Below are 56,958 nucleotides of genomic sequence, written 5' to 3' on the forward strand. Positions count from 1 at the left end.
ACTCGGAATTGACTAACTCGAATACTTGAACATAGTTGAAATTTCTAAGATGATATTTGGAAACTATGGCATTGGAGGAGTTATTGAAATAACTGGCAAATGTTTAGCCTAATAAATACTTGATGATATAATAATTTTCAAACAATTAGAGGCTTACCAATATTTCTTAATTTCTGCCAATCTAGTGGATGTAAAAGACTACTTCACTATTAGCTTAATTTGTATTTTTCTGATTTCTAATAAGGTTGAGGATCTTTTAGATATGTATTCACTGCTTGTGTTTCTTCTAAGAAATTTCTGTTCATAATTTTTGCAAAGCTAACCATGTCATTCTCTCCTTTCAGTGGCTTCCTAGCATATACAGGATAAAAGCCAAGTTCCTAAGCATGGATATAACACTTCATGTCTTTCCCCCTGTCAACCTCTCTAGCCTCACCTCCCACTGTTGCCTGCCTCTCTCTAAATGTTCTAGGATTTCAGAACTGCTATTTTATTACTCCATATCTTTGCTCATACTGTTTCCTCTGTGGAATTCCTTTCTTACTCTTGCTGATTCTGGCTAATACCTAACTCATTCTTTAAGGTTTAGCTTGAGACATTTCCAGAAAGCTTTCCCTAACTCCACTTAGGCTGAATTAAGATTTGTTCCTCCAAATTCCTATAGCACTCTGTGAATAATTTTACCATTGCACAGACTGTATGTTCTTCAAGGGGAGAGACTACTTATTTATTTACCATTTTGTCTCCAACACCTAGCAGGGTGTTTCGCCCATAGCAGGCAATCAAATATAATTTGATCTCCATTGACGTTTTGCATACATAAGACTCAAGAGGTGTTATCCAACAGGAAGCTAGAAATAAGGATGTAAATCTCCGGAGATAGTCTGGGCTAAAGATACTGGTAGTAGCTGAAGTCAGGGAAGGGGAAAGGGGTTAATATTTGCCAAGTGTATACTTTGTAATGGGCATGTGGCTAGGCATTTGTACATATATTTACAGCTTTACAAGGAAGCTATTACATTTTGTAAATGAAGAAGTAGGTTCAGAAAGATTAAGGGAACAGTCCAAGGTTGACAAAGGTAATAAATGGTAAAGCTGGGATTTGAACCAAGGTCTTTTTAAATCCCAAACCCAAGCTCTTTACATTACACAAGAGTAGATAAGCTCATGCAGAAGAGTGGAGAAAGAGACAGAGAGAGAGAGACAGACAGAGAGACACAGAGAGAAAGAGAGAGAGAGAGAGAGAGAGAGAGAGAGAGAGAGAGAGAGAAAAGGGAAGGCAAGGATAGGGAAGGATAGATCCCAAATATGAGCTTAAAAAGAATCCAGAAAAGGGACAGAAAGATGGGGACCACCATTAGGGACCGGTGTGCTGTGAACCAGAGTAAAAAATTTCAAAAGGAAATGATAACCATTTCAAATGCTGCAGGAAGACCAAGTCAGTTAAGGGCTGATAAATGTCTTCTGAGTTTACAATCACATCCTTGGTCACCATGGAAATAGCAGTAATTAGTAAAGTAGCACGGAGAAACTAGATTACAACAGGTTGACAGATGAATAGGCAGCAGGGATGTTGACCAATGATGAACCAACTACTCTTTCAAGAATCTTAGCTGTAAAGAGAAAACAAGCAATATATAAAAGCTAGGGCATAAAAGGTTTTTTTTTTTTTTTAATTTAAAGATGTCATAGACATGAGCATGTTTAAACAGTGAGGAGGAAAGTCCAATAGAGAGGGATAATTAAAGGTATATTAAAGGTGATAACCTGATGGAGTAATATTTCTGAGCAGGTGGAAGGAGATGGGATCCCAAAATAACAATGGACAAAGAGATATACCAAATGAGAAGATGTCAGTGTAGACAAGTTTGTAGCTGGAAACGGGGGAGATCCAAAAATCTGAGTACTTATCTGTGAAATGGGAAGAAAAGGGGTCTGAAATTTTGCATATGCATAACAGAACTCATAGACTTTGATCCAGAACAGGTTTTCTAAATTCATTTTTTCTGTCAAATGGATCAACTGACATTCTCCTAGTCACCAAGCTTCAAAGCTCAGTGTCATCTGTGACTTCTCCCTTTTCTTCCTTCCTAGTATCTAAGGAATTATAAAGTGTTGAACTAGTAAGACTAGAAAGGACCTTGAGGATGTTCAAAGTTACAAATGAGTAACTCACATCTCACAGAAGTTAAGAGGTGTGCTTTAGGGTGCACTACGAGTCAGTATTAGCAGCTACAGTGAGGCAAAGTTCCTGGCCAGAAGGGGTCAGTGACCTACTAAAAGCAAACAACTATCAGACTGCACTGTGTATTTCCCAGTCTAATATACTACCTGGCACATAGCAGGGACTCAGTAAATATTCAGTGAACCCAAGAGTGAATGCTGGCGTTGGTGGCTAGCTGAAAAGTAAGTCACAGATTTGGAATCAATTTGGGCTTGGCAGAACCTTGGAATCACTCTAGTTCAGCTCCCTCACTTTATAGATGAGGAATCTGAGGCCCAGAAAGATGAAGCAACCTGCGCAAAGTCCAAAAGCTTGTTATTGATAGTGCTAGGACTACAAAGAAGCAAAGAGACCGCCAAAGCAAAAGGATCTAAAGAGCAGGAGGGATAAACATTAGGATGTGCACTGCCATTTGATTCTCCTCTTGTAACAGGAGCATTTTCTTCCATTTCCATTACTTTTACTCTAGCTTCGATCCAAGTGTAACTATTCCAACAGCGCCCAAGTCTCCCTTCCTCATCCTGCCTCCCAATTTGTTCCACATTCGAAAGCCAGATCAAGTCATCAAACATTGCTCTCAGGACTCATTTCTTTCCAGTTAAAAGCCTTCAAAAGGCTAACTACTGCCTACAGGATAAGGTCCAAATTATTAACATTCTTAACCCTTCACTCTTTTCCTATCTACTTTTTCAACCATATCTTCCCATCTAGAAATTTTCCACTTGGCCAGACTTATCTATCCATCATCCTCTAACTTTCTCAAAGGCTAACACCTCCCCTCCGCCCCAATAGTTTTTTGGAGGTTAGCAGATGTACCACCTGCGCAGTCCCACAGGATACCATGCTTAAATGAGCCCGGTGCTCGGCTTACTGCTCTCTATCCCTCTTGCAATTCTTAGCAATTTCTGAACAAGGGACTCTGCGTTTTCATTTTGCACTCGGCCCCGCAAATTGTGCAGCTGGTCCTGAGTCTGTCTCCTCAAACCCTGGCCCAGAGCTGGACATATCAGCCATCCAATACGAGGTGGCTGAATGAACGAACAAAGGGTCTAGTCTTATGTGCAATAATAAAAGAGTCTAGTCTTATGTGCAATAACAGAAAAAAAAAGGACTGACCCCGAGGAAGAAGCTGCGGCCTCCCGCACGTTCCCGCCAAGCCCTTTAAACCGCACTCGCAGGGCCGGCGCAGCCTCAGACCAGTTCCAGCTGGGTTCAGCTCCAACACCAAATAGAATTCCAGCCCTTCCCCCGGCCCAGCCAATCCCTGAAGCCTCTCGGCCTCCGAAACCGCTGCGGGTTCTGATTGGCTGGCAGAGGTGGCCTGGGGGAGGGTGGAGACCGCGGGGGGAAAGGGGTGGAGCTGGAGGTCGGTCCCCGGGCGGGGGAAGCGGCTACTGCGCAGGCGTCGATGGAAAAGGCTCCCAAACAAACACAACCCACCACCTGGAGGCCTCTAGCTTTTCCCCGCCCACCTTTCCCTCTCGAGGGCTCTCCCGACTCCCAATCGCCCGGCTTTCCCCGCCCCCGTCAACGTCTGGGCACGTCCCCTTCGCGGCGCCGGCCACGCACGGCTGTGCACTTAACCTCTGCCCGCCCGGCTGGAACGTAGAGGCCGGGGCGGCGCGAGCGGCGCGCACTGCTGGCGGCTGGAAGCGGAGGCGGGAGCCCGGGCCTGCAGCTGCTGCCGGGCCGACGATGACTTGTTACCGAGGCTTCCTGCTGGGCAGCTGTCGTCGCGTGGCGGGCGGCCGGGCAGCGGCGCTGAGGGGGCCAGGGGCGGGAGGCCCCGCCGCGCGGCCGCGGCTCGGCGGTGACGGCGGCGGCCGGCGGCACCTGGGGCAGGGGCAGCCGCGCGAGCTGGCGGGCTGTGGCAGCCGCCCCGACGGCGGCTTCCGCCCGTCCCGGGTGGTGGTGGTGGCCAAAACCACCCGGTACGAGTTCGAGCAGCAGCGGTACCGTTACGCGGAGCTCTCTGAGGAGGACCTGAAGCAGTTGGTGGGTCCCGGCGGCCCCCGCCCTTGTGCCTCGGCCCGGCGCTGGTTCGCTCACTGGCTCGGCCGTGACTTTGGGAGGGGTTCTGGGAATCGTTCCGCAGGCCGCCCCGGGGGAAAGGGAGCCCCTGGGCGCCGATGTGGGCAGAGGAAAAGAGGCTGTGGTACCGCAGACACACCCCCTTTTACTGGGCAGGACTGCCAGGCCTGGGCACTCCGGGGAGCCGGTCTGCTTGAGCCTTTTCCGCGCTGGAACGTGGTTCTCAGACAAGGTTCCAGGAGTTTGTTTCCAAAGCTCACGTGTCTCCAGTGCTGGGCAGAGCAGCGGGGAAAATTTGAATGTCTGTTGTTAAGTAGAAAGGTCCAGACAAAAGGCAGGTAAACAGGGTAATTATGAAGTACAGCGTCTAGGTCTATATAATATAGCAGTGCCTCCACAACAGACTATATTTGGTATAGATATTTATTAATATCTCTGCAAAGTATATAAATACACCTAAGGGGGGAAAAAACCCTGAATATTATCTGCCTTCACTCTTATTCTTGGAACTTCTGATCCCATGTCCCCACCCACTTTAAGGAAACGAGAGTGATGATGCTACCATGAGCAGTATGTCCAGAAAAATCTCCATTGGAAATCTCTAATTGTTGACACTGCACCCAAAGGCTTTGGAATAAATAGCCTGTAACCATAATCCTGTAGAATTCTGTGCAAGAGTAGACAGCCTGTTCTGAACTTCTGGTTCGTCATCATCAGCAATCTTTTGGTAGTATTTTGTGGAGGTATCAAAATGAAATTGTAAATCATCCTTGTTTAAGTACTGACTGTTTTCAGCATTTAACTTCTTGACTGTTTAATGAGTTAATTGACGAGGGCCCCTGTATTCATCGGGTGGCCATGCTAGGTGCAGATTTCTCTCCTTTTCCCTAGTGTTTGAAGGTAGCGATTTATAGAAAACATTTGCATCATTTAAAGAGAAAATCAGCAAACAGTTGGAGCAGGAGGTCGGAGTAGTTGAGTTTGTGTTAGGGAGTGAAGTTGAGGGTGAGGCAGGGAATAAAAATGTCTGAAGCAAGCGTTTCTGATCTGGGAAAGAGGTGCGCCCTATGGGTTGTACTCCTGATTTTGCAGATCTACGTTTTAGAAGTTGTCGGATGCCATATACGCATAAATATGTTCTTCATACAGTTTTATGGAAGCCTCTCACGACAAGTAAAAATAGTATACTTGATTGGCATGTTCAGAGTATGGGATTGGGGGTCAGGAGCTTGGAGCCAGGCCCAGGTTCTCTGTGGTTAACTTCCTCTACTTTTTAACTTCCGTGGGCCTCCTTGGTGACAGCGATACTTTTTGTGTTGTGCTGTCGTTTCCAAAGTGCTTTCACCTAGTTCAGTGTGTGAAATACTAGGATTGGACTAGGTAGCCTCCAAGGCCCTTTCTGGTATTTTAAAACTGAAGAACTTTTACAAGGCCTCAAGAACATGAGTGGCATCTGAATTAGATTAATTCTTGGACCTCTGAACTAGATTGACACTAATCCAAACTTTTTAAATGTAAGGCAAATCAAGTCTTTAAAAATCGAACTACCTTGTACACCCACTCTGAGTATCTGAAGAGAAATCTGTAATAGGTAAATATTTGCCTATTGCTAAGTATGCTGTTTGGAATAAGGAAACTTTTGAAGTAAAACTTCTGGAGTGTAGAACACAGTTTTGAAATAGTTGTTGTTGCTATCATTTCAATTAAATTTTACTGGATTTGTTTCTTCCTGATTTGAGTTTTATCATTTACGTTAAGGCCAGTATTCAGAATGGCATAGTATTAGGTGGAGCCCGGACCAGAGATCAGGAACAGACCAAATAATACTAGACTGTGTGAAGTTGTTCTGAAATGGGATTCTGTAATAGGAATGATACGATGATTAATACTGTTTGCTGTTTTCCTGGGGTAAAAGATACTAAGGTATATGAATCATGTGAATTGGGTATAAAAGAAAGTGGCCAAGTGCTTACTTGAGTCTTCTGGCACCGTGGCTGGCTATGTCTGTGGTGTCCTGGTAACCTGAAGTTTTGTATCAGAGGGTTCTCTTTTGCTGTGGTGGTGGTGATTGTTTTGTGGCAAAATAGATCTCTATTAGGTTACTTGTTAAAATGCAAATGGAAGAAGAGGGATGGAGTGCCAGTATAATTTCATACCCCGAAGCCTTGTGGTTCTCTAACTTTGTAGAAACTTAAACAATTAGGGGAAATACTTCTTAGCTGATAAAGCATGTACAGACTGGCTCAAAGTTTGACTTTCATTTGCTCTTTCATATTGGTTTTACATTGGTTTATTTTTAATTCTTGCATTTCTCTTCCCCTTAACCTGTCAGTGACTTGACTTGTGAATAGAGGATTTCTAGTCAGTGATTTTACATCTACTGGCTCAAGACTTTGTAAGGGCTAATTGAACTATTATTACAGTTTACTTGCATCATAAGTGATGTAGCTGTTGGTGGATGTGGAGCTTATATTAACAGGGTTGATGACACTCACAAACTAGACCTTTAGGTGAATCAAAGCTGATTGGAAAGGGTTTTGATGTCATAAACATGCCTTATTGGCCAAAGAGAATGTTTCATTTCAAAATATTTTAATACATACCAAATAAAAAATGAGCAGTTTCCACCCTTCTCTGCCCCGACTCCAAGTCTTAGAACCCCAGAAGCAACCCCCTTTAACGGTTTCCAGTTTTAGTTTTTAAAAAAAAATTAATTTCCTGGGCTTCCCTGGTGGCGCAGTGGTTGAGAGTCCGCTTGCCGATGCAGGGGACGCGGGTTCGTGCCCCGGTCCGGGAAGATCCCACATGCCGCGGAGCGTCTGGGCCCGGGAGCCATGGCCGCTGAGCCTGCGCGTCCGGAGCCTGTGCTCCGCAACGGGAGAGGCCACAACCGTGAGAGGCCCGCGTACCGCAAAAAAAAAAAAAAAAAAAAAAAATTGATTTCCTAATGGGATGGAATAATTTCATTTAGTGGTCCCTCTATTATTGGCTTACATTCTTCCTAGTTATTGCCTTCTTAGCAGATTTGGGAGTTGCTGTGCCTTGGATTTTGTTTCCCTTACTCAGTTTCCTTAAAACACTGGTGTAGCTTAGGTTGTAGTTCTTGGGTAGATAATATTTTTGCCACATGTGCGATGAGTGTAGTGTATGCAGTATGAGTATTTATCAAATTAAAGAACATGATCTGGAGTACTGCCAGAGAGCCTTCTAACGGAGCCTCACTCCTTTCAAATCTTCCAGACACAGGAACCAGAATGGTCTATCCAAAGTGAACATCTGGCCACTTTACTCCTCTGCTTAGAACCCCTCAGAAGCTCCCTATAACCTATAGAGTCACCCAGGGGATTCGTTAGAATGCAGGTACCTGAACCTTATTCTCATCCCCCTCAACATAAAGATTCAGTTTGTGGAGGACTCCCAGACTCTGCCTCTTTGAACCATACCCTTAAGGTTGCGGATGCTTTGTCCAGGGCTTTGCATTTTTAACAAGCTCTCCACGTTTGCAAGTGGTCCCCAGATCAGACTTCGAGAAACATTATTGTAGGTGAACCTTTATTATCCTTAGCGTGCTAAAACAAGGCCTTTCATGAATTGACTCCTGTCCACCTCTTGAGTTTCATTTTTAATCAGTTCTTGTCTAGAACTTCATTTTCCATTGATTTCAAACTGCTTTGATTTCCATTAGATGTTGTGCTTATTTAATTAACTTATTTATGGATCAGTAGCACGTTAAAATGGTTCAAAATGTAAACGATACAGAAGAGTATGCAATGAAAAGTCTTATTCTTATTCCTGTCACCGGGCACTCAGTTTTTGTCCCTGGAAGTAACCAATGTTAATCAATTTCTTGTTTTTCCTTCCAGAAATAATATATACATACAAATCAACAGAGTGAAATATTCTTTTTCTTTATCCCATCCCTTTTTACTCAATGATAACATTATTTAAGCTATTCTGCACCTTGTTCTTTTTTTTTAATAGTATGTATATAGTACTTATTGTGTGCAGATGCTTTAGCTTATTAAAATACACTGTGTAATGAATAATATTTGTGTTAATGAATCAAACACTAAAATACTTAAAACTGGACTTGCTGAGTCAGGCAGTATATGGATTTGAAATTTTAATAGGTATTGCCAAATTGCTTCCCTTAGAGGCTGTGCCAGTGTATACCTTCACCAGCAATATATGAAAGTGCTTGTTTTTTCATAAACAGTTTAGCATACTTTGGGGTCTTTGCCAACCTGGTAGGTGAAAAATGGTATTTCAGGGTAGTTTGATTTGCATCCATCACTGTCTTTACCTTTGTAGCCCCTTTTGCTTTGAATGCTCCTCCATCTTTTAGCCAATTCCTGTTCTTGCTGTGAGGTGAAGCTTACACATTACTCTCACAGGAAGCCATGCTTGGTAACCTTGCTGGGCCTCTCTCTGGCCACCAAGGTTACGTTAGGTATTCTTCACTGTATTTTCATAATACATATGTTTTTGAGCTTTCCATTTTAGTATATTATCTGTGGTTATTTTCTTCTCTGGAGTTGAGGGCAAGGAATGTATCTTACTCATCATCCTCTCCGCCTTTCCATCCCCACTAGTTAAAGGTGGTGAAATGTTTCTGAATTTAAAAAAAAAAAAACATTTTTAGTTCTTTCACCCTGAGGCTGCCAGTCCAGGGCCTTATTTCCAGCTGTCAGGCTTCCAAAAGATGTTAGTTGCTAAAAACTTAAGGTAGAGATTACTGATGTGAGTGCCCTGAAAGAGGTTTCATGGTTAAATATGTTTGATAAACATGAGCCTAAACAAAAGATGATTTTTATTTGACTATGAATTTTTTTTGGGGGGAGGTGCATAATCCTGTGGAACACAACTTGGAAAATAGAGGCTTAAGGTATACTCCCATAAGTATTTGCAGTTAAATAGGAGACTCAGAAAGATGTAAAAGGATTGAATATCACAGTAGCTGGAATTAACCATTAACAGAATCATTGACCAATATGTTTTAGAGCCCTGATTTTCAACTTATACTATGTATCAGGCTTACCTGGGGGAGCCTGTAGCCAGCCATGAAATTGTAAATAACATAATTTATTTTTACTGTGATCACTTTTTCTATATTTTAAATTATATGGCTTAAGCTCTGAGTTAAGATATTATGCACATTAATATCTTCTCAGCTAGTAAAGTAGACTTTATTCTTAATATTGTTTTGTGTCTTTAAAAAGTTACATCAGTAATATCATATTCTTTAGAAATTTTTAGAAATTTTCTTATTCACTATTGGTTTTGAAATTTATCTGTGTTGATATATGTTAATTCATTTTAACTGCTATATAGTATTCCATTGTTTGGATAATTAGGTTGTTTCCAGTTTTTCCACTATTTAAAAGAAATGCTACAATTAAAAATACAAATAATTTTTCCATAAGCATTGAATAACTCCCTGATTCCCAGTGTTCTCATGAGCACTTGGTAGACTTTAACATTTTTGCCAATGTGATGAGGGTGAAATTGTATCTTTTAATTTTAAGATACTTAAATATTAAAGAATAAGGAAGAATGTATAGGTGAAGGGGTGAGAACAGTACTAGTAAGACAGTGGGAAAGGTCATCTTTTTGCCAGTAAAAAGAACTCAAACATTGGTGACTTTAATTCACAGTCAGAAAAATCTTACATCATGATGTACTCATATTTGAAATAGAAGATAACATGAAGCAGTTTACCCTTGTTACATGTAGTCTAGTTTATTTATAATGCTGGTTGTGATCACTGGGTTGGTATGGTACCCATTCTAAGGGCAATTTGAAAATCATTGCTCAAGAAGAAGTAATATTGAGGCTAAACATGTAGGTGGGCCTTATAAAGTTGTTAAATGCCATGGTTTTATCTCCTAGTGGTTTTCAGCCTTTTAGCAGCAGAACACAACCCTTGCTCAGCCCTACTCTCTTCCCCACAGGAGTGGAGGGATGGGTCAGTTTTCTGAGACGTCACCATTCTGGGACTAGTGTGAAAGCAGGCTTCTGGTGGGAGTGGTTAGATGACGAGGGGAATAGGAAATACTTTTTAAGGAAGAAACTCATTTGGAAATTCCAGAGGCGAGCTGTTGCATAGACCAGATAAGAGTTGATATTGCCCAGAACTCAAGCAGTGGCAGCATGAATGTAAAGGACAGATTGGAGAAAGTTTACAGGTCTAATTATTGGACTTCACCATTGGCCGGCTATGGAGATTGAGTGTGAAGGGAGAATTAAAGGTGACACCTGGGGTTTACTTTGTTGACTAGGTAAATTGAAGTATTATTAACTGTTAAATGGGATTCAGAAAAGCAAATTAGAACGGGGAATATATAATCAGATTTAGATGGTTTTGGGGAGAGGTACTTGATCTACATGTGGGTGAATATAAAGGTAGGCATTTGAAAATTTGAGCCTGTAGCTCAAGAAACAAACTTGCCCTAACAGTTTAATTTCATGGGTACTGGTGTGTACTTGGTAGATCAAGTCCCTAGAGTGGGGAGATAGCGAAAATGAAGGGAGAACGGATAAGAATGCCAAGGAAGGTAACTTGAGCAATCCCAACATATAAGGGAGTAGGTAAACAGAATTAAGGGGAATGCAGAAGTAGGAATAAAACAATGGGGAAACTAAAGGTGAGAGTCTGAGATAAAGAATAAATGGAATAGAAATGATCCAAGATAAATACCAAATATAGCTGAAGAAATATTTAGGGTTCCCTGCACCTGGCCTGATCATACTAGGTAAGTAGTTTCCTTTAGCTGTCAATTAGGTACCACTAATCCTTTTAAGGCAATTTTGAATGGTGCTTGGTGTACCATTTAGTTAAGTGTATTCTTCTAAGAGTGCTTAAATTATGCCTAGTGAATTTACATACCAAACTGTCATTGTCTCACGAGTTGGTGAGACAGTGTGTTAAACTTATGTGTTAAATTTAGAAAGACATATTTCCTTCCCTTACTGGAGTACAAAATGGTAACGCTCAGCTGACTAGTAAAACAAGTTTAAAAAATTTGTATTTGTAATAGATTCAGTTTTGGTCAAGTAAAAATGTCTGTGACACTTTAATAAAAGTGTTTGGGCCGTTTAGAAAATAGCCTATCACCTCTGACCTTAAGGTGTGGTGAATTTCTGTCCCTTCAGAACCCTCTTTTTTTTCTTTTCATGCTGTGTTGTGTTTTAACCTCTGAGCCGCATGGGGAGAAGTGATGTTGGCTTTTGGAGATTTTATAAGAAAATTCTATTGCTAATACTGAGTGTGTCTGCCTGTAGAGCTTTTAGATTCACACTGCTTTTTCCAAGTATCCTAGTGAATAACCATAAAAGAAAGGTTTTTTCTTTTTGTTGTTGTTGTTTTTTAATGCCGATAGGAACTAACAAGCTTTTGGGGAAAAAAAAGGAAGAAATATTAAGAACTTTGTTACTAATACCTAAGGTGTAGCATTGCAGAATTGAGAATGTATTCTAAATTTCAGTAATTTCTCTAATCTCTTAATTGTAAGACATTTTACAGAGAATTCACGTGTTCTGGTTTTTGTCTGATTGAAGTATGTTTTTAAATCTTTGAAGTGTTGTTATTTTCTGAGGGGGTAGCTAGAAATTCTTACTAGCCTTTGAATATTAAAAAAAAACTTTAAAAAATATGAGCCAGTTGAATAGTGATTTAAGACTTTCTAATTGATGCTTTTTATTAGTGATTTTTAAAAATGTCTTATCTCTTACCTGCCTAGTTAGCCAGTACATGTTAATGCAGCTTACTAGCCCAACCAGCTAGATTGTTTATGAAAATAATTAAAGAACTTGTATTCTCTAAATAAATGTATCGAGCATGAGTTGTTAAAGAATTAGTTCACAAGAAGAAATGTGAGTGGGAATAAGAATTTATGAAGTGACATTTCTGCTCCAATATTAAGTATTCTAATGCTAAATGAACTTTGTCTTTAAATTTGGAACTTCAGTGTTGCTAGCAAAACACATTAAAATCGTGGAAAACTTTGTTTTCTCTCAGTTCTCTATAATTTTTCCCCCGCAAATTCAGACCTCCTTCATCATGTCAAACTGAAGTTTCATAAAACTCAGCTGCTGAGCAATCTTAATTTTCTGGAGTTTTCTGAGAACCAGGAAGTAAGCACCAAAGCTCCTGAACCACCAGCTTAGAATTAATAGTACCGATATGTAGGATTTATGTCCTTTATTCCTGGGTACATGTTCTATATTGTGGAAGCCAAAAATGGGAACATAAGATAAAAATCTGGACAGTGAATTGAACTCTGAAGGCCAGTTACCCTTAAGTTTTATTTATAGCAGGTCAGAAGCAGTAAATTTGATGAAAATATTTTAATAGACTTTTCTACCTTTGAATGAGTTCTCACTGTCTCAGTTTTCAGTGCTGCATTTAATGCATTTGATTGAGCTCAGCTAATGTTTAACTGAACACAGTAGTAGGCACTCACATATCTGAATGAATAAATTCAATTTTTTAGAGCTTAATTTCTAGCTATTCAGTGTTTACTCTTGAAATGGCTTCATGAGAGGTAATTATTGTAAAAAAATAATATAGCGTGGTAACTAATCTGCTAGAAAATCATGGGCTTGATATTGAGCAGGTTAGTTTGAGATGCCTATTAGATATCCAGAGAAAGATGTCAGAGATGCAGTTGGGTACCTTCACCTGGAGCCCTAAAGATAGGCCAGGATTAGAGATTGCAATTAGGAGTCATCAGCATCAGCATACAAGATCTCTTTTAAAGCCTTGAAACTAGAGATCCCCAGGGAGAGAGCAGAGAAGAAAATCACTGTGATCCATATTTACTGAAAGGTGGTTAGTGCAGTTTTAGTTAATCTATGGTTGGGTAATGGAAGTAATAATCTGAATATTAATGCTATGTTCATCCATATTGAGAAATGATACTCTTAGAATAGTTTTTCAACCCTGATTTACATTGATTTGTTGATCAAAGTAAATGAACGATTATCTAACTATTACCTTGCTTGCTGCTTTCCTTTAGAGAAAATATTCTTAGCATTGGTTTGCTCTGTCTAAATATAATGAGGTTTATATCTAGGCATTAAACTGTTGTACAGGCTGTCTCATTTAGTATATGCGAGTTAACATCTATGGATTAATTTTTTTTTCTGTGTGTGGAATTGTTTATTTTTTTCCCTTTTTAAAATTTTTATTGACGTATAGTTGATTTACAATGTTGTGTTAATTTCAGATGTACAGTTAAGTGATTCAGTTTTATATATATATATATATATACACACACACACATATATTTGTATACATATATATATATATAAAACATTTTTATATTCTTTTCCATTATAGGTTATTACAAGACATTTTGAGTATAGTTCCCTGTGCTGTACAGTAGGTCCTTGTTGGTTATCTATTTTAGATATAGTATTGTGTATATTTTAATTCCAACCTCCTAATTTATCCCTCCCCACCCCTTTCCCCTTTGGTAACTATAAGTTTGTCTTCTGTGTCTGAGAGTTATTTCTATTTCGTAAATAAGTTCACTTGTATCATTTTAATTTTAGATTCCACATATAAGTGATATCATATATTTGTCTTCCTCTCTTTGACTTAGTTCACTTAGTATGATAATCTCTAGGTCCATCCATGTTGCTGCAAATGGCATTATTTCATTCTTTTTTATGGCTGAATAATCTTCCACTGTGTATATATACCACATCTTCCTTATCCATTCATCTGTTGATGGACACGTAGGTTGCTTCCATGTCTTGGCTGCTGTAGATAGTTCTGCTATGAACATTGGGGTGCATTTATCTTTTCAAATTATAGTTTTCTCTGCATATATGTGCAGGACTGGAATCGCTGGTTCATATAACTCTATTTTTAGTTTTTTAAGGGACCCCCATACCGTTCTCTATAGTGGCTGCCCCAATTTATGTTCCCACCAACAGTGTAGGAGGATTCCCTTTTCTCCACACCCTCTCCAGCATTTATTATTTGTAGATGGACTAATTTTCAAATAGCCAAATATGTCCTCAACTCCTCTTCTGAAAAGCATATGTTTCCCTGTAGATTATAGAGTGAGGACAACACTATTTTAAAAGTCTTAACCCATGATTCATAAACAAGATTGGGAAGGTAGGTATCAAAATATTAACACTAATTATCCCAAGGTAATAAGATTATATGTAGTTTTAATTTTTCATGAATGTATCTTCCATGTTGTGTTGTTTTTATAACCTTTTCAAAAAGAAAAATACATATTATTAAAAATACTATCTAAAAATTGGTTTTACTTTATAATCCAGTAAGTAATGATTTAAAACAAAAGAATATATTTAAGATTGTATTTTGGACAGGTACTTGAGAAACAAATTTTGTATCATAAAGAGGCAAGGCGTAAGGGAATTTGGAAAAGGAAAGAAAATAACATGCTTTTTTTTCCCTTCCAGTTTTATTGAGATGTAATTAATACACAACACCGAATAAGTTTAAGGTGTACAGCATAATGATTTGACATACATACATCATGAAATGATTATCACAATAAGTTTAGTGAACATCTGTCATCTCATATAGACATAAAATTAAGGAAATAGAAATTTTTTTTTCTTGTGATGAGACCTCTTAGGATTTGCTCTCAACAACTTTCATATATAACATAGAGCAGTGCTAATTATAATCACCATGTTGTCCATTACATCTCTAATACTTATTTATCTTAAAACTTTGTACCTTTTGACCGCCTTCATCCAACTCCACGTCCCCCCATCCCCTGCTTCTAGTAACCACAAATCTTACCTCTTTTTCTATGAGTGAGTTTGTTTTTGAAGTATAATTGATCTACAACGCTATGTTGGTTCCTGTTACGGAACATAGTGATTGGTATTTCTGTACATTTCAAAATGGTCACCACGTGATCATTTCATACCTGTGACCCATTTATTTTGCAACTGTAAGTTTGTATCTCTTAATCTCCTTCACCTATTCTTTCCTTCCCCTCACCTCTCTCCCCTCTGGCAATCACCTGTTTGTTCTCTGTATCTGTAACTGTTTCTGTTTTGTTATGTTTATTCTTTTTTTTTTTGATACCGCATATAAGTAAAATCATATAGTATTTGTCTTTCTCTGTCTGACTTAATTGGCTTAGCATAATAATACCCTCTAGGTTCATCCATGCTGTCGCAAATGGCAAGATTTCATTCTTTTTTTTTCAAGGCTGGGTAGTATTCCATTGTGTGTATATATAGGCAGCATAGATATGGGTCTTGTTTTTGTATCCATTCAGCCACTCTGTGTCTTTTGATTGGAGCATTTAGTCCATTTACATTTAAAATAATTATGGATAGGTGTGTACTTACTGCCATTTTGTTAATTTTTGGGGGTTGTTTTATAGTTCTTTTTTATTCTTTTCCTTTGTGATTTGATGACTATCTTTAGTATTATCTTTGGATTCCTTTCTTTTTGTTCATGTGAATCTATTGTTGATTTTTGGTTTGTGTTTACTGTGAGGTTTATATCTTGCAATCTATATATACATGTGACTGTTTTAAGTTCCTGATCTCTTAAGTTCAAACTCATTTTTGCTCCTTCCTCTCATGTTTACTGTTGGGCATCTTGTTTTACATCTTTTTGCATATCTCTTACCTACTTATTGTGGATATAGATGATTTTACTATTTTTGTCTTTTAACCTTTTTACTAGCTTTGTACGTGGTTGATTTACTACTTTTACTGTATATTTGCTTTTACCAATGATCTTTTTCCTTTTGTAATTTTCGTATTTCTAGTTGTGGCCTTTTTTTTCCCCTCTGCTTTGAGAAGTCCCTTTAACATTTGTTGTAAAACTGTCTTAGAGGTGCTGGATTCTTTTAGCTTTTGCTTGTCTGTAAAACTTTTGATCTCTCCATCAAATCTGAATGAAAGCCCTCCTGTGTAGAGTATTTTTGGTTGTGGGTTTTCCCTTTCTTAACTTTAAATATATCATGCCACTCTCTTCTGGCCCACAGAGTATCTGCTGAAAAGGCAGCTGATAGCCTTATGGGAGTTCCCTTGTTCATAACTTGTTGTTTTTCCTCTGCTGCTTTTAATATTCTCTCTTTATCTTTAATTTTTGCAATTTTAATTACTGTGTGTCTTGGTGTGGTCCTCTTTGGGTTAATCCTGTTTGGGACTCTCTGTGCTTCCTGGACCTGGATGTCTATCCTTTCCCATGTTAGGGAAGTTTTCAGCTGTTATGTCTACAAATATGTTCTCTGCCCCTTTCTCTCTCTTTTCCTTCTGGGACCCCTATAATGTGAATGTTAGTATGCTTGATGTTGTCCCAGAGGTCTCTTAAACTATCCTCATTTCTTTTTATTTTTATTTTTTTCCCCTTTTTCTGTTCAGCTTCAGTGACTTCCACTACTATATCTTTCATCTTTCTGATCCATTCCTTTATGTCATCTAATATAATGATTCCTTCTAGTGTATTTTTCATTTCAGTTATTGTGTTCTTCTCTGTTCGGTTCATCTTTATACTTTCTAACTCTTTGTTTTCTAACTTCTCACCCTTTTCACTTCATCTTCTCCAGAGTTCTTTGAACAACTTTATGATCATTACCTTGATCTCTTTATCAGGTTTAGATTGCCTATCTCCACTTCACTTAGTTCTTCTGGGGTTTTATCTTGTTCATTTATTTGGTACATATTCCTCTGTTGCTTCGTTGTTCCTAATTTGCTGTTTTTATTTCTATGTATTTGGTAGGTTGGTTATGTTTTTCCAACCTGGGAGAAGCAGCCTTTTATAGGAGATGTCCTTTGCATGCCAGCAACACACTCTTCTCTGGTCACCAGACCTGTGTGCTCTAGGGTGCCCCCTGTGTGGGCTGCATGGGCCCTCCTGTGATGGGCTGACTACTGTGGGTGGTCTGGAATGCGTGGCTGGTCCCAGGTCTGGTTGGTTGTCAGGCCCTGCCTTGCGTGGTAGCTGCCAGCTGCTGTTGGGTGGGGCTGGGTCACGAGGCTGCTGGCTGTGGGGCCCTGGGGCTCCTTGCATTGGTGGGCAGAGCTGGGTTCTGGAGTAGGTGGTTGCGGGGCCAAGGGCCCCGGGTCTAGTCTTGGCCTGCCGATGGGTAGGGCTGGTTCTCGACATGACTGTCTGTGGGGTCGGGGGTGTCTCAAAGCTGGTGGGAGGGGCCGGATCCTGGGGCAGTTGGTTGAGAGGCCCAGGGTGCCCCAGAGCTGGTGTTGGCCCACTGGTGGGTGGGGCTGGGGTCAAGAGGATCCCCAGGCTGGTGCCTTCCCACTGGTGGGTGAGGCCAGGTCCTGGGGTTAGTGCCATCACACTGGTGGATGCAGGCGGTTGTGGAGTCTCTGGCTGCAGGGCCCTGGAGGTCTTGGAGTCGGTATTTCAGCCCACCGGTGGCCAGGGCCAGGGCCCAGGGGGTCCTGGGGCTGGTGCCTACCCACTGGTGGGTGAGGCTGGCCCCCAGACTGTTGCAGGCCCACTGGTGGGCAGAGCCAAGTCCTGGGGTCTCTGATTGCAGGGCCCTTGGGGTCCCAGGGCTAGTGTGAGCGTACTGGTGTGTGGGCTGGGTCTTGGGCCCTCTGGTGGACAAGGCTGGGTCCTGGGGTATCTGTGGCCTCGGGGTCTTAAGGCAGCAGACCTGTGGGTTCACATCCTGGCAGTAGAAAGCTAGAAGGAGGATTCCAAAATGGTGTTTGCCGTCACCAGCATCCTTGTGGTAGAACGAGCTTCCCAAAATGACTGTCACCAGTGTCTGTGTCCCCAGGGTGAGCTCTAGTTGCCTCTTGTCTCTTCAGGAGTCTCTCCAGGATCAGCAGATGGGTCTGATCCAGGCTTTTTTCAAATTACTGCTTCTGCCCTGGGTCCTGGAGTGTGTGAGATTTTGTGTGTGCCCTTTAGGAGTGGAGTCTCTATTCCCCAAAGCCCTGGCTCTCCTGAAAGTAAGCCCTGCTGGCCTTCAAAGCCAAATGTTCTGGGGACTCGTCTTCCCAATGCAGAGCCACTGGGCTGGGGAGCCAGTGTGGGGCTCCAACCCCTTGCTCCTTGGGAGGAACCTCTGCAATTGTAAATTATTTCCCCCCGTTTGTGGGTTGCCCACCCAGGGGTATGGGTATTGACTATACTGCATCTCCGCACCTCTTAACTGTCTCGTTGTGGTTCTCTTTTATATCTTCAGGTGTAGGTGATCTTTTCTGCTAGTCTTCTGTTTTTTTTTCTTGAATAGTTTCTCTGTAAGTAGTTGTAATTTTGTTGTATGCCGAAAATAACATGCTTTTTAATTCTAGCATTCACTCTAGTGGACATATTTCCTACTTGATGATTAAATGGATGTTTCTAAACTTCTCTCTCAACATTTTACTTTATGGATTATTTAGAAGACATATACTTTAAAAGAATATTAGTGATAAGATAGTGACATTATAAAATATTCTAAATGACTAGGAAAAATAATCCTTGAAGGCTATATGTCTTTATATCTAAAAGTTATCCATTCTCAAGCAGCTAACAAGCCCTTTGTTTGGATTGTGTAAATTCCAAATAGAGTTCATAAATCTGAATACAAGAGAGCTGAAAATCCAAGTAGAACAAAGGTCATCTAACTGCCTTCTAAAATATTATTCATCTTTGGTCTTCAGTAGCCATATGCAGTATGTTAAAAATCCATTTAGGAAAAAAAAGTACCCCCGCTGTAAAGCATGAGATTTTTGAGATCCCGTTGACCACATGATTCAGGAAACTTACTGCTGTATTTGGTATTAAAACCAAGTTATGATTTTCTGGAACCAGACTTTCTAATTAAGTTTATACTTGTAGGTTTCACATATAGTCATTAAAATGTATCTTCCAAAAAAAAAACCCATTCTGTTTTATATAGGGCTTTTTAAAGAAATATAATATGTAATATATATTATGTAATAAGGCAAAACTTGTTTTATTTTGATATAGCTTGCATTGAAAGGCTCTAGCTACAGTGGACTGCTTGAACGACATCATATTCACACCAAAAATGTAGAGCACATTCTTGATAGTTTACGGTAAGTCTGTGGGATCAGGTCTTGAGTGGGACTTTCAATTTTTATTTTTACTAGCAGCTAATACTTAGATTTTTAGTAAAGATGGCCATTATAGAATCATTTTAAGAAAATTATATCATGGCTAATGGACCTGATATTATAGTGTTTTTAAGGAAATTTTTATTGTACTCTGAAAATTTCACAGATTTTCAGTTATTATTTGGTCTGCCCAAGAAGTGCCTTTTCTACAAAGAGTTAATTTTGTACACAGCAGGCTTCAACTGTAGTGCAGTATTTTATTTCTTAAACAGAATAGTGGATTATGTACGTGTTCATTATAATAGTCTTTGAATGTCTAAAAATTATAAGTACAGAAACTTCAGTTAATTAGTGGCTAAATGAGTCAGCAAATAAGTTTCTGTATATGCAAGAGAATCAGTGTGAGAGCACGCAAATTAGAAAGTATTTTAGTCACTTTCAGTGTCTGGCACTCAATATTTGTTGAATTTAAAATAACAGCTATTCACTTTTATAATTTAAAAAATTGTCTCTCGAGGTGTTAGTCTTCTGGGCCGTTTTTATTCATGAATTTTAGCATCAGAAAGAGTAGAGAAAAGGAAATGCAATTTTAATTAATCAATATTGCTATTCGTCAAGGGCTTTAAGAGATGTTTTTAAAGCACATGGCGATTTGGGATAGTCAGTTTATTCATATGCTTCCTATAGTTAATAGTTAATTGGTTGTTGTGGTTAAGTCAAAATGGAGCTGACCTTACAAAGCTAAACATAAATTTGTTTATAAAACAAACTTGCTTATTTATTTTAAATCTCTATTGTAATAATCTGCCTCTCAAAAAACATACTCCTTTATGTTAGTGGAAATTTTATACACGCTTTACTTTTTTTATCTTAGGAATGAGGGGATTGAGGTTCGTCTTGTAAAGAGGAGAGAATATGATGAAGAAACTGTTCGATGGGCAGATGCTGTTATAGCTGCAGGAGGTAATAGTTTTGCAGAGGTAAAGGTGCTGGAATATGGAAATGCTCTTTAATAATCATATTGCCAAGTACCCTGTGGTCTAGCTGTGATGAAGCTCTCAGAGTCCTACCATAAGACGAATTTTTGGATTTTTAGGATCAGCTTTTAAAAGACGTGCTTTATACAACATTTTACTTTTCTAGTGAACGATGTTACTGTGAGGTTCTGTGCATGTATTTCTGTGTGTATATTTAAAGTGTGTATTTAACTTTAAGTATGATTCAAAGGATTATTTATAACTATTTTGGTTTAGTTATGCCAGTCTTTAAAAAAAAGTTGAGTTTAAGAGTTTAATGAGATTAGATAAATTCTATCCCTCTTTGGCCCTAATATACTTACACTTACACTTGTTTTTTCCTGAGCTTTATTATTATGTTAGTGACTGTTCTCTATAAACCTTTACATTTTTTTTTGGAGAGAAAAATCCAAAGCTGGACACTTTTGTTGGATGTATTCTCATCAAAATAATTTATGAATTGGGACTGATGTTATGCAAGAGGGAAAGAGGGTTGGTTAATAGAAGTGATAGGGTTAGAATAGCGGTGCCCAGCTGGAGGCTACTGCTGGCATCCAGTGGGTGGCCAGGGATACTGCTCGCCACCCTACAAAGTTCAGGACAGCCCTCACAGCAAAGAATTATTTGGCCTGAAGTGTTCATCTTGCCACTGTTGAGAAATTCTGGATTAGAGTGGGAGAGATAATACAGAGGGGTAGTGGGTAGAAAGGAGTAGACTGTGGCAGCCAACAGGATGGGGTGCAGGTGGGATTATTAAAAGAACTAGTGTTCAAAATGTTGTTAAAAACTAGTTTTGTAACAAGTCTGGTTACGTCTTATGTCCTTTAGGTGATGGCACAATGCTTTTGGCAGCAAGTAAAGTCTTGGACAGACTTAAACCAGTTATTGGAGTAAACACTGACCCAGAACGGTAAGGAAAAACTTTTTTGTGCTTTGCTTTGCATAGTACCTGTTTATGATAAATCCTAAATTTGGAAGCTCCTTATCCTGTTGGTACAGGGTGTTTACTATGGTGCATGCCGTGTAAGTGGAAACATCACCATTCCTGGCTATCGTGAATGTTAGAACCATGTTCCAAAATCATTTCAGTGATAAAATTTAGGCATGTAGAATTGATCTCTACCTTTAGTAGATTTCTCTTCTTTGTTGTTATTTTCAAGGACATAGCTCTCTTTTTTAGCTTAGGCATGAGAAATATATACGCATTTAGCTGGCGTTGGTGGTAGAAAATTATGATATGGGATGGACGAGTTCTCACATTTGAGTTCCCGGGTAGTTTGGGAGTAATATCTGTGGGAGAATAGACTTGAGCCCTTGACCCAGGTGAGTACTGGTGACTTTGGTGTTGCCGAAGATGGATGAGTTAATGATGTTCCATCTTCTGCCCTTCCTTCTGGCTCTCATCTACATTCCTGAATATGCCTCCACTGATCTCCTGGGTGACTTCGTTGACTTAATAAATAGACCAAACCCTATTACCACTTTTTTTTCCTTTCCTTAGCTTCACTGACATTTATCCTCATTCTGTTCCAGCCACCCACAGCCATGATCATACTTGGACTTTGTCATCACCTAGAATTTCCCCGCCTCTCAAATCACTCTGACCATAGCCACCTACCTTAATAGCAGTCCTACTTCCTCAATTCTAGTAAATCTGCCCTTTGACTTTCAGTGTGTTGATCCCCTCTATTTTTTTTTTCTTAATTCTCCCTTACTTCATTCACTTTCCTGACAAATTTCTTAAATATTTTGTACCATTATCTTTCTGCTCAGTCATGGATGAGTCTTTTCTACTCCTCTCTGTACTGTCTCCAGAATAACTGATTAACATCTGTCGTTTTAACTTAGATGCTGGTGACTCCAGAATCTGTATATCCAACACTGATCTTGCTTCTACTCTTACCTTATAGTCTCTTCTCCCCACTGCAGCCACAGTGATTGTTTGATAAAAGTTTGATATATTCTGTGACCTCTGCTCAAAGTCTTACTGTGGTGCCCCATCTAACTCAGAATAAAATCTAATTTTTACTATGACTGGGGTGACCAACTCATCCTCATCCTGGTTTGCTTGGGACTTTCTCAGTTTAGCACCGGAAGTCCTATGTCCTGGGAAAATTGTCAGTCTCAGGCAAACTGGGACAGTTGGTGCCCTTCACTGTGACATTCAAGACTCTACATTATCTGGCCCCTTACTATTCTGTGTCCTTATGTCCTATTATTTTCCCTTTCTTCATGCTATTCTAGCCATACTGGCCTCCACTTGCATGTATCCGGTGGCATTAAAAATGTAACATGTCTACAGATGAACTTATCTCCTTCCCCCCACCCATACTTGATAAATGGAATCATAATGGGTGCTGAAGCTGTGATGACCCATCCCTCACCGCCTTCCCTCACTCCCTTCGTCGTATTGGTCTAGGGATTTAGTTCTAAGTTTTAGGGATCTTACCTTTGAGTCCATCTCTTGCCCTCCTCACTGTATTTAAACATAGCTTTATAGTTTGTGGTTTAAATTACTGTAGTAACTTCCAGTCTTGCTCTTTCCAACCCATTCTTTATACTTTGCCTTAATGGTCTTTCTAAATTACAAATTTGATTGTATCCACTCCTTAATTAAAGTCTTTCAGGGTTTCCTTATGACCTTCAGGTTATATTGCAAATTCCGTAGCATAATATATATGATCTTTCACCATCTGTTGCCTATCTGCTTTTCTAGTTTCATCTACCCTCATTTACCTGTAGGCACTATACATTCCTCAGCTTAAAAAAAAGACTGATGCCTCTCTAGGAACATTCTAGGATCCTTCCTAAAGTCTGTTCTTAGGGGTTTTTTTTAATTGTATTTTTTCCCCAGTTTTATTGATATATAATTGACATACAGCACTGTATAAGTTTAAGGTGTACAGCATAATGACTTGACTTACACGTGTTGTGAAATGATTACCACAATAAGTTTAGTTAACATCTGTCAACTCATATAGCTGAAAAAAAAAAGGAGGGGAAAGTTTTTTTTCCTTATGATGAGAACTCTTAGGATCTACTCTTTTAATAACTTTCAAATATACCGTACACCAGTGTTAACGATAGCCATCATGTGGTACATTACATCCCCAGTACTTACTTATCTCATGGAACTTTATACCTTTTGACCACCTGCATTCAGTCCCCTCTCCCCTAACCTCTGAAGGTTGTTCTTAAGTGCAGTGTAATGTATGAGCATCCTAATGTCAGGATTGAAGGTTCACACATGGGAGTTTTTGCTCTAGTGAGGAGCTTTGTTGATATCAAGAAAGAGTTTGAAAGAGTAAGTAAGTGAAAGAATTCTCCAGATGTCCATGTGCTTTTCATGCCTTTGTTTGTGCCCTTGCCTAGAGTGCCCTTACGACACTTACTCAATTGTGTAGTTCTTTTCAATTCAAGACTGGTACCTCTCCTGGGCTCTGACTATGATTCCTTGTACAGAGAGCACTTATCTCTTCCTATTATTTTCTGCTTGATTGTCTCTTCCATTAGACTATAAATTCCTTGAGTATAGGACTTAATTTCTCTATTGCTAGCATTTTAATTGCCTTTAGTATTCGTGCACGTGTATTTTAGAACTTTGCAATGACATATTTTTACATCATTAAAGTAAGAGATTCTTTAGTGATCATATTTTATACAGTTCATTGAAATATATTTTCCTTTAAAAGCTGGCTTAATACTCATTAGCCTGTGGGGATTTTGAAACTGGTAAGCAACAGGTGTTGCTTCTCTAATTTCTGCCTAAAATGATGCGTTCTAGAAGTCCTCTGGTTTTTCTTTTTGCCTCCAGGCAGAAATGTATTAAGCCCCTGGCTTGTTCCATAATTCACGTTGCCTGAATTCTTTTTCTTAAGCACTGAGGTGTCTCACAATCCTTAAATAAGCCCAGAAGTTAATGTTCAACTTAAGTTTCTTCTTTTCTGTAGTAGTTGTCAAATGCAGCATAACAGATCATCCCAAAACGTAGAGGCTTAAAACAGTAATAATCATTTATTATCTCTCATGGTTTCTGTGTATCAGGAACCCAGGAAGAGCTTGGCCGGGTGGTTTTAACTTGGGATCTCTCATGAGGTTATAGTCAGATGTCCGCTGGGGCTGCAGGCATCCTAAGGTTTGACTTGGGTTGGAGGATCTACTTCTAAGATGGCTCACTTGTGGACTCATCTAAATTAAATATACAATTTCGGTTTTCTCTTTTGTATTCTGTACTCACTCCACTGACCCCTGTAAATACTTATGACATTTAAATGCTTAATGATCAAAATGGGATAGAGGGCATGTGATAGCCAACCTCCAAGATAGCCTCCTAGTATTTACACCTTTATGTGGTTCCCTTCCCACTTCTGTATTCAATCAGGGCTGGCCTGTGGGACCAATAGAATATGGAATAACAGTGTGTGAATTCCAAGGCTAGGTCATAAATGGTATTGCAACTTCTGTATCGGTCTCTTGGATTGCTCATTCTGGAGTAAGTCGGCCACCTTGATGTGAGGATACCAGAGCTGCCCTGTGGGGAGGCTCACATGGAGAGAGACTTGAGGCCTCTTGCCAACAGCTAGCACCAGTGAGTGAGCCACAATGAAAGTGAATCCTCCAGGTCAGGTCTAGATTCTTCTCTCTAGAGTGTTTTAGACCTGCAGTTGACCTCCATAGGTATTCTATCAAATGGTGATTATCTTTTATAATCTTAGCACTGTAGAGAAGTATTGCAGTAAATATAAAAATTTTTTAAATGTAGTCCCCTGCCTAAGTTTCTTAACCACAGTGTTGACCCTCTCAGATAAATTGATTAGTCACAACTTTGTAAAAGCCTTTTTCTCTGCTCTTCACATTTATGTTAATTTACAGTTATTATTAAGGATTTGTTTTGCCAGGCCTACTCTCAACCTTTCCTTCAAGATTGAAGCATCATATAAATGATGATGATTGAACTTTCTGGACACCTTTCCTCACGTTAGGTGCCATATCCTCTCATCTTCCTGTATCAACCTATAGGCAATCTTAACACTTTGTAATTTGCAATTAAAAAAATATTTGTCTTCCACATAAAGCTGTTAACTCCTTGAAGGAGCTCATCCTTATATATATATATATATAATTTTTTTGTGTGTGTGTGGTACGCGGGCCTCTCACTGTTGTGGCCTCTCCCGTTGCGGAGCACAGGCTCCAGATGCGCAGGCTCAGCAGCCATGGCTCACAGGCCCAGCTGCTCCGCGGCATGTGGGATCTTCCCGGACCGGGGCACGAACCCGTGTCCCCTGCATCGGCAGGCGGGCTCTCAACCACTGCGCCACCAGGGAAGCCCCTTTATATATTTTTTGAATATAAAGGGTTACATTAGGTTAAGCTGTGAGTTCTCTTTTGGTTAAGAGAACATCTTAAATGACATTTAAAAGGGATTTATGGTTCAAAAAACTTTCATATAAATAGTTTGATTCCTCAGAATAACCTTTTAGATTGGAAGTTTTATGGCCCTTTTAGAGATGAGGAAGCTGATGCTAAAGTGACTTGCCCAAAGTTATAGTTAAATAATTTAAAGGTAAGATGCAAACACCACTATACCATTAGATAATTTTACAGGGAAATCAATCAGTGGCAAATTCGCTGTTATTTTTAGTTTTACTGTAATGTGGAAACTTAAGTTGTATTATGGCATTAAACCTGGATTTAAAGTACTATTTCTATTTGGTCTTTTTTGTTGTTGTTGTTCTTGTTGAAAGTATAGGCAATTTGTGGCAAAATGAATTATAGAAGTAGAAATTCAAAAAATTTCATATCTGATTTTTGTAGTTTAGTGATACCTCTTGAATTAAGTACTTTTTTTTTCTTCTTCCCTTTACACCATGCAAATTCCTTTTAAAATAAAGGTCTGAGGGTCATTTATGTCTTCCTGTTCGATACACGCATTCCTTCCCAGAAGCCTTACAGAAGTTCTACCGTGGTGAGTTCAGGTAGGAATTTCTTACTATTGCTCTATCATTATCTTATTAAAATAATAATAATATTATTATTATATAATTATATTATTAATGTGTGCCATTAAGAATGCTGTTAAACAGAACAAATTAGATAATATTTGGATTAGTCCATAGTTGTAACGGTAGCCATAAAAAATAATACATTAGCTGAGTCACAACCACATCTAACTTCCCTTCTTCCGGTCAGAAGAAGAACTGTATGGAGAAACCCTGCCAAGTGCCACTTGGCCTGTAATGTAATTGCAAGTAGAGGTTTTTCTCCTTCAGTGAGATAGAGGCCATGTCTCTACTTTAACCTCGTTACACGTTTTTAGCAGTTTGTTAGAAAGATGATTAAAACTGTTGGTGAAAAATTAAATGTTCAAATTCTCTGAGATTTTATATTTTTTATCCTCATCTTCTCCCATCCAGGATGACTGAGGGTTAGATTTACTCTAACCATGCTGAGATTCCTGGTATCTCTGTCTTACATGTTAAGTATTTCTTAAGCAGTGGAGATGTTTTTTCATATTTCTTTCACTTAATTTGTTCAGTGGTCAGACTGCCCTGAAAAGAGAAGGGTGGAAGGAGGAGCTGAGTTGAGGTTGGCCGATTAATTAGAGCCAAGTTGGACTACTTTTCTTTGCCTGACTTAGCCTAGATTTTATAGTTTGAGAAAACTTTTTTTCTCTAGGTATTTGTGAAATTGTATTAAATCGTCTTGACTTCTGGCATCATTTTTAAAAATTTATTTATTTTATTTATCTTTGGCTGTGTTGGGTCTTCATTGCTGTGTGCGGGCTTTCTCTAGTTGCAGCGAGCGGGGGCTACTCTTCATTGTGGTGTGCAGGCTTCTCATTGCGGTGGCTTCTCTTGTTGTGGAGCACTGGCTCTAGGCGTGCAGGCTTCAGTAGTTGTGGCTCACGGGCTCAGTAGTTGTGACACGCGGGCTCTAGAGCGCAGGCTCAGTATTTGCAGTGCACAGGCTTAGTTGCTCCACGGCGTGAGGAATACTCCTGGACCAGGGCTCGAACCCATGTCCCCTGCATTGGCAGGCGGATTCTTAACCACTGCACCACGAGGGAAGTCCCTGGAATCATTTTTTTTAGTAACGATTCCAGTTTCTAGTCATTTCAGAAATTTGGCACCTTCACAAATGACTAATATACTACAAGTAGGAGTATATTTTTGTATAGTTACCTAGTCGAATCTGTCCCATTGGCTTTTTCATATGTTAGGTTTTGATTTTGACATTAAACCTGATTCTTGTTTTCTTCACTTTTACCAAAAAGTCATTTAAGTTTTAGGTGTAATCTTAAGTGTTATAATATTTGCTATTGATCTCTTATTGTAAAAAACATTATTACAGAATTTTAGGGAAGGGATTTTTATCTAATCTCACCACCTTAACATAATAGTGTTTTAATTTCAGAATGCTTTCTTTTTTATATATGTGTTATACTTTTTGATGAGCAAAACACAACTATTAGCTAAGTATATAGGATTTAATGAATACTTGATAAAGAGTTTGACTTTAATTCAAGTTATTTGGGAGGTTTTATACAAGTACATTAGATATTTCCATTGTAATAGAAAAGAGAAATAAACATCTAAATCTGTCTTTGATCAGGAACCTGTGGGTTTTAGGTGTTTCTAGTATAATAAGTTCATGGAATAACTAGTTTTTTTTTTTTTTTTTTTTTTTTTTTTTTTTTTTTTTTTTTGCGGTATGCGGGCCTCTCACTGTTGTGGCCTCTCCCGTTGCGGAGCACAGGCTCCGGACGCGCAGGCCCAGCGGCCATGGCTCACGGGCCCAGCCTCACCGCGGCACGTGGGATCTTCCCGGACCGGGGCACGAACCCGCGTCCCCTGCATCGGCAGGCAGACTCCCAACCACTGCGCCACCAGGGAAGCCCCCTAGTTTTTTATTATGAGTTTTTTAATTTGGAGAAATTATAATGTCTAATCCTTTGTTTATTCTATTTTAATATAATTTGCTTTTCCTTCACTCTTCTAAGATGGTTGTGGAGGCAGCGAATCAGGTTATACCTTGAAGGGACTGGCATCAACCCTGTTCCTGTGGACCTTCACGAACAGCAGCTAAGTTTGAATCAGCATAGTAGAGCCTTCAACATTGAGAGAGTTCATGATGAAAGTAGGTAGATTGGGAATTAAGTGTGTTTGGGGCAATATGTAATTTATAGTTCTTTTGATCTCTAATTTCTAGAAGTAATAATTTATAATTAACTTATTTGGGGATTTCAGTGCCACTGACAACACTTAAGGAAGTGCAATGAACTACTTGAGTTGTAAAATTTATTATGATTAGATTCTGAAATAACAAATATAGTATATTTCCATGTGAAATTTTTTCTAGGGTGGGTTTGAAAACTCATTGATTAGGGAAGGACTATAAAATGTCCAAGAGGATAGTTGATATTTAGGGAAAGATTCTTGGCCTTAATCTTTGAAATGTCAAAAAGAAAAAAGAAAGTGGTAGAAAGAAAATAAACTAATCTGTGAAAGATTTCATAATAATTATACATTTATAAACTTACATTTAATTATATTTACCATGGTTCTAGTTATTGATTAGAATCTTTTTGTTAGGAAATTTTCGCATCCCAGCTTTAAGATTTGCATTTCAAATACTTGTGTAAGATGCTAAGAGAATATTAGCATAAGGTGACATGCAGGTTTTTTGTTGTGTTAAGATGAATGCTCAGTTTTGAGCTAATTTGTGGATTATAATTTAGCAATATTTTCCCACTTTTTCCAGTAACTGTAAGACTTTTATGATGCAAGAAGATCCCAAGAGATATCCTAAATGTCTGTGGACTGTATAAAAGGATATTTTTTTCCTCCTGCATTTCATTTCTTGGCTAAACTTATCAGCAAAAGCTATCTTTACATATCTGCTTTCTTTGTTTCTGTCTTGTCATGGTATCTTGATGTTTACTTATGTTTATTTTTTTTCAGAGTTTTTCATGGTGATTTATAGCTTTATAGGTTAACATGTTCCTAAACTGAGTTAATGCCATGTTTTAAAGATGCTTTTTCTTCCCCGGGAAAAAAAATCATTTGTTTTTTAGAAAGTTTTTAAGTAATTATTTTTAAAAAATCTAGATATCTTTCAAGTAATTCATAAGCATATGATTTCTTATTATCATTTTTGAAAGATTGCAGTAAATATTAAGATTAAAAATTTTTTTTTAAGATATTAAAATCTTAGCCAGAAATTTTACTTTATACCTCACCAAAAGAAGTTATTGCTGTCTCCAAAAGATGTTCAGGATTTGGTTTTTTTCACCAACAGCATTATAGGAAAGATGTAGATTGTTATTTAAAGATTCATTGCTCAGATTCCTATCTCAGATTCACTGTTTTTAGTTTATAAGCTAAATTAATATATATGAAACGAAATTACACATAAACTTAGTAATATTCAGGATGTTCCTATCTCATTAGTGTTAGTTCTAGAAAAAGAACAGAAAACGTTCCAAATTAAAAAATATATATATAAGAAAATTTCTCAAAACTTAGGCACCAGTTTTTTAATGTAAGGACCCACAAAGTACTTAATATAGTCAGTGGTAAGAGGTCCCACACCAAGGTATGTCAGAATACTAGGGATAAAGCAAACCTCTTGCAAGCTTCCAGAAAGGAAGTGATGGTGGTGTTGGTGGTGATTGTGGTTGGAACAGGTTATTTAATATATAAAGAATCTGGAATCAGAGTAGTTTCAGATTTCTCAATAATAACCCTGGAACTTACTTTACTTATATTAATTATTAACATTGTTATTAGCAATTATATAACATTTACAATGTCTAGGCACTATTTTAGTGGGCTTGTTAGAGGGTTTTTTGAGGGTTTTTTTTTGATAAAAGCTTTATTTTCTGAGAAAAATTCAGAAGGATTTCAAGGATATCTCATATTTGCTATTTAAATTATCTTCAAGTTGGCAGGGAACATTTTCTAGGAAGCTACCATTTGGGATTTTTGAATATAGGAGTAGGTTTGAGATTATAAATATACCACCATGTTTGATCCCTGATCGCTTTCTAATTTAGAACAAAAGATTACAGAGAAAAACAATCCTAGTTTTTTTTTTAACTTCAGCTTGCAAAAGGGATGATTTAACTTTTAAGCAAATAAAATTTTCTATCTAGTCTTATCTATCCTTAACTAGGTTATATTTGTATACAAGTTGATGAAGAAGAATTCATTTTTATTACCTTTATACCTTCAAGGGAAGGTAGGGTTGATTTATTAGTTATTTTTTTAAAAATTTTTAATCACATAAACTAGTAACTTTCTTATTTGCAAGCCTGGTTGTATTAATTTGGATAAGTGAATTGATTTGATAAACAATCCCATAATCTCAGTGGCTTAACATACTGAAGGTTTATTTAGAGCTCAGCTCACTGTCCAAGGGGTGTTCAGACAACCTCTGAGCAATGGCTCCTACCATCTTCTAAGGCCTCTGAGTCTTCTGTTGGGTCCTCTGTAGCTTGTGGGGAGAAGAAGACAGTGAGAGCATGGAGGATCCTTAGGGAAGTTTTAAGAGCCAGGCCTTTTCACTACTTTTGCTCATATTCTATTGGCCATTACTAGTCGCATGGGTATACCCAATGCAAGTAGACCTGGAAGCATAGTCTAACAGCCTGACAGCATGAGGGAATTGCACAGGGTTGCAGTCTCTGTCACTAGTATAACAATTCTATACTTAAAAATACAAATTAATAATTAATTTTGTAATGCATTCTCTTGGATAGAAAATTGTTAATTGGTATTGAGTCCATCTTATCATGTCCTGTTGAAGCAAGTTGTAAATGAACAGTTCATGATTAGTTAATGTTTGGTAGTCAATTAGCATGAAAGAAAATATAAGCAGAATTAAGATGATTAATGAGACTCGAAGCAATTTTACATTTTCTCTTCCTTCTTTGATAAAAGATTTCAAGTGAAATTCAGCAAGCACACATAATAAAAGTGCAATACAGAAAGGAAAATTAGGATGAGGAAAAATGGGTATAGAGGTTAAAAAGTCAAGACCATATTAAATAAAAATATATGGTTACAGTTTGATGGTGAGATTTCAGATTTATTAGTAATATTTAGTGAGTACTTACTGTTAGTTGAGCATTTGCAGAAAATCTGTGGGGAGATGTAAAACATTCCATTAGTGATTTACCCTATGCAAAGAAAAATAATTTAAACAATAAATTTTAACTTTTTACATTGGTAAAACTTGTCAGATGTGAAAATGTGAATATATCTAGTACCAAATTAAGAGTTTTCAAGAGTTAGGTTTTGCAGTCTGAAGTACAATCAAATTTGATTAAACACAGCAAATTTTCTATATACCTTTTTTTGTCACATTCTTTCTACTATATTAATGATATTTAGCTAATAATGTTAACCCATTACATAATTTAGTCAAATAAGTTTTCAAAGGTTCCTTGGTATTGTAACAACAGCTTATAATCAAAAGAATAGTTGGGCCACTTTAGGCAGTTATAATCCAAAAGATATGAGATACATGTAATTAACATTCAATAAACATAAATAGGCTACAAGTCAGAGGAGAATAATAGATTGGTGGTTGTGTTGGTGACAGTGGTGGAAAGTTTTATTAGTGTATTAATTGTCTAATGTGTATTAGATATCTATACACATTACCCCGAAACATAGAATCTTAAAACGTAACAAATTACCCCAGAATTGAGCATCTTAAAACAAAATATTTATGATTTCACAGAGATTGTGAAGGTCAAGGATCCAAGAGTGGCTTAGCTTGTTAGTTTGAGTTTAGGGTCTCTCAGGAGGTGACAGTCAAGCTGTTGGCTGGGACAGCAGTATCTGAAGACAAGACTGTACTGGAAGATATGAGTCACAACTCATCACATGGCTGTTAGCTTCAGTTCCTCACTATGTTGGCTTCTCCATTGGACTGCTTATGAAATATCTTCCCCCAGAGCAAGTGATCTGAGAGAGAGAGTGACCAAGATCGAAGCCAGGGTGTCTTTTTTAACCAAATCTCAGAAGTGACATACCGTCACTTCTGCCATACGTTGGTCACATAGACTAATCCTGGTGTGATGTGAGAGGGAGAGTTGTACAAGAATGTGTATACCAGGAGGCAGGAATCACTGGGGACCATCTTAGAGGCTAGCTGCTGCCACAGCTGGGGTGAACTTTTAAGCTTTGACTAAGGAAAAAAATGTGGAGGAGACAGAAAAGGGAACTTGTTCCATAGTGCTTGCCCACCAGGAGATACTTGGGTGCAGTGAATCTGCTATTGGTGACATTGAGAGGAAGGGCCTGGCATTTCCATTTGGAGACAGGTAAAAGATAAAAAGTAAGAGAGACCATTTGAAGGTGACAATCACAAGTTTGATCCAGAAAGCAGTGGGAATTCTTTGGAGGATTTTCCATGATGGAGTGATGTTTAAGTAATCATCAAGGAAGATTACTTAAGCTGTGCATACAACCTTATAGAGTAAAAAATAGATGACATTTTTTTTAGGAGTCATAAAAAGAGATGTGGCTCTGTTCCTCCCATGCTGCCATTGCTAAAAATCACTCTTGAGGTTTTCTATTTGAAAAAATAATCTGATTTTTAACATAATTGATTTGGTTTCCTATATGAGCCATTCATGTAATTTGCTGCTTAAATCCAGAATGGCTGTCCTTTGGAAGTACTTGATCATTTCTACTTCTGAAGCTTCCAGAGTAAAACTAAGTCAAGTGTGACCACATGAATCTTATGCTATGGATAAATATATTTTATCACTCTTGAAAAATTGTTTCAAGAAGACCTAAGGTTTAGTTTGGAGAGACAGGGGCTTCGTTGCTTCATAATGTTTAGATGATTTTGTGGGTCTGTATTATGAATACTTTAAATATGATTTAATTTATATGTTAATAATGTTAAGGTATAGACACTAGTAAGACAAATATGAATATATTAATATTTTATAAAATTTATATGATAAAATTTAAGAAGCTGTCTTGGATTTTTTTTTCATTACCTTCAGGGTTTGAGGCTTCTGGACCCCAGCTTTTGCCAGTGAGAGCACTAAATGAAGTCTTCATTGGGGAGAGTCTATCATCCAGGTACTTTTAAACCTGTGATCTTGAGTTTGAAATTTTAATATTTTAGTAGTTTTTAAGCTATTTATTTCTACAACCTAAGATTTGTGAATGATTTAATACTGTATAAGGAAGAGACATGAATTATTTAATGAAATATTTCCAGACCTTTGTACATGTTAATACATGTTAAGAGGAAAGAAGGTGTTATTACCAAAAACGTTTGTGAAACCCTAGGTTAAACAAAGTTATTCAGATTTCTTTACTGCAGTATTTCGCAGAGCCTTTAATCTATCATAAAGGTGCTTTATAAATGTTTAAGAGAATGATATATAGGCATATATTTGCAATTGATAAAAAACATTGATCTTATAGACAGTCCATATTAAAATTGCCCTACTGACTGTCTTAATGTTTTTTAATGCTGATTTATTTGTTTGCTTGTTTTGGTCCAGGATGCAGGTAAGGAGAACGCATTTGGCTATCACGGCCCTTTAGATTTAATCAAGAACAGTTCTTAGCCCCACCCCTGTTTTGTCATCTATGATTTTAACATATTTGAATGGTCTAAGCCAATTGGTTTGCAGAATATTCCTTTTTTTAGATTTGTAGGTTTTTGTTTTCTTCTCTGCATGATAAGATTCAGAATGAGCATTTTTGGCAGGTATACAACGTAGATAATATTGATCCTTCTTAGTGCAACATCATAAAGCAGGTGTGTTGACAGCTTAAGATTTGTAACCATTATTACCAAAAATTAAGGTTAGTGAAGTTCTTTACTAAGAATATAAAAATATAGTATTTTATTACTGATAAAATCTATTTTGTGAGTGTTGAATATAATTTAGGCTTAAATTGTCAGTAGAAATTTTTTGCAAAATTTTTTTTGTGTGACACCAGTTACCAGTTATAAAGTGACTGCCATAATATAAAGTTAATTTAACTCTTGGTAGTATGTTAGAACTTTCCTTCTCATTTTTGTTGATGTAAGTGAGTTAGGGGTGGAAGATAGAGATGAATCTATATCCTACTTTCCTGCTTCCAGAACCATGTGACCCTTTGAAGATCACATAATTGATTCCCTAGTTTACCGAGAGTTTCATATATTCTGAAGTTCTCTTTATTATAAGTCATATCCTTTTATAGGAAGTTTAATTATGATGAGAAAAATTTGTCTTAAGCCACATTTTAGCCAATAACTTAACTGAGGTAGGTAGTACTGAAGAGAACAAAGCCTTGATTCAACAGAATGATTTGAATGATCTTTTTGAGTTGTAATTATTTTGCTTAATATAATTTTAAATTTATGCAATAAAATACATTGTGCACCCACTAGGGATATAAAGATGAATAAGGTAAAGATAGTGGTATCTCACATAAAGGTAGTAAAATACATAATTAAAAAATTATTAAAAGTAAAATGTATTCTTCAAAGAAATCAAATAAAAATATATTACTTAAAGAACTTTAAAATATGGTAAAATGTAAAGATGTATTTAATATAGTAAGACTTATGCAGCAACGGAAAAACTTTGTATATAGCATATCAAGTTTGAAACAACATGGAAATGAGTAATGGATACATTTGTGTCATAAGAGAGAAGGAAGAGAATGTAACTCTAATTAGTGATATAATCTAGTCATTATTGCTAAAGAGGCAGAAGAGAACAACAACTTCAAAATGAGATTGGAGGAGGTCTGCATTAAAATAAATAGATGACAAAGGTAAAGATGTTTTGTGAGTTTATGCTTAATTCTAGGGAAGCCATTTAATGGCTTACATTATTCTCTTTGTATATTTTAAAGGTCATAACTTCTGAGAGCTTCTACTAGTGTTGCTTTATGATTTGTACTTACTAAAAAATAACTTACAAAAGGAGGAAAATTGGGGTCAATTGATAGATTTTTTTTGAAATTCAGTGAAGTCCCATTAGGAGGTTTTGACTGAATGCTTTTATTTTTTGTGGTGGTTGTGATTTGGTTGGTTTACCCCTGATGTCTGATGCTTGTTCTTTTTGTGATCTTAGATGCCTCACCTGATATCTTTACTAAGATAAGGGCAGCAATGTGTTGGCTTCTGATGCTACTGAAAAAAATTTAACTACTGGAAATGTTAGAACTTATTTTTAAAGATTCTATGACATAGAGCCTTAGGCAGAAAGGAAATGAACACTTATTGGATGCCTGCTATGTGTCAGGCACTGTGCATGTTGTGTAAGTTGTCACATGTATGCTCATAGCAACTCTGTGAGAAAAGTAGTTGTATTGATCAGTGAAAAATTGAGATTTGGAGAATTCAAATAACTGCCCAAGGTCATATATTTAGTTAATTAGCATCAGAACCATCATGTAAACCCAGAATTTCTGATTCCAGATCCTGTATTGAGTTGTCATGAAAACTTGTGAAGTATTGCCAGTTTTTTGGACTGCCCCTGGCTGTACACGCCTTCCTACTGGCAGTGCTATCTCAAGGTCATCTTGTATTATTTCTTATATAGCATCTTGTTTACTGCTTAAAGCAGAAAACAGCACTCTAAATAGTTGGTTATTATTATTTACTTTAAAATTTCTGACCTACCTACTAGAATATAAACGTCAAGAATATCGTGTCTATTATGTTTGCCATTAAATCCCCAGTACCAGCATAGTGCTTATTAAAACATATTAGGCACTTAATAATGTTTATGGAATGAATAAATATTGAGTCCTGCCAAATCTTATCATTATCTCCATTTTATAGGGCAGTCTATGGCTCAGAGAAGTGAAGTAAATTGCCCCAAATCACACAATTAATAAATAATAGCCAGGGTAAGCCTGTGCTCTTCTTCAGTGTATACAATGGAATTGTGGTCTTCCTGAAAACTGAAGTGCTTTGCTTGGAAAATATGAAGTGCAGCAATATTATTCCTGCCTCATTTATAATGTTCTTAGACTTAAGAACATTTTAAAAGCCCAATTTTTTTTCTTTTCTCCTATTTGTTCTAACCTAGAATGTCTTATTCTTGGGCTGTAGCAGTGGACAATTTAAGAAGAAGTATACCCACTCTAAAGGGACTGTGAGTTTTATTGCTGCCTTAAAAAAAATAATCTCCCTGAAGCCAAAATTCTATCAGTTGACTAATCTTGATAAACCTGCATGTGGGAATGACACTAAATTTGTTCATTGTTTTGGGCTCAACGTGTCTCACCTGACTATACTTTCCTTTCTCTTCACCTCTGCTTCTCTTCTATCCCCACTTGTCTATAATCTCTGGTTCTATGTGATTCTGGCATAATAGCAGCCATTCCTATGGATTCAGATGGCTTGTCTGTGTATAATAGGCTCCTAATGTACCTAAAATTCCTAATTTTCTAGGAAGATATAACAAAACTATGAAATAGATTAAATGTGAATATTAGGCTTGCTATCTTTTATTTTTGTAGAGAATGCTGACTTTAGAGAAAAAATAACATGGAGTTATATCATGTAAAACGTTCACAAACCAAGAGCTTGGCGGAGAAAATGAAAGGGTTAGAATAAGAGATAAATTATCCATTGAATGTTAGTATTTGCAGGCATGTCTAATAATTGTCATTATTTTGAAAAGCTGTATTTTGTTAAGGGTTTATTTTAACTTTTTTATTTGCTGGAGAAAAGTAACCCATTGTTGACCAGTGACATCATTATTTTAAGATATAGTTCACAAAATTGGCTTTTACGTGTTTCAAAAGCTCTTTGAATAGTTGCACATCATTTATACATTAATGCAGTTAAAGAATAGTGTCATTATTGCTGGTGGCAGAAGACTCAGTTGATTACGTATTTATTAAATACTCTAAGAAATATAAATCTTTTAAAAAATTACAGTTCTTGTTCCCTAGTTTCGTCCAGTGATCCAGGACTGGTTGAGATTTTTCTTTAGAACCTCATTATCTCTGCTAGCTTACTATCAATTCAAAAGGCACATTAGTATGTAACTTAAGAAACAAGAGTTTAGCAGAAACTATTGGTAACTTGAAGGATTAGATGCAGACTTAGATGTATCAAGGACTAGCTACCAAGAATGAAACTCTCCTAGGAATGGTATTTTCTTTTTGAATTCTGAAATAAGCTTCTGTATGTTTCCATAAAAGCAGTAGCAGCAATGCTAGGTAAAAATTTACAAGAAACTCCTGTTTGAAATGTTAAAGTATTGATAGAAGTATTGATAGGCGCATATAGATCAGAGAGGGATGCAGACATGCAGATATTAAAAAATTTTTTTTCACTTAATTAGTATTGAAATTAGCATCATGATGTGTGTGCCGACTAAGTCAGGTATGTCTGAGTCAAGCTGGCCTACTTAGATTTCATCAGCGCTGAAAGACTATGTTTATCTTATTTACCATGAGACATAAGTTCAGCCAATCCACTTTTATATTCTCAATTCACAGGGCTTCCTACTATGAGATTTCAGTTGATGACGGTCCATGGGAAAAACAGAAGAGTTCAGGGCTCAATTTGTGTACTGGAACAGGATCAAAGGCCTGGTGAGTAACTTGGGATGTTGCTTATCAACTTTTGTGAAATACTTTAAGTAATGTAATTTAGTCGCTATCTCATATCGGTGTATCTAAGCCCTCTAATACGCAAGAGGTAGCTAGCCTTGTGTTATTATATCGGTTGGCTCAGTTTATGCTACACTCATTGATTGGGTCCAGGAGTCCGGCTTTGACTTCTTAGATTATAGTGCAGCCTGGATATCCAGGTCATTCTTTAGCTTCCCATACTAGGTTTGTAAAGAGAAAAAAGAAAATGAGAAATGTTTTTAGGGACTATATATTTTTAAAAATGAATATTTTAAGTAATAGTAAAGAAATGAAAACAAAGTACAGTACCAAAAACTATGCTGGAGGTTTGTGCATTCAAGGCCTAACTGGAGATAACCAGGGACATCCTGCAACTTGTTTACCCTGTGACTTCTCTCTGGGAAGTCTCTTCTACTTCTTAGTACACACATGCGCATGCCTCCCAGACCTTTATCTGTAGCTGTCTTCTCTCTTGAGTATAAACTCATATTGTAAACTTACCTACTACATAGGATTTTAATAGCATTTCAAATTCAATACATTTAAAACTGAATTTATTGTCTTCAGTTGTTCTCCCCGTGTTCCTTGTCTTGCTTAATAGTATCACCCTTAACCTCGACTTCATATTCTCAGGAAAACACATTATTCCTTTAAACCTTGCTCTTATCTTTGAGTCTGCCTTTTCTCCCGTATGCATTTACCAGTCTCTAAATCCTGTCAGATATAATTCAGAAGCTCTAGCCCCCTTTTTCAGTTTCTATTGCTATTTCTTTGGTATAGGGCCCCATCTTTTCAGTGACTATTCTTTGTGTCTCATCCTTTATTCTTCAGGCTGTCATTCGTACTACTACCACAGAGTAATATTTCTAAAATGTAGGTATATCTCCCTATTTCCTTCTGTGCTTTAAAGCTTTCATTGACTCCTATGTTCACATTGCTCAGACTGTCATATAAGGCCCTTTAAGTGTGACCTCCTTGCCAGCCTACTCCTGCCTGACCCTAACCCATCACGCTGGAGACACTGCAAGCTACTTGCAATTCTTAGCACAAGCCATGTCCTCTCTGGGCTTTTTGTTTTTGCTCAATGCAGCTTCTTCCTGCATTGAATGCCTGAACACTCTCCCCTTTCCATCCACTGGCTGAAAATTCCAATCTTCAAATGTCATTTTCTGTAGGAAACCTTTACTTAAGACCTAGTTCCTTTCATAAGCCTAATTAATTGATCCCTTTTTTTGCCCTTACCCAGCACCTTTTCCTCATCGCACTGTTATAGCACTTAGCACATTATTAGTTTCTGATAAGCTCATACCCAGTTAGTTTGAGCAACTTGAGGCACATGGGATGGTGACTAGTGTTTGTTTTTTTTCCTGCTTAATTTTTTATGTGCATAGCACAGTACTTAATACAAAGTCACTTAAATACTTTTTGAATAAATGACTACATGCTCACAAATACAGCTAAAACAGTGCTTATCAAACTGACTTTAAGTTTGGATGGTTTAAAATTGAGTTTTATTTCCCCTACCACACACTTTATAGTTGAGTCCTGTGTTGTTGTTGCATTTAAATAAGTATGGCTGAGACTAGAATTTCAGTCTTCTCTGTGTTGCTGATTAAAGTCTGCTTTGCCTCCCGTGCTCTAGTATAGAACCAACTCTCTCTGTCTCTCTAACTATATCCTGTCCCTGCCACCTTGGTTAACTCAGTCCCTTTTCTTCTCTACTCAGCCCTATGTAGCTTACTTGCTTCTAGCATGTTCTACTGTCCTCCCTGTCATAACTGATAACATTTCTTTTGTTACGATTGCATTTCCCATGTATCTTTTGATCCTTTTTCTCTTCAGAAAGTAGGGGGAGAAAAGAGAAGCCTAGGGGCCAGAGGGACTGAGGGAAAGTTATATGTTCTATATGTTAATAATTTCAACTTACTGCAGTACCATCTTTGAGCACTTTCTTTGTCCCAAGTAAGTATATTGTCTTATCTAAATTCTCAAAAATACTCTGGAATTAAGTGATTTTATTTTCATTAATAGAGTTTAAAAAGTCTCAGAAGTTGGCTGACTTGCCCAAAGCCATGTGGCTATTAAATGGTGGAGGCAGGATTTAAATTCTGGACTTAACTATAAGCTGTAGACCTCATGAGCCACAGAAGGAGGAAAAGTATGGACGGTCCCCTGTGGGAGGTTGTGAGACATGCTTAGAAGTGTTGCCCATGATAGCCACTCTTGTTCCTTTAGCTAGAGCTTAGTTACATGCTATGTGGCAAGAGGGGGTGGGAAATATAGCCTAATCATGTGTCTGGGGTGGGGGGGGAAGAGAATTCAGGGATTAGCTGTCTCATCTTTGCATTTCCAAAAATTCTTGCACAAGACATAGGATGTAATGGTTATGTTGCATAGCAAGTGTCTGCATTGTTGCATCCTCATCTCGGTCCTCTTCCCAGTGTGGAATGTGATCTGTAGCACACACTAGGAGAAGTGCCACAGAGCGGGATTATTTATGTTTCCATGAGTTCTTAAGACTGTTGCCAGTCCTCCTCCTCCATACATTCTGCACTAGCAGACTTAATTAAGGGTGAGGAGGTGTTCTTAAGAGAAAGTTTTACTAGCTGATGAAGATACGAGACTCTTTGTCTTTCAATTTTGTTGTCTTTAGTAGAAGTTAAGTCCAGTTTCAAATCAGAACTCTTAGAATGGTGAAGGTTGTAGATCTAAGGAAAAAGTTGTGTGCTAGCTAACACCTGCTTTGGCATATAGTTTGTCTTTGATATAGAATGTAAACCACTCCTGAAGGTAGAGTGAATTGGCTGAGATTTAGATTACAACCACAGGAAATTAGTTTTAATTTAACTCCAATTCAGAGAACTTAGTTTGTGTTGATTTGTGGTATCTCTAATAAGTCATAGTTCTAGGAATGTTAGAGCATGTCTTATAAGACTTCTGTTCTCTTAAACTAAGTCTTAACTACAATAAGGAGATATAAGTCATTAATATCTTTTGCCCTAAACATATTTTAATTCAGTGGCACCCTAATAAAGACCTTATTTTTATGTAACTTTTAATTTAAAGTATAATTCCAAAACAGTATCTTTCAGTAATGGGTATATTCAGAGGAATTAGAGTATAACTCATACATATTCCTTGCATTTGACATTTTCATTCAGTGTTGAGTTGTTGCTGTGAGCCAGGTAGTGCCCTAAGTGCCTTATGTCTTGTAGTGTGTGACAGTAATGCGAATGAGATAGGTTTTGTGAGCCTCATACTAAACAATAAGAAAGTCAGAACGCTCAAAGTATTTTGCTTTACACCACATAGTAAGTATGAGCAAAGGTACAGAGGCGAGAATGAGCCTGGGGTGTTTGGAATGTGAAATTGGAGGACAGATAATGGAGAAAAATAGGAAAGGCAAGGGCCAGATTTTAGGTTTTTTAAGCATAGGGGTATGGTCTGTGAATGACCCCAATTTTTTAATGTACAAGTTTGTGTATCTGCATTTTTCTTAAGAGAATGTCCAAAATGTTTTCACATTTCTCAAAATGTGGAAGCTATTGGATTAGAGGGGTATATGGAGTATCTCTTATTCCTCCTCCTCAAAAATGTTAAGAGCCACTGAATAAGGTCTGGAGTTGTGTGACTATGAAACGTTGTGCCTGTTCGTGTGGATTATCTACTGAGAAGAGTGAGAAGAGTTAGAGGCAGGAGAATTCCAAATTACCTGGAAGAGTTTTTTTTCTAAAAACCTTTCCTTAACCATCTTTTTAGACCCCAGCACAGAGCTTCTTTTAAAATTTATTCAGGGACTTCCCTGGTGGCGCTGTGGTTAAGAATCCGCCTGCCAGTGCAGGGGACACAGGTTCGAGCCCTAGTCCGGGAAGATCCCACGTGACGCAGAACAACTAAGCCTGTGCGCCACAACTACTGAGCCTGTGTGCCACAACTACTGAAGCCCGTGCATGTAGAGCCCGTGCTTCTCAACAAAGACAAGCCACCCCAATGAGAAGCCTGCGCACCGCAGTGAAGAGTAGCCCAGCTCGCCGCAACTAGAGAAAGCCCACGCGCAGCAACGAAGACCCAATGCAGCCAAAAATTAATTAATTAATAATTAATTTTATTTAATTTTATTTTTTTTAATTTTTTTTTTTTTGCGGTATGTGGGCCTCTCACTGTTGTGGCCTCTCCCGTTGCGGAGCACAGGCTCCGGACGCACAGGCCCAGCGGCCATGGCTCACGGGCCCAGCCGCTCCGCGGCATGTGGGATCTTCCCAGACCGGGGCACGAACCCGTTTCCCCTGCATCGGCAGGCGGACTCTCAACCACTGCGCCACCAGGGAAGCCCAATAATTAATTTTAAAAAAGTTATTCATGTTTGTGTTAACGTTTGTTCTTAAGTGGTTAAGCAAGGCATCTTGCTAGTAAAAGATTTCTCATCTTCAGAAACTATTTTATAATTTGAAGAAATACACATTTTAAAATATGTTAAATAATGCAGAGTATACAACAAAAAGTCTCTTTCATTTCATATCTCTAGTACTAATCTCCAGATATAACCACTCTGTATATGCATGTATTTTTTTAATATAAGTAAAACAGGTAAGTTTTATATATATATGCACACATACATACAATATAATGCTTTTGGTTTTTCAACTTAACATATTGTTATCTTTCCATTATCAGTACATATAGTTGTATTTTAGCCTTTTTAATATCTACATAGTATTCTACTGAGTGGCTATAATATATTTACCCAGCTTCCTATGGTTTTGCTATTATGTGCTTCCCAGTTGTTTTGCTATTATAAACAATGCTTCAGTAAATATCCTTGTATTTGTCTTTGTGTATTATATGTACAAATATATTTTAGGATAAACTAGGTTGAAGAATATGTTCATTTTAAATCTTAATAGAGCAGAATTGCCCTCCAATTGCAATTTCTATAATTCCATTAGTATATGAGAATACTTCTTTTCCCATACCCATGTCAATACATTGTCAGTTTTTAATCTTTAAAATCTGAGAAAAATCTTGTTTTAATTTGTATTTCCTCAAGTATGAGTAAGATTGAACATTTTTTTCATATAGACCCATGAACTATTTGCCCATATACTTTGCCCACTTTTTAAAACTGTATAAGGTGGCTGTTGCCTTTTGGTCATTTTTTTTTTCCCGATAATTTCTAAGAGTTCTCTGTACATTAAGTCGATTATTCCTTTTTCATTTTTCATTTGTTTTTAGAACTAAAATAAGAAAAGATGTATATGGTGTTTGTTTCTAGGTCATTCAATATTAACAGGGTTGCACCTCAGGCTGTGGAAGATGTTCTAAATATTGGTGAGTACCAAATAGCTCTTATATGTTACTATTATAATATGCTGAATATATTTTATTGTATGTTAGCTGTATTGTACATTATAAAATATTTTATTTAATCAAGGTATTTCCCCTTTTCCTTTTTCAATAGCAAAACGACAAGGAAATTTAAGTCTTCCATTGAACAGAGAATTTGTAGAGAAAGGTCAGTGACCAATGATCATAACTACTAACACTTTCACTTAAGTTCTGTACATATTTTGAGGATGTTATTGTGAAGTGTACTTGTCTAATTAAGCAAAGCGTAGTACTTTTTTGACTCAAACATGCTCTTAATATAATACCCCTTAAAATATATTTTAAACAATAAAAAGTTTAAAGCTGGAATTTTATATTATGATTTTTGTCAACCATGGAAATATAACCTCTGTGTCAAAACAGTGTGACTGCAAACATGTCCTGGGGGATAGGAAAATGTAGAAAAATACACATCTGGAAATTAGGAAGTGCACACCTAAACTCAGTGTGCCATTAATATCCTCTAAATGAGAAGGAATTCACTGAACTCTGATTGCTTACCTTCACATTCACTACAATGTTCTCTTTAACCTTCTCCTGTAGATCCCTGCCCAGTTATTTCAGGGTTCCCTTACGAGAACCAGCACAGTTGGAGAAAGGATACTGATGAGCGAATTTGAAGACTAGGTTCCAATCCCAGACCAGCCAGTCACTCACTGTGAAACGATGGGCAAGACTGTTTCTTTGCTCTTCTGCTTCCTCAACTGTGGAATGAGAGAGTGGACGTAGATTGCTGGGGCATAGGAATTTTTCAAATTTATTTGTTAAATTTTATTTGTTTTAAATATTTAAATTCGTAAACTGAAAACCACATTCATTTGATTTGCATATGAAATTTTAACACACTAAAGTCTGCTCATCTGCTAGGATCATTTTCAAAAGTATGGACCTCAAACTAAAGCTAAATCGTGCTGTCTCTGTTTAATTGAAGAGTATCCTAAGATTTCAAGGTAAATTATTTTTAAAAAAACAACAAAAAATCCAAACTTGTTTATAGTTGCATCTATTTACCTATGCTGCAGCTGTCATCCATAAACATTTGAGTTTGAGAGATATCAGAACAGACATGTTCTTACTGGTCGCTTTTAAAATGATTTAGCAGGGCTTCCCTGGTGGCGCAGTGGTTGAGAGTCCGCCTGCCGATGCAGGGGACACGGGTTCGTGCCCCGGTCCGGGAAGATCCCACATGCCATGGAGCGGCTGGGCCCGTGAGCCATGGCCACTGAGCCTGCGCGTCCGGAGCCTGTGCTCCGCAACGGGAGAGGCCACAACAGTGAGAGGCCCGTGTACCGCAAAAAAAAAAAAAAAAAAAGATTTAGGAATACATGATAGAGTATATTAACAGTGTGAGTTCATTTTATTTATATATTTTGGATTCTCATAAGACTTTCTTTGTCGGGGAGATAGTTTGTCTTTAAAATATAGTTTGTAAACAGGACTAAATCTCTGCAGTTACTTTCAGCTCTCTAAAATGGACTGTTTTCTCCCTCTCTCAATTTGAGACCTAAAAGATAATTTTAATCATGGCTTTGAGCTAGAATTAGTGTTAAATCTGCATCAAAGAAAGGAAAGTTAGACATTTATAGTAACTGATTCTTCATTATGTAATTAAACTTAAAGCATAATGTGTATAAAACAACTGAAATTTATATCAGGTATACAAATTAATTTAAGGATATATATAAAATACAGTGATTGATTTTTCTTTTTATAAACATACTGCTTTACTGAATGAATATTATTCCTTTGAAGATTTGACTATCTTCAGAAGCAATAGTGAATGCCAGTGGTGCAGTCACTGTTACAGCCACTTCATTTAATTCAAATGAAATTTTGGTATATAAGGTAGATTATCTAATAGTCTTGCAATGTCTTTTAATGCAGTGCTCAACTAAATGTTCTTTCAAGCCCAGTTTCTTTGAACAGTTGTTTTTAACCAGTTTGTGCTCTGCATGCCAACTCTTGTGTGCCTCTTGGTTAGAGAGAAAGCAGATCCGAAAGACTTCTAGAAATATCTTGAGTAATAGCAGTTTCATTAGAGAAAGGATATTGCCTGCCATTGTTTGAGACTGAATTTTATATCAAGACTATTAACTTATACTTATGAACTCTTTGATGTGGTATTTTGTAAAGGAACTTATTAGCAAGAGATTATGGCAACTTAAGGTCCATTTTCGAGTGCCTCAAACTAGTTTCTCTTTTTTTTGTTTGATTACTAGCTTTATAGATACCCCCCAACCCCAGCCAAATGTACCTATTTCTGCTATACTGTGGGTGATGTAGGCTTCTGTGGGCTAATCTTGGAACATACTCCTCATTTATAAGTGTTTTTTTGTTGGTTTTTTTTTTAATGGAATGTGTTGTGAGTTCCAAGAAACTTGCTGCCAACCAGACCTTTGGAATAGAACTGTGCTTGGGATGGCATCCATTTTCATTTTGCACTTCTCAGAAGTGACTGTCTTTCATCGAATGTGCTAATATTTGTTTTTTTTTCCTTTATAGTAACAAATGAATATAATGAATCGCTGCTCTACAGTCCAGAAGAACCAAAAATACTTTTCAGTATTCGAGAACCAATAGCAAACAGAGTTTTTTCAAGCAGTCGTCAGCGTTGTTTCACCTCAAAGTAAGCTTCCAAAGTTGTCTTGTGGCTGTTTTCCTCCCTTGTATTTATAAAGCACAGTTGGCTTTAAAAGTGTTCAATTTCATTATATTCACTCCTTCAAACTTAATCTAGCAGGGAAAGTAGAACCTGTAGAACTAAAGAGGTGTCATGCTAACCTGGCTAAAGTAATATTTTGTCTAAAACTTAGGGTTCCATTTTAGAGAAACTAAAATTTAAGTTAATAGAAAGGAGAACAAAGTTATTTATTGGGTGATGTGGGCTTGTTTGTTTGTTTACTCTAGTAAGACACAGTAAGATCAAATTATCACTTCAAAAGAAACTGACTGGAAAGCAACTTTTTTTTTCATATGCTGTGGCATAAAAGCAGGACATGCATTCATACAAAGTCTAACCTGTACAGCAGTATAACTCTAGAGTAGGATTCATTGCTTCCAGCTTTCCCCTAAAAGTGAATCCCCCCCCCCACATCTATTAAATTTGCCTTGGATTTTTTTTTGAGGGGAAGAGGATATACAGAAATATTTGTAATTTCTTTTGTAAAGGTTGCCCAATTTTCCAAACTAACAAGAAACCCTGCTATAATTCTGAAAAACTGTCATCTATCTCATGGCAAGCAAAGAACAGTTTAATTACAAATTGCTGCTTACAGTGTGCATATAGTTTTTTGAAAATACACAACTGAATTTTTCCAGGAAAGACACAAAAAAGGAAACTCGTCATACTTAAAAATCACTTTATCATTTGAGAGTTAATTTTGATTAATCAACGAATCTATACTCAGTTTGGGTGAAACTATAAAGATTCATTTAAATGTTTGCTCTTATAAGTAGGAGAATAGCTTTATGACTTTGGTGGTTGGAAAATATTTCTTAGCAACAAGATTGATAAATTGAACTAAGAGTTAAGAACTTTTGTTAATCAAGACACCATTAAGAAAATAAAAAGGCAAGCCACAGAGTGAGATAGTCTAGCAATGGACTCATATCCAGAATATATTTTAAAAATTCCTACAAGTCAATAAGAAAAAGACAGGCAACCCAGTAGAAAAATGGCCAAAAGTCATGGACAGGCATTTCACAAAAGAGAATATCCAAATGGCTGATAAGGATATGGAAAAATATCCTTGACCTTATTATTCATCTGAGAAATATAACTTAAAACTACATAATATGATACCACACACACCAGAATAGCTAAAATACCAGTTGTTGATAAGGTGGAGCAAGTGGGACTTTTATATACTACCATTAGGAATAGTTTGGGAACTTGTTTGGCAGTTACCTACCAAAGCTGAATATAGCGCATGCAGTGACCCAGTAATTCTGCTCCAAGATATATATCCAGCAGAAATGTATACGCTGACCAGAAATGTGTGCACCAAAAGACATGCTCAAGAATATTCATAGTAGCACTATTCCCAATAGGTAAAAACCCAAATGTCCATGAATGGTAGAAGAGATACTTAAATTTGGGTATTTTTGTACAATGCAAGTGTTTTCAGACAGCAATGAAAATGAACACACGGCTGCTACAGGTAATAACATGGATGATTTCACAAACATGCTATTGAGCAAAAGAAACCAGACACAGGCATACCTATTGTGTTCTTCCATTTATATAAAGTTCAAGAATAGACAAAACTATTACTACTATGGTGATTGAAATTAGGATAGTGGATATGCTTGGGAAGGAGGGGCTGGGGGTAGAGACTGGGAGATGGGAGTAAGAGCAGTGAGGGAGCTTCTGGGGAGCTGGGTAACATTCAGTTCCTAATTTGGGTGTTGATTATGCAAGTGTGTTCATTGAGCTGCACCCTAATAATTTGTGCCTTTTCTGTATGTTGTACGTAAATAAAAATTTTACATGAAAATAGTTACATTCTTGCTCAATCCTTAAAATACTTGTAATGGTAATAACTCAATATTCAAAAGCCTATGAATTCCATCAGAACTTGTTCACTGATAAATGTTTGGGTGAATGGAGCTCTCCTGAACATTTAAGTTTTGAGATTTTTTTGATAATGTACCCATGTATTCACATAGTGACTAATTCTCTTATACCAAAGAGCAATTTGATTTTTAAAATCAAGGCCAAATGATCTATCTGCCAATTTAGATGAAAATGAAGTGTTTTAAGGAAACTGTAATTTAGGATTAAGAAAAGTGTTAATATTTAATGAGATGTCTCTTTCTGCTTAGGGTTTGTGTTCGTTCTCGTTGTTGGGATGCCTGCATGGTTGTAGATGGAGGAACTTCCTTTGAGTTTAATGACGGAGCGATTGCTTCAATGTTGATCAATAAAGAAGATGAGCTTCGAACTGTCCTTCTAGAACAGTGAAGGATTTCCTCAGATGACAATTTTGGTTACTGGAAAAAATAGTTTTACTGTGGAAACAGACTGCCAGTCATAAGGCTACATTTTTTGGTTATTGTTGAGACTGGTTGGCCTTGGGCTCAAAGGTGATCAAGAAAGTGAGATTTGTATTATTCTTCTGTTGGATTCTGATGGAAAAGATATTCACTGTGTAAGAAAATGGATGGACTAAATTAATTAGAATTCATACCAGTGAAATTTCTATATTGCTTACAGTTGGTTTCCAAGAGTGCTGATATCTTTAGATTTAGAGAGGTAGGCGCCAGTAAAAGATTAAATGTTTAAGATTTGAAATTTAACTGTACAAGCTTTTTTTCCTTCCTTTTCCTCCTAACTTTGTGGAATTGGTCAGACCAAACACATCTCATTTGATTAGTATTTTTCTGTAGTACCTAAAATTCAAGATTTTTTAAGATTCGATGATGGAGAATTTTGATAAATCCTGACATTGACCTAATTGAAGTAGGTAAATGTGTTTTTTATATGCTAAGAGTTTTCTAATTTCAGAACACAAGGATATTGTTATGACTATTGATTTAAAAAATTCAAACAATCATTTTTGAAATTATTTATAGATGTTTTCATTTAATTGACTGTCAGGTTAATTTTGACAATGCTGGGTGAAATATATCTGGACAAAATCATGACACCATTTCAAATGTATTAATTATCCAATAACTATTTTAGATCTTAGGTAATTTTTTTTTAATGATTTGAGTGTCTAATAAAGTTCTTCCTTATTTACAACTATCTAACATGGATTCAGAGACTAAAAGGATGAACTAATTAGACATATTCTATTAGGAGTTTGGTAAAACCTTTAAAAAATATTTTCATCTAGTGTAGGAGTATTGTCAGAAAGAAAAGGGATTATTTAATAAATATGCAAAACACTTTAGTTTTGGAATTGCCTTACTTATTATCATGGTAGTTTTCACCTAACTCATATTCCAAGTTTTACACATTAGCTTTGGAGGGTAAAATGTTATGGCTTTTCTTTTTTTCCCGTTATGACAGTTTCTTTACCTAATTCCTGATCTACTTATAAGTAATCCTAGAATTATCACAGAAAGTTCCTCTTGCTGCATCATGAGACAATTGGTATTCTAATTCCAGTTATTCAAAGTTGTATTTTTTTTTCACTTGCTGTTAAAAGCTTTTCTTCAATCACTGAAATATTTATTGAATACCCACTCAGTGCCATGTACTGTGTCAGGTGCTAGATATACATTGGTAAAGTAAACAGACTCTATCGTATAGAACTTGAGTCTAGTGAGCTCAGAAGTAAATTCTGTGAAAGCTAGGACATATTATAATCAAATCGAGTGCTCTTAGTTCTGGCAACATTTATCAGGTTCTTGTCAAAATTTTTATATAAATGTTACTATACAAAGATAATCTAGGTTTTGTTGTATATCCAGAACAAGAATCTGTTTTTTTTTCCTTAGTTAAGAGTATCTGCATAGACACTAATAGCAAGGAGTTTACATGATGCATACAATAAAAATTGGTGTTTTCCCAGAGATGGATCTAATTTCTTGTTTGATTTAAAAATGATATACTTAAGATGCCACTTTAGAAAGAAGTGAAATTCCACACTATAGAAACTCCCTAACAGGTTTAAAATACCTTTTTGACAAAAATGCCAACTCCATCTTTAATATCAAGGAAATCTGATTGTCTAAAATGGTACCAGAGATCTGTTTAATATGTAACATATTAATAGGTAACCTGCTATGTAAAATTGTTCATAAGCCATATTTTAAAGGTTTTAAAAATACTTAATGTGCTCCATTTGTGGTATAACTTCTAACATTTCTGCTCTGTGGTGGGGATTTATTTGTAAGAGATGATGAGAGGCAAAGGATGTTTGAATAGCAAAAATGTTTTTATGAATGAGTTAACCTTTTCATGGCAACTACATGTGAATAAAATTAAACCATTGTTATCTTTTCTTTTTTAGTTCATTTCTTTAGCTCTTATGGGTCATTATTTGAAAACCAGATTTCCCCAAAATGTTATGTTTCAAGAGTTTATTCCCCGCTGCTATGTATTACTCTGTGCGCTTTGACTTCATTCACTGCTAATGTGACACAGTGCTTCCTGGTAAATGTAGACTCTTCAGATAATTTTGAGTTAATATTTTTGATGCTCCATATGTATTTATATTCATGGCCCTAGTAAATCAAATCATATTACATGAACTGCTGAACTAGAAGGAGGAATTGTTTATTTCAAATGTAGTTTATTCTTGTTAACATTAAAAATAAACATGAAGGATAAGTGTACTGTAAGTCAATAAGAAGGCTTATATAAGATTTCTACATGAAGGTATAAAGAGTATTTTTTTTTAAGTGTCATGGGCTTTATTTTATGATAAAATTTTTGGAAAATTACTGACTAACCAAGGAGGAGCTAAAAGGAAAAAATAGAAAAGAATGTTTTAAGTGTTAATTTGAATATTTTATAGGATAGCAAAGGCATGGATTATAAATAATTTTGTTCTCCCGTTTTAAAAAAATCAAACATCAACAGTTAAAAAATTTTTTCAAAACTTGGGATCCTGAAAAGATTGTTGAAGAGATCTATCTGAACAGTACACAGCTTTTTATACCAGTAGATTGTGAGTTCACTGGGAGTAGGGATTATGAGTTCTGATTCGTACCTTCTCCCAATGAATACTTGAAAACTGGCATAGCTAGAGAAGAAATTGCCTATTATGATAATAAATAATGGTTTTACTCTGCTGAAACAGCATTCTTAGGGAGTCTGTGTGTGTGTGTTGGGGGGTGATGTATGGATAGTTGAAGTAAGTAGGACAGTATTTGAGAAACAGGTTTTTACAAACCGTTTTTTAAAAAAGATATTTAATTAAAAAAATATTTTTGGCTGCGTTGGGTCTTCGTTGCTGCGCGTGGGCTTTCTCTAGTCGCGGCGAGGGGGGGCTCCTCTTCGTTGCGGTGCGCGGGCTTCTCACTGCGGTGGCTTCTCTTGTTGCGGAGCACGGGCTCTAGGCGCGCGGGCTTCAGTAGTTGTGGCTTGCGGGCTCTAGAGCGCAGGCTCAGTAGCTGTGGCGCATGGGCTTAGCTGCTCCACGGCATGTGGGATCTTCCCGGACCAGGGCTTGAACCTGTGTCCCCTGCATTGGCAGGCGGATTCTTAACTGCTGCACCACCAGGGAAGCCCTCAAACCAGTTTTTAAAATGTATCTCTCCCAACTGCAACTTTTTTCTTCCCTACACTTATTTTCTTTAAACGATTGAAGCGAGCTTGAATGAAAGACACATTTTTCATTTTCACCAAGAACTTTATTGAACAAGGTATTCATCCTTTTGTTCCACTACCTTCTGCCATTTTCAGGCAACTTCATAATTCTATCTTCCCCAAACTTTTTATCTTTTTGAGCAAAGAACTGTTCCAGGTGCCTTTTACAGTCTTCCAGGAATGGAAATTTTTTCCATTAAGAGAATTTTGTAAAGACTGAAATAAATGGAAATCTGAAGATGCAATGTCCGGTGAATACAGCAGGTGAATCAGAACTTCCCAGCTAAGCTGTAACGGTTTTTACGTGGTCATCAAAGAGACATGCAGTCTTGTGTTATTCTGATGGAAGATTATGCATTTTCTTTTGACTACTTCTGGATGCTTTTCGAGTGCTGCTTTCAGTTGGTCAAATTGGGAGCAGTACTTGTTGAAATTAATCATTTGGTTTTCTGGAAGGAGGTCATCATAGAGGACTCCCTTCTAATCCCACCATTTACACATCACCTTTGGATGAAGACCGGCCTTTGGTGTGGTTGCTGGTGGTTCGTTTCCCCCACGATCTCTTCCATTCCATATTATTGTACAGTATCTACTTTTCACCACCTGTCACAATTTGTTTTAAAAACGGAATGTTTACATTACATTTCTGTAGAGAATTGCATGCGGAAATAGGGTCTAGAAGGTTTTTTTTCACTTATGTGGAACCCAAACTTCAAAGCGATGAACATAACCAAGCTGGTGCAAATGATTTTCAACACTTGATTTGGATATTTTGAGTATGTCAGCTATCTCTCGCGTCGTATTCATTGTTTTCAATTAATGTCTCGATTTGATCGCTGTCACCTTCAACTGGTCTTGGTCTACCCGACCATGGAGCATCGTCCAGTAAGAAATCTCCAGCATGAAACTTCGCAAAACACTTTTGACACATTCGATGTCACAGCACCTCCATACACTGTGCAAATGTTTTTTTTTGAGTTTCAGTTGCGTTTTTACCTTTCTTGAAATAATAAAGCCTAATATGATGAAAATACTGCTTTTTCCTTCCATCTTCAATATAAAAATGGCTACACAAAAATTCACCAATTTTGATGTCTTTTTTAAATGCACAGTAATATGACAGCTTGCATACAATCTTAACAAAATTGTTTCAAATGATGTTAAAGACAACTAAGTGATACTAGAGCCATCTTATGGAAAAAACCAAACCTTTTGGCCAGCCCAATATTAATCTTTTAAGTGTTTCCATTAGTCTTTTAAATGGGTTGTGGATTATCCCCTTTACATGAGTAAATAGTTTTGAGTAAAAATGCATTTTAAAAGCCAATGTAATATACACCAATATGTATAAAATAGATAACCAATAAGAACCTGCTGTATAAAAAATAAATTTTTTAAAAAGCCAATGTAAATGACTATGGCCAGTTTTTGTTTAAAAGACAATATAAATGCATGGTAATGGTTGGGATGATACATTCCAGTGTGCCTATTCATTTTAAAATGTATGGCTATGGAAAAAGCCTGCCTTATTGTCTCTCATCAATCACAGCCCCTGCCATCTGAAGACCTTAAAATATAGTGATCTTAATGCTCAAATGTGCATGGTAGACATTTTGATATTTGGCTTAAGGAATACCAAAATATCAGCATTTTGATATTTAGATTCACTAAAAAGTAAAAATAAATAAATATTAAAGAAAACAAATCCATATAATAAGTTTAGTATAGGCTTTAGGGCTTCAACCTGTATTGTAAGGAGCTAACCTCTTGGTGAAGAGAGCTTTTTGAATTCCTGGGACATTTGGCCAGGTGGGGATGGGAGAGAGGAGGTTGCCTTTTTGTTTATTCCAAGGTTAGGGTATCCAGTGGAAAGGTGTTTCTTTCTAGTTTTCCTGGACTACTTAGTGCCTTTCCTCATGTTCTGTACCTCCCCCATCCTCTACATTGTACATTGTTAGTCAATGTTGGATTGTAATTGAGTTCACCATGATAGAAGGGACATAAGTCATGTTACCCAGAAATAAAAATTTTGCACTTGGCCAGACTTTACATAATATCTTGGGAACTTGCGGCTAGGGTATAGGAGATACATCAAGGGCCATAGGCAGATGTTAATATCATAAAAAGAATGACAGCCAGATGTTATGTGCCTCTTGAAGGAAGACTAATACTACCTATCAAGTATCTCCTTGCTAAAACAAAAAACATTGATAGGCAAAGCCTCTAGATCAGGGTCTCAACACTGACACTTGAGGTTTTGGATCAGATAATTCTTTATTGTGGGAGCTGTCCTAGATATTGTAGGATGGTTAGCAGCATCCTTGGTATACAACTGCTAGATGCCAGTAGCGCCTCTCTACTTGTGACAACCAAAACTGTTTTCAGATGTTACCAGATGTCTCTCGGGTAGCAAAATCACTCTTGGTTAGGAGCTTTTTGCTGCTAGATCTAACTACCAGTTTATGGAAATAGGGGACAGATTAACCTGTTAAACATTATTCCAGGGATTGATCACATCTGCAAAATCCAGAATGTGGAACACTGGACAAATGACCTAGTTTCTTCAATAAATAAATTGTAAAGATAATAAAGAAGGGGAACTCTAAGATTAAGAGACTTAAGGAAATGTCAATGTCAACCAAATGCAATGTATGAACCATGTTTGGAGCCTGATCAAGACAAACCCATGTAAGAAAACACTTCCAACAGCTAGGGAACTTTCAACACCATCTTGATATTTAATGTTTCAGAATTAATTCAGGAGGATATCTTTTAGAGGTAGATACTGAACTATTTATGAAGTCAGAGTTCCGGGTTTTGCATCAAAATAATCTGTGAGCCTGTGTGTGGTACGTGTGGGGTGGGGGAAATAGATGGATGAGATGATGGATGAAATGAGATTGGCCATGAGTTAATGACTTTTGAAAGTGGATAATGAGGTTCATCATCTTCTCTACCTTTTGCATTTGACATTTTTTATAATTAAAAACAAAAAAGGAAACATAGTACTGATAATATCAAAAAAGAAGCAAAATTGGGTAATAATTAGGAAGAATCACCATTCTACCATTTGAATGGACGAGTTCAAAAGGAATTAATTCCTAGATCTCTGGGTATAGGGTGAACTATTCAAATAGTTTCCTAATGAGAGTAAAATACACAGTATAAGCTGATCAAGTCTGTATTTAAAAAGTGCTGCTAGCTGACTTTTATTTATAGTACTTGTCATAATTATCACTTAAATCTCAAATGTTTTATAAACATGTTAATACTTTGAGAGACACTTTAACCATAACAAGCCTGTATATTCAGCCCCTTGTCAAAGAATTATAAACATTTTAATTTGACAACACATGAAGTAGGTGGGGCAAAAAGGGGCCATATTAGGGCTTGTTTTTTCATTTAAAAAAAATGGAACTTTTTTTGTTTGTTTTTAGTTTTTTGGCTGTGTTGTGTCTTTGCTGTGCGCGGGCTTTCTCTGGTTGCGGTGAGCGGGGGCTGCTCTTCGTTGCGGAGTGCAGCCTTCTCATCTCGGTGCCTTCTTTTGTTGCGGAGCATGAGCTCTAGGTGTGCGCGCTCAGTAGTTGTGGCTCGCGGGCTCTAGAGCGCAGGCTTAGTAGTTGTGGCGCACGGGCTTAGTTGCTCCGTGGCATGTGGGATCTTCCCAGACCAGGGCTTAAACCTGTGTACCCTGCATTGGCAGGCAGATTCTTAACCACTGCACCACCAGGGAAGCCCTAGGGCTTGTTTTAAAGTGCCTTATTCAGAGGGCTGAGACAAATCCCACACCATACCAAATGTTCATTTTAACCAGAGTACTTAAGAAAGAGAGAGAAAAAAGGAATACAACTTAGCTGAAGTATTCATTTTTATAAAAATGTGTTTTATTTTAAAACAAGTCTATAAAAGTAGAAATCCCATAAAAAAATACAGATTACTCTGACATGTTAGCAAAGTAGCTTACGGCTGGACTTGAGTTTGGAAGTACTGTATGTTTGAGGGCATCCGGAAGTCAGAGGCCAACCGGATCCTACCTCCAGCCCTTGTCACTAATCTGTAAACAATAATTTCAAGTAGTATTTAGCACTTTTTAACTACTATGGAATTGAAACCTAATCATTTCCTGTGTAACACTACTTTAAAATGTTCTTCCTTAGGTCTGAGCAGATAAGGGCACTTCATACCATTGTTTCTAACATTTGAAAAATCTAATTTAGAAAAAGCAATGTTAATAGAAATGATGAGTTTGGGCTTTTTGTTCCATTTTGAACATATGGGGAGGTCATCAATTTAAATAAGAAATTAGTGTTTTGTGTTTTTTAAAGTAAAGTAGAATTTAATCCTTTTGCTTCCATGTATCATTTAAAAAAAATCATTGATGCCATCAAAAGGTTCAACACCTGAGCCTTAACTTTTATGCAGGTGCCAGCTGTGCTAACTGCTCTGAAACTGCGTGGAACATACACGTGGTTCTGCTGTGTATTTCTGATTGAAACGAACATGCGGTTCTTCTTAGGGAACTCTAGGTCCAGTAACCTTATAAAATGAGTTGTTTCAATCATTGCGGGAGGCCATTTTAAACAGAAAAGGATAATTTAAAATACTTGATTCCAGAGTAATATAAAAATAACTTCAAGAACCTCAGTGATAAAGGAAAACAACAGGTAACCTCAGTTCAGCATTCCAACCATTTTAAGAATTAGAGACTGACTGGTTCCTACCACCTTTCTAAAACAAAGCAAGTCACTTTAAAAGCTAAAGAACCTATGTTAACATAATTTGATCATAAAGTCAGAAGTCCACAATTAAATTTCCTCAGCTAATTTAGAATGCTGAGAACACAGTACATAAAGGAGACTTCATTAATGTGCATTAGAGGATCCCCCAGGTTAACCTGTCATAGAAAATTGCCTCTTGAGCCTGTAAATTCTAACCAATTCTATACCTCTGGTTGGCCGGTTGTTTTTTTATTTAGGTTTTAAGGTGAATGCCCTGGGGCTATTTGTTTCCATATACCTAATTGCAAATCTAAAGGCAAAGTTGAAATGTGTATTTTTCTTTCTATCCTCAGCAGACTGCCGCAAATCTATGATTCTCATTCTGTTCAGCCTACAATACAAATAGCTTATTATTTTTTGCAACCTACATCTTATAAAGAAGTACTGAGAAATTAAATAGAAGAAAGTTCAGTTGCCATATAGGCTATAAAAATGATTTGCTGGTGGTGATTTTTAAGCTTGATTCTAAGTAGATTTAATAAGAAGGGCACTTGGAAGAGGTGGCTCAAATTTTGCTGTTTAAGGTATCTTGACATTATAGACTCACTCTCCTAAAATTTCAAAAGGCATACAGCTTAGGCTC

General features: G+C 37.2%; 1 protein-coding gene across 3 annotated transcripts; it reads left to right on the forward strand.

Annotated features, from left to right (window-relative positions):
- Positions 1-3,904: 3,904 nt before the first annotated feature.
- On the forward strand, positions 3,905-48,297 carry NADK2 (NAD kinase 2, mitochondrial; the record flags this gene model as incomplete). 3 transcript variants are annotated; one of them, XM_079704065.1, is made up of 13 exons in its annotated part: positions 3,905-4,219; positions 19,200-19,288; positions 20,181-20,269; positions 21,151-21,232; positions 26,214-26,297; positions 28,322-28,458; positions 33,347-33,425; positions 36,392-36,457; positions 37,815-37,910; positions 43,222-43,277; positions 43,408-43,461; positions 45,837-45,960; positions 48,159-48,297. In XM_079704065.1, the coding sequence occupies 13 exons, from the start codon at positions 3,920-3,922 to the stop codon at positions 48,295-48,297; spliced, it is 1,395 nt and encodes a 464-aa protein (XP_079560191.1). The 3 variants fall into 3 exon arrangements, with proteins under 3 accessions (XP_079560191.1, XP_079560189.1, XP_079560190.1); XM_079704063.1 differs by lacking the exon at positions 36,392-36,457 and having other exon boundaries at positions 3,920-4,219; XM_079704064.1 differs by lacking the exons at positions 26,214-26,297; positions 36,392-36,457 and having other exon boundaries at positions 3,920-4,219.
- Positions 48,298-56,958: the final 8,661 nt, after the last annotated feature.

The sequence above is a fragment of the Hyperoodon ampullatus genome, assembly GCF_949752795.1.
Source record: "Hyperoodon ampullatus genome assembly, chromosome: 4".
NCBI classification, from domain to species: Eukaryota; Metazoa; Chordata; class Mammalia; order Artiodactyla; family Ziphiidae; genus Hyperoodon; species Hyperoodon ampullatus.